The sequence below is a fragment of the Narcine bancroftii genome, chromosome 3 (assembly GCF_036971445.1).
Source record: "Narcine bancroftii isolate sNarBan1 chromosome 3, sNarBan1.hap1, whole genome shotgun sequence".
Taxonomy (NCBI): Eukaryota; Metazoa; Chordata; class Chondrichthyes; order Torpediniformes; family Narcinidae; genus Narcine; species Narcine bancroftii.
In genome coordinates this window covers 252,690,182-252,762,270 of record NC_091471.1, presented here as the reverse complement: position 1 = coordinate 252,762,270, position 72,089 = coordinate 252,690,182, and the positions used below count along the sequence as shown (strand labels likewise).

The following is a 72,089-nucleotide window of genomic DNA, read 5'->3' as shown; positions in this document are numbered from 1 at the left end:
ACCCCGAGTACTTTGTTTGGCTATTGTGTATATGCCAAAGCAATGAAGTGATCGCACAAAAGTATCGACAAGTGCCTGGGTTCCCCAGTGTGTCTGTTGGTGTATCTGATCTACAATTTGGCGAGCCAAGGCTTTATTCAGGACTTGACGTCCGTCTGCTGTCCACCACAACCCATCAGCCGTTTGGCGCATACCCTGGTCTTTCATGGAGAGCTCCTCTTCCCGGGAAAAGATGGGAGTCTTTTTAACCTCTAGTGGTGTGGGCAGTAACAGGTGCATGTCAATTTTTTCTGCTAGTGCAGCCTGTTTGGCAGCTGCATCAGCCTGTCTGTTCCCTTGGGCTTCGAGACTGTCATCACTTTGATGACCTCGTACATGTACTACAGCTATTTCGTTAGGTAGTGTAAGGGCATCGAGGGATTGGACAATTAAGTTTTCATGGGCCAACTTCTGTCCTTTACCAGTTATCATTCCCCGTTCTTTCCAGATCTTCCCAAAGGTGTGCACGACCCCAAAAGCGTATTTAGAGTCCGTGTAGATAGTACCCACCTTACTCTCTAGACCCTGAAGTGCCCGTCAGAGGGCATATAACTCACAAGATTGTGCTGACCAATGACCAGGGAGGCAACCAGCTTCAATTACCTCTCCTTTCCACTACACTATACCCACTATAGCAAATTCCATCAATGCAACGTGAAGATCCATCAATAAACCATCTTTCACCCTCCTGTAAAGGCTGATCACTTAAATCCTCTCAAATTTTGGTCTGTAGATGTATAACTTCTAAACACACATGTTCTAATTCATTAATGGTATCGTCAGAATTTGGAACGACCAGGAAGGCTGCTGGGTTAGGGCTTTTAGTTGTAAGCAAGGTCAAATCATCCCTATCCATTAGAATCGCTTCATATTTTAAAATTCTAGAGTCTGTGAGCCACCTTCCAGCATGCTGTAAGAGAATATTACGGACTGTGTGAGGGGTGTGAACTATCATCGGGGCACCAAATGTAATTTTTCGTCCTTCCTCAACTAAAATAGCAGTGGCTGCGATGGCTTGCACACATTCTGGCCATCCACGACAAACGGGGTCTAAAACTTTTGATAGAAAAGCAACTGGCTGTCTATAGCCTGCCCTCTCTTGGGTTAGTACTCCAGTGGCTACACCTCCTCTCGCATTGGTATATAAGGCAAAAGGCTTATTTAAGTCGGGTAGTGCCAAGACTGGGGCACTAATAATGCTCTGTTTCACGAGGTTGAAATCTTTAATCTCTTCGTCTGTCCAGACAACAGCTTCGTTACTTACAATCGCGAGTTTATCATAGAGAAATCTGACCAGACTACAATAATTTTCAATCCAGATTCTGCATTAACCCACTAAATCAAGGAATTTCCTAAGTTCTTGGGCATTCTTGGGAGGGGGAATCTGCAGAATACCATGTATTCTCTCTGGACTTATTTTCCTAGTTCCCTGACTCACCAGATGACCTAAGTATTTAACTTCTGATTGTACAAATTGTAATTTGGATTCGCTCACTCTAAGACCCTTATTCTCTAGAAAATTTAAAAGTTCAACAGTAAACTGTTTAGTTAAATCGTACGTTCTTCCAGTAATTAACAAGTTATCAACATATTGTATCAACTGACAATTCTCTCTCCGAGGAGCCTCATCTAGTATTTGTTCTAAGACCTGACCGAATCAATTTGGTGATTCTGTAAAGCCCTGGGGAAGGACAGTCCACCGGTATTGATTCTTACGTCCAGTAAAAGGGTTTTCCCATTCAAAGGCAAACATGTCTCTGCTCTCTGTGGCTAATGGACAGGTCCAGAAAGCATCTTTGAGATCAATTACACTAAACCATTTATTATGGGGATTGATTTTACCCATTATCATGTCGGGATTAGGTACAACTGGGTGACGGGTGAGAATAATCTTGTTTAGCTCCCTCAAGTCCTGCACTAATCGGTAGGTACCGTCTGGTTTTTGGACAGGTAAAGTTGGGGTATTAAAAGGTGACATACAAGGTTCGAGTATACCATCTTTCACCAACTGGTCAATTACTGGCTGCAGCCCCTTTCGGCCAGCCATCGGAATTGGATACTGCTTTCGTCTAATTACTTGCTCAGGATCTTTTAGAGTAACTTGCAGGGGAGGAATATCTAACACTCCTCTATTGCCTTTTTCTGCCTATACTTTCGGATTTATAAGTTCCGATCTTCCTCACTTAATACATATAGTTGAACCCCGATACCTGATTCTTGTGGTCTGGTGCCGATAGCCAATTGGTCCTGTAAATCTCGTCCTAACAAACAAACTCCAGCTTGGGGAACTAGTAGAAGATCCTCTGTGATTATCTTTTCGCCCATTTGAATTCTCACATCTCTTAATACAGGGACTGTAAAATCTCTTCCTCCTACTCCCGAAACTATCACTGTCCCTTCTATCCTAACACCCTCGGGTTGATGTAAAATACTAGACCGGGCTGCCCCGGAATCAACTAAAAATACCATCTTGTCACTGTGGGGTCCTATGCTTAAATTTACTAATGGTTCTCCGTGCAGCCCCACGGTGTGTATTGACTGAGAACCGTGACCCCCCTATTCATAATCTGCTTCCATCAGGGCGTAGGATCGTGTCTCCCTGGCTCGCAGTGGGCAATCTTTCCTAAAGTGTCCTTCCTTCTTTCAATGATAGCAGACAAGTACTCCTGTTTCCCAATCTTTACCAGGGTTTCTAAAGGGCCCCAGGAATGGTCGTCGTCCCCAGAATCCTCCTCTACTCCTCCATCTACTGGGGTCCCAACTTCCCGATCCCTGGCTCCTCTCACAACGTCCAGGAGCTGGCACACAGTCCCTACCCTTTCCATGTTGTTCCTCCACTACTCCTTTGACTGCCTGCATTAAAATTTTCGCCTTTCCTTTCTGCTTATCCTCAGACCTCTGGACAAATGCTTTTTGTGCGATCTGTAGAAGCTGGGCTATTCCTTGCTCATGCCAATTCTCAGTCTTCTGTAATTTCCTTCTAATGTCTGGGGCTGAGTTCATAACGAAACCTGTTAGTACCAGTTGTTCCCCTGCTGGGGATTCTATGTCCAGACCCCCATATTGCTGTATTGCTGTGCGCAATCTATTCAGAAAGGCAGAAGGGGTTTCCTCGGGACCTTGGGGAATCTCAAAGGCTTTCTTAAAATTCTGTCCCTTTGGAACAGATTCCTTGATTCCTCTTATTAAATTAACCCTATATTCTTCCATTAGTGTGCGACCATCACTAGTATTCTTGTCCCAATTTGGTTTTGTCAAGGGAAATTTAGCTTCTCCGGTTATCGCCTCGGGTCCCCCTTGGTGTTCCTTATCCCAGACTCTAATCCCTGTCCCGCGAATCATTCAACGCTCGTTCAAAGTGAACAGGGTCTTAAAGATAGATGTTAACTCATCCCAGGTATAGGTATTTGGTCCCAAAAATTGATCTAATTGTTCAGCACACCCTAGACGATCTTCTATCAGGGAGATTAGCTCTTTCTTAAAGTTACGCACTTCTGTACTGGTCAGGGGTACATTTACGAAACCGAGACCCTCTCCCACAGGAACTTCCCGCAGAGGTCTCATCCAGTTAGTTTCTGGCTTATTAGGTCTAGGTTCCTGCTCTCTGGGAAATAAATCAGAGGTTTCTGCCCTTTCTTCCTGAAGAGTCTCACACTGTTCTGAATTAAAGTCACCTCCCTCTCTGGTCAATAGAGGTGGCAATCAAGTGCTTTGTGAATGGGTCATCATACCACTCCTACTCTCTTCTCTTTTCTCTAGCTGTGGGGGAGGAGGGAAAGGTGCAGAAGGGTAGGGCATAGGAGGGGGAGGAAAGATAGGAGCCGGCATAGGAGGAACATAAGGTGGAGGAAGGGAATGTAACACATCCCATCCTTGTGATTCAGGGACAAAAGGTTCCTCATCTCTCTTGTCCTTGCATTCTTTCTCATTCAAAACCAATTGATCGAACGGTTCCCTGAGCCAGCAGGCTGCATATTCCCTGCTCTCAAGATTATCTTTCTGCTTTTGATAGAGCCAGATGTTCAAGGCTTGACACATCCAGTCATCATCGGATCCAAACTTTGGCCAGTATACGGAGCTCCCTTTAATCGGGCTTTTAACCCATTCTTTACAACAATACCTGACCATGGTCAGTTTGTTCTTTCCACGGGTTTTTCCCGCGCCCCAGTCAGATAACATCAATCCCAATGGGCTGTACGTGGTTATCTGATTCCCACATCCTTCACTAGGATTCTCTTTCTTGCTACCCACACTTCCCATACTAACAGGCAAGTAGAATTCCTCTTACCGAGTTCCAGTAGCAATCTCTAGCGCGCTTCCTCAACGTCCTCTCGTTGTTTGTTCTCATTGCCTCTTCTCAGATATCACTTGTGTCATCCACTGACCAGTCACCCTCCATCCGTGAGTCCAGCTGAATCAGCTGGGGTGCACCTACCCCCATCGTCGGGCACTCTGTCAGTGGAGGGAGTGCGATCCCGGACGAGCCCCCATTTGTTAGAAATAGATGTACCTTCACAGAAATTGCTCGAGACAAAAATTGAGAACAAAGAACATTTATTAAACAACAATGCAAAGTTGGGTGCTTCCCCTTACCATGGGAATACACACATACACTGGGGCTCACCCAACTTTTATACAGTTCATTTCAGTATAGGAATACCCTCCCCCTTACATTCTTCTACCTCCTGGAGAGGTTTGGCATTAGGTAATCCTGCCTGCCTACATGCTGTTTCTGTGCACTTGGAGGACCAGGGGGTATCCTTTTCGGTGTCTTCTCATGTCATTATCCTCATTGTCCTTATTCACACCCTTGCCCTTGTCCCCATTCACACCTTTCCGACTTTCAGTCTCTTCATATGCAGAGTTCGCTAATCCTGTCTAGGGTTTACTAATTTAATATACATAACTTGATAAATCTGTGTAAGGCTTACTAATTATATATGTAGAACTTGGTACTTCTGTCTAGGGCTAGGAGACCCTTATCTCATCCAGACTATCTCAACTTCCTACATTCTATTATTCCTTAACCTCTCCTTATCTTATTCATACGGTGGGCTCACTGATCCTGTGGAAAAGACTAGAAGATTCTTATCTTACATAGGCTGACTCTGCTTCCTGCATTCTAATTTCCATGCTTAGCCTGTTCATACTGGTTTAATCCATCACTCCACATGTCTGCACTAGTTTCCCCATCTTTCATATTTTATGTCAAGTTTCCTCATCTCTCACATTAGGAAGATCCTAAGGAATAATAAGATATATTACCTAGCTGCATTGGCTGGATTTATCACAGCCTTCTTCCCCTGTCTTGAATTCAAATGGGAATGTACTCAATGGAGGAGGGGGAAAGCAAATGACATTTATCTAGAAATGGAGTTTCAAAACACTAAATAAAAAGGATAACTCCATTCTAGGACATGATTAGAATGTGGCAAGAAATCAATGAATGTATAGGGAAAAAAAATTAGGGATATCAATAAAAGCCTGGCCTAGGGCCCCAAAATATTCTGGTAACCACTTTGGGTGGGGCAGTGGCAATGGTTGGATAGCTGGGGTGGGGCTAGGTGCAAGTCATATGATTAAAGGGACCAAAATTATTCCAAAATCTGGAAGATTCTGAACAACAGCAGGTGTCCAAGCCCAACAATTCTGGATAAAAAGTTGGGCACTTGTATACATACAATGGCTCAGACCTGCCCCATACCCCCTTCCTGCTCTGGAAGAAAGCCTGAATTTCACTCACCATCCAAGCTTCCTTCTGCTTGCATGTCAGACCTTGTTTTCTGACAGGAATCCACCAGGTCAATCCAGAAGCTGCTCCAGACCCCAGTCACTGACAACAGTGAGAGAAAGGAGAGGAGACAGAGGAAAGCATCATCTCTTCAGGTTCCCCACAGTGGGTATACCATCCTGATTTGGAAATAAACCACTGTCCCTTCACCATGATTTTCGGATCTTGTCATTTACTCTTGTATTATGCCAGAGCAGAAGGAATGCAACAGTTGAACAATGGTACCAGCCAACACCAACAAGCACTGTTCTCCTTCTCTTTGGCTTGGCTTCGCGGACAAAGATTTATGGAGGGGTAAGTCCACGTCTGCTGCAGGCTCCTTGGTGACTTTATAAGTCCGATGCGGGACAGGCAGACACGGTTGCAGCGGTTGCAAGGGAAAATTTGTTGGTTGGGGTTGGGTGTTGGGTTTTTCCTCCTTTGTCTTTTGTCAGTGAGGTGGGCTCTGCGGTCGTCTTCAAAGGAGGTTGCAGCTCGCCGAACTGTGAGGCGCCAAGATGCACGGTTGGAGGCGAGATCAGCCCACTGGCGGTGGTCAATGTGGCAGGCACCAAGAGATTTCTTGTACCTTGTACCTCTTCTTTGGTGCACCTCTGTCTCGGTAGCCAGTGGAGAACTTGCCATAGAACATGATCTTGGGAAGGTGATAGTCCTCCATTCTGGAGACGTGACCCACCCAGTGCAGTTGGGTCTTCAGCAGCATGGATTCGATGCTTGAGGACTCTGCCAGCTCGAGTACTTCGATGTTGGTGATGAAGTCATTCCAATGAATGTTGAGGATGGAGCGGAGACAGCGCTGATGGAAGCGTTCTAGGAGCCGTAGGTGATGCTGGTAGAGGACCCATGATTCGGAGCCAAACAGGAGAGTGGGTATGACAATGGCTCTGTACATGCTGATCTTTGTGTGTTTCTTCAGATGGTTGTTTTTCCAGACTCTTTTGTGTAGTCTTCCAAAGGCCCTATTTGCCTTGGTGAGTCTGTTGTCTATCTCTTTGTCGATCCTCGCATCAGATGAAATGGTGCAGCCGAGGTAGGTAAACTGGTTGACCGTTTTGAGTTCTGTGTGCCCGATGGAGAATTGGGGGGGGCTAGTGGTCATGGTGGGGAGCTGGCTGATGGAGGACCTCAGTTTTCTTCAGGCTGACTTCCAGGCCAAACATTTTGGCAGTTTCCGCAAAGCAGGACATCAAGCGCTGAAGAGCTGGCTCTGAATGGGCAACTAAAGCGGCATCGTCTGCAAAGAGCAGTTCACGGACAAGTTTCTCTTGTGTCTTGGTGAGCTTGCAGGCGCCTCAGATTGAAGAGACTGCCATCCGTGCGGTACCGGATGTAAACACTGTCTTCATTGTTGAGGTCTTTCATGGCTTCTTTCAGCATCATGCTGAAGAAGATAGTAAAGAGGGTTAGTGCGAGGACACAGCCTTGCTTCACGCCGTTGTCAATGGAGAAGGGTTCGGAGAGCTCATTGCTGTATCTGACCTGACCTTGTTGGTTTTTGTGCAGTTGGATAACCATGTTGAGGAACTTGGGGGGCATCCGAGGCGCTCTAGTATTTGCCAAAGCCCTTTCCTGTTCACGGTGTCAAAGGCTTTGGTGAGGTCAACAAAGGTGATGAAGAGTCCTTTGTTTTGCACTCTGCACTTTTCTTGGAGCTGTCTGAGGGCAAAGACCATGTCAGTAGTTCCTCTCTTTGCGCGAAAGCCACACTGTGATTCTGGGAGGACATTTTCGGCGACACTAGGTATTAGTCTATTAAGGAGAATCCTAGCGAAGATTTTGCCAGCAATGGAGAGCAGCGTGATTCCCTTGTAGTTTGAGCAGTCTGATTTGTCACCTTTGATTTTGTACAGGGTGATGATGATGGCACTGTTAAGGACCTGTTAATTGCAGAGCCAAATGCAGCGATGTATAAATGACAGTAGGTAAAAGCTGTTGTGATGCAATGGGTTAATTAAATATATGCTTATAAAAAGGATTAGAATTGTGTTAGCTGTTAGGTTACTGTTGGAATCTAGGGGTTAAAACAGTATGAAATAAATGATTAATTAATAAGTGTATATTTACTGCATGGAATCTAGGGGTTAAAACAGTATGAAATAAATGATTAATTAATAAGTGTATATTTACTGCATGGTTCAGGGAAAAAGGAATGTGATTAAGTGGCAATCACAGCAGGGAGCAAAGTTGGCTGAGCAAAATTGTCTCTCCAAAATACAGGGAGAGGAAATGCATAAAACAATTTAGGAGGAATGCTCAAACTAAATGAGGTGGTGAGTAGCACAGGAGACACAGGCCAGATCAGAACAAAGAATGGCCTGTAAGAAACAAAGGGAATGGAAAACAAGTCTAGGAGGAAGATTAAGGCAGGAGGAGGTGTTAAAGAGAACAGCAGAAATTGGCAGGACAAGAACAGAATGGTGATTAGAGATATCTGGGGATGAATTAATTTCTGATCAACACAACGGGATAGTCTGGCCAGGAGGATTAACATGGGAGTGCTACACCCCAGATATCTGCAAAACAGGAGATGACTTGTGATAACCCTTATGCAAAAAGATCTAGCAAAGGAAGACAACTTTTGTTCTGTATGATAATGAAATCTAGCAAAGGAAGCCAACTTTTGTTCTGTATGATAAGGTTGACCTATATAAACTGAACCAACTGGACAATAGGGGTCAGTCTTGGGGAGTAGCTCACTGTGCAAGTGACCTATGAACTAATGAGTGACCCAGAGCTCTGTTAAGTTTTATTCTTGTGCTGTATAATAAATTGACTGTTGAACCGAATACCTTCTCCTATCACTTCATTCAAAGAACGCGCTGGACTCAGACTACACATAGACTAAATTAAGAGTAAGTTAAAGCCAGAGTCCGACATTACATGCATTTTACAGGCAGATCAGCCTTGCAAAGTCCCAGGCCAGGAGCAAACAGAAGGTTCTGGGCTTTAGCAACATCTGCAAGCCCATCCTAGAAACTGAAATATTTGCAGAAAGTTGTGGCCATTTTTTTTTGTGTAAAGCCTGGAAATTGCAACATTTGCAATCTGAAACCAAAAAAAAACAATGCATGGAACATCAGGGGGGGGGGGAGGGGCAGAGAACGAGAGAGAGGGCAGTCAGCAGGAGGCCGTCTGAGAAAAGGCTGGATAGAAAAGGAGCTGGTGAAAAGGCTTCCTTTTTCCAGACTTGGCAGTGTTCTGATATGATAGCCTGAGTGTACTCTCTGTGGAAATCAGAAGTGGTGGCTTGTCTTCCCAGTGTGGCGAAAAGGAGAAGAACTCAGTGAGAAGAACCTGGAAAGAAGAGAGCTTTCTTCTGGAAGACACTCTTGTTTGGGGTGTCCAACAAGCAGCAACCATCTCTCTGGAACCCTCCACAACTTGCCTGCCTGGTAATTCTAAGTAAAGCACTGAAGTTTGCTTGAATGTAATGACTGTTTGATTCTGTACACAGGATTGAAGATTATTGAAACTGTAGCCTTGGAAACATGGAGAGTGGAAGATTGACCTGTAAAAAGGAATTTCTTGAAAACACATTGCGCTTAGATTAGGTTAGAGGGAAGGTGTTGGGCGCTACCATTTGCCCCAATAATTAGAGACAAAGACTGAGGGGAATGATAGGCTTTATTACACAAGAGATTGCTAGCCCAGGTTAAGGCTAGGGAGAAATGAGGAGAGGAAGAGGGAACTCGAACTTTATGGCCTGGGTCACATGGGAGGAGTCCTGGGAGGAGTCGAGGAGAGGATGTCATCAGGAGGGCGGGCCAGCCTGTACATACAACCATATCATTACATTCACCCCTCTTTTTAAATAGAAATCACTGGTAACAATCTTGAGAAGGAAGAAAAATATGGGGGGGGGGGGAGAAGGCTGCTTCAGACTAGAGGTTTAGTCGCCCCGGGTGACTTCCTCCTTCAGCCAAACCACCAAGGGGCCAGTGTGTCCGAACACAGCTCCTCCAGAGGGGGGGCTGCCACAGGAGAATCCAGGATGGGGACCGCTGGTGACAGGGGACTCCCGGGGAAGTGAGTGGTCCGCTGCCAGACTGGGAGTCGGCTCCTGGAGGTCTGGCGGGGAGACAGGCAGCTCGGACTCCAGGATTGTGCTCCTGTGCAGTGGAATCAGATCCTCAGTCTGGTCAGTGACTGGCAGGGATGTTTCAGGGTCTCCGGCCCTCGCCAGGTCTTGGATTGGTACAGTGTCCTTGTGGCCATCAGGGTACCACTCGAATGCTTATTGGGGGTTGGTGTGAATGAGGTGCACCGCTTCCACCAGTGGGTCTGTCTTATGGCCCCTGACGTGATTCCATAGCAGCACTGGCCCTGGGGTTGCCAGCCATGGAGGAATGGATGAACAATTCACCAATCTCCTAGGGAAAGCATACAGGGTGGTGTTTGTGGCAGCCAGATGGCATGGAGAGCCTCAGGCAACATGTCCTGCCAGTGAGACTCTGGCATGTTCTTGGACCTGAGGGCCAGGAGCACCGCCTTCCAGATGGTGGCATTCTCCCTTTCCACCTGGCCATTACCCATGGGGTTATAGTTGGTGGTCCTGCTGGTGGCTATGCATCTGGCTAGGAAGTACTGTTGCAGCTCCTCACTTATGAATTAGGACCCCTGGTCGCTGTGAATGTAGTCGGGGTACCCGAATAGAGTGAAGATGCTATATAGCACCTTGATAACTGTCGTCGAGGTCATATTTGGTCAGGGAATAGCAAAAGGGAACCTGGAGAATTGGTCCATCACCGTCAGGAAGTAGGCATTCCTATTTGTGGTTGGAAGGGGGCCCTTGAAATCGATGCTGAGTCATTCAAAGGGGTGTGTGGCCTTAATGAGGTGTGCCCTTTCTAGCTGGTAGAACTGCCGTTTACACTCGGCGCAGATCTAGTAGCATCTGGTTGTGGACCGGACATCCTCATCGGAGTATGTGAGGTTCCGAGCCTTAACGAAGTAGTACAGCCTTGTGACTCCGGATTGTCGTGTAGGGCCTGGAGACAGTTGAGATGTGCGCTGGCGCACGTCCCCCGGGATAAGGCATCTGGGGGATCATTGAGTTTGCCTAGCTGTTACAAGTTATAGGTGGATAACTCGATCCTCCAACTAAGAATCTTGTCGTTTTTGATTTTACCTCACTGTTTTGTATTAACCATGAAGGCCATTACCCTCTGGTCTGTCAGCAGGGTAAACCTTTTTCTGGCCAGGTAGTGTCACCAGTGGCGCACTGCCTCAATGATTGCTTGTTCCTTCTTCTCGACAGAGGAGTGCCATACTTCAGGACCGTGCAGGTTGTGGGAGAAAAAAGCTACTGGCCTGCCTGCCTGGTTAAGTGTGGTGGCCAGTGCGAAGTGGGAGGCATCGCTCTCCACCTGGAAGGGAATGGATTCATCCATGGCATGAATCGTAGCCTTTGTGATGTCTCCTCAGATCTGGTGAAACGCACCCTGGACTTCCGCCAATAATGGGAAGGTTGTGGACTTAATCAGGGGGTGGGCTTTATCGGCGTAATTAGGTACCCATTGTGTGTAATAATAAAACAGCCCCATGCACCTCTTAGTGGTCGCATGCAGTCATGGTCCAGGGCAATGACACCATGTGCCACAACGCATCCGAGGATGGCCAGGTGATCTGTATTGGACACGCACTTGTCCTTGTTGTACATCAAGTTGAGGGACTTGGCCGTACGTAAGAAGTTAGCGAGGTTAGTGTCATGGTTCTGCTGCTCATGGCCGCAAATGGTGACATTGTTGAGATATGGGAATGTTGCCATCAGGTTGTGCTCCTCTGAAAAGCAGAGACATCATTAGTCACACCAAAAGGCACCCACGGGAAGTGGAATAGTTTTCCGTCAGCCTCGAATCCCATGTAGATTTGATCGCTTGGACAGAGAGGGAGTTGATGGAAAGCCGACTTGAGGTCAATGGTCGAAAAACCTCTACATTGCGTGACCTTGTTGACCAAGTCGGCTATCGGGTGTAGTGGATACACATCCAACTGGGTGAAGCGATTGATGGTTTGACTATAGTCAATTACCATCCGGGGCTTCCCCACCCCTCTGACCATGAGGGCCTGCGCCCTCCAGGGACTGGTGTTAGGGGCTATGATCCCCTCTGCCAGGAGTTGCTGAAACTCAGTCTGGATGAACTGCATATCTTCTGTGCAAAAGTGCCTACTCTTGGTGACGAATGGTTTATAGTCCAGGCTGAGGTTCGCAAATAATGATGGAGGGGCCACCTGCAGGGTGGTGAGGCTACAGGACTGTGCCGGAGTCTGGGTGCTTGGTTGGGGAGTGGGGTCCGAGAGCTGGGGGTGAAATAGACAAAGACGATGTAGTCGAACAAAAATCATGGCTTTTATTAGCAGAAACTAGTGATATAATAATGAAAGACCATGGGTGCATACACAGTTATACCCAAGGGGAGTGTCTTAATGGTAGAGATAATACACGGCCAATGTCAGTAGTAAAGCAAGGCTGGCAAGAGGAAGACTGACAGCTAAGCAGAGATTCACCACAGTCTCCCCCTGGCAGAAGAAGAGTTAAAATCAAAGAGGCAGTTGCTAGGTAAAATTTTAGCAGGCAGGCAATTTACAGCAAGCGCAATGCATTAATAAATTAAATGGCACTGAGAATTCACTGACAGCCAAAACAAGGCCAGTATCTAGCAGAGCAATCAGAATATAATGAGATGTTTATGAATACTGGAACCTCTCGGGTTGTTTACTAATTGGAACAGGTACAGGCATTGCAAATTTGGGAGTTGGCGGTGTTGATTCAGTTCCCTGGTCTGTAGTGTGAGAAGGTCGGACTTCTGGACCCACTCCAGAATTGCCAGTGTGAGGCAGTGGGGCCTCAGCATGGCCATCTGAATGTTTACTAGGGGTCGCAGGCTGGGGGTGGTGGTGAGTCGAACCTCTCAGGATCACTCCGAGTAGGGGCGTTAGGAAGGGGTGAACCAGACGGGGCCAGATCTCTTAGGGTTACAGTGTCCGTGCTACCGTCTGAGAATTTAACATGGGCATAATTGGGGTTAGTGTGCAGTAGCTGAACTGGACTAGATGGTCCGTTTTACGTGTCCAAGCATGGCTCTTCAGCAGTACAGTTCCAGGCTCAGATAAACAGGCTGGCCAGTCCATCACAGTTCCTGATGGGAAAAGCAAACATACTTTCATGAGGTGTTTGATTTGTTGCAGTACACTGTAAAGATCGAATAGAATGTAGTGCCTCAGACAGCACCTCCTGCCACCAGGTAACAGGGTAACCATGTGTCTTTAACGCAAGGTTAACAGTCTTCCAGACTGTGGCATTAGCCCTTCCAACCTGCCCATTGCCCTGTGGGTTGTAGCTCATGGTGCAGCTGGTGGCAATCCCCTTTCATAGAAGGGCTTGGAGCAGCTCGACGCTCATGAATACTGAGCCTCTATCTGTATGAATTTAACCTGGTAAACCAAAAATACTGAAAATTCTGTCAAGTGCCTTAATGACAGTCTCTCAAGCTGAGCACCTGCAGCAACTCGTGACAATGTGTCAGATGGATCATTTAACCTGCCAGGTCTGTACAGGATCTCGTAATTGTAAGTTGAGAGTTCTATTCACCAGCATGCCATCTTATCATTTTTGATTTTACTTTTGTGTTTAGTACTAAACATGTAGGCTACATATTTCTGCTCAGTGATCAGGGTAAATTTTCTTCTGGCTAGAAAGTGTCTCCGATAGCGAAGAGCTTCAATAATAGCCTGGGGTTCTTTTTCAATGGCAGGATGTTTAAGTTCAGGTCCACGTAACGTGCGGGGGAAGAATGCCACCAGTCTGCCTTTTAAATTAAGAGTTCCTGCCAAAGCACAATCTGAGCCATCAGTTTCCACTTGGAATGGGACATCCTCGTCAATGGACAAGAGTGCAGCTTTGGCAATATCAGCTTTAATTCTCTCGAAAGCTTTCAAAGCTGTCGGAGAGAGAGGGAAAGATTTTGTGTTAAATAGAGGGCATGCTTCCATAACGTAGTCATGTACCCATTTGCAGCAGTAGGAAAAGAATCCCATACACCTTTTAAGGGCTTTTGCTGAGTCTGGGGTGGTAACTTCTTAAGGGGAGCCATTCTTTCAGGACCAGGGCAGATTTCGCCGTTGCGAACAATGTAGCCCAGAATGGGTAGCTCTGTTGCATTGAAAACACATTTGCCCTCGTTGAATATAAGGTTGAGTTCTTCAGCTGTTGCCAGGAATTTTTTTAAGTTGCTATCGTGTTCAGTCTGGGTCTTCCCACAGATAGTGACATTATCCAGATAGGAAAATGTACCCTGTAACTCATACGTTCTAACGATCTTATCCATCTCACTCTGAAACACTGACACACCATTAATGACTTTTAAACTGGTATAACCCCCATCAGCCTCAAAGGCCATATAGGGTCGTTCACTTTTTTTAGTAGGGATTTGGTGGTAAGCTGCCTTGAGGTCAATAGTCAAGTACACCCTGTATTGCGCTATCTGATTAATCATTTCATTGATGCGTGGCAGGGGGTAGGCATCCAAGTTAGTGTAATGGTTGATTGTCTGGATGTAGTCAATAGCCAGTCATTTTTAATATAATTTTTCACAACTACCACCTGGACTTGCACAAACCCTTGCTGGGTTCAATCACCCCCCTCTTTAAGCAATCTCCAGGTCTCAGCTTTAATAAACTCACGATCCTCTTTGCTGTAAGAACGGCTCTTAGTGGTAATTGGTCAACACTCGGGAGACAGATTACTGAACAGGGAGGGAGCTTTGATCTTTAGTGTGGACATACCACAGTAGTGCAGGGGATGGTAAGTATGGGTAGCGGCCCATCAAAATTTAATACTACATTTTTCATCTGAGATTGAATATCCAGCCCCAGTAACATAGGAGCTTAGAGATCAGGCATTTCAAAAAGCCAAACATAGCAAGGAAATGTCCCTGCAAGTTCAAAGTAACTTTACACTTATCCCATACAGTTTTTGTAAGTTCACTACAAGCCATCGATATCTTTCAGTTTGCTGGATATCTCCGCAAATTTAAGGCTTTGGCGACCTTTTCCTGAATGTAGCTGTCAGTGCTGCCAAAGTCTATTAAGCAATCGAGAGTCTCACCATTCACCTCCTCCTTCATAGTTGACCATTCCAGTTCGTAACAGCCCCTAAGCTTTACAGTCAATTGAGCTAACACAGGAAAACTTTGTGTTGATCTCACCTCGCCATCACTTGAAGTCAATTCAGCCGGCTCATCTGAAGATTCCTCCTTTTCACAGTTGTCTTCCAATCCTGCAGCTCCAGAGTGAATTTTCTTGGCACTTCTCTTCTTCTTTTTATCAGTGGGAGTATTTTTCACCCTACACACTTTAGTGAAGTGGCCAAGTTTCCCACAATAGCTGCAGGTAGCAAATTGAGCCAGGCACTTCTGTCTGGAGCGCCAGCTCTTATCACAGAAGTACATTTGCCAGGGGATCACGCTTTTTTTTCCTTCGGGGTTCCAGCACTCCTGGATGTTTCCCTTTCAGTTTCCAGCATTTCATTGGACCGTATGGCACTTCTCAGTGTTTTGGCTAGAGTGACTGCCCGATCGTAGGTTAGGGGCTCCATCTCCAGCAGCCTCTGACGGATGTAACTTGAATCGATTCCGTTGACAAAAGCATCCTGCTTCAAGGCATTGTGGTGTTGTTGCACATTAACTGCGCTGACACCACATTCGTTTGCCAGCGAGTCGAGGGCCAGTGCATAGGTAGCATCACTTTCCCCAGATTTCTGGTGTCTAGTCAGCAACTGGGGCAGACTGGTCGATTGTCAGCCACTCTGGCTTGAGCGCTGCATCCATTTCTACTAATAAAATTGAAGTGCAAGCACCACGTTCCGTGACGCCGCATAGTAAGTGGTCAGACGTTCCCGGGCTATAGCCAGAGTTGGAGCTCCTTGTGTTACGGCAAAAGGGACCTCACCCAGCAGGGAATTCAGGTGGCCCCACTGTATCGCCTCATCAACCATGTTGTTTCGAGCCATGTAGTAATCGAAACAAGCAATCCAGTGGTTAAAAATTTCTCTGGCCCTTGGGGCAGACTGGTCAATTGACAGCCACTCTGGCTTGAGCGCTGCATCCATTTATACTAATAAAATTGAAGTGCCAGTTAATGAAGTAGACAAAGGCGATGTAGTCAAACAATAATCATGGCTTTTATTAGCAGAAACTCGTGGTGCAATAATGAAGACAATGGGTGCATACACAGTTATATCCAAGGGGAGTGTCTTAATGGTAGAGATAATACACAGCCAATGTCAGTAAAGCAAGGCTGGCAGGAGGAAGATTGACAGCTCTTCACGAACTCTTCAGCAGACTCAAGAAGCTGTTGCTTTCTGGACGCCAGCAGGTAACGGGAGTAGACTTCGTTCACCCTTGGCTTGTATAGCATCTGTAATTCAGCCATGGCCTCAACATAGGTCATGCTGCTCTGGATGGCCTGGTAGGCCCTCTTGCCAACTCGTGCCTGTAGGATCTTTAATTTATTTTTGTCGGAATCGACCACTTCAGCAGCGGAGTCGAGGAGATTATTGAAACAGTTCACCCACTGTTCAAACAGTTCAGATGCACCCGGGACTTGGGGGTCTACTTCTAGCCGATCAGGGCATAGCAACTCCTCCATTACAGGAGTCCTTAAAAATTCTTGCGTAATAAATTATTGGCCGCTACCAGTTACCCCATTAATTACAGAAACAAAGACTGAGGGGAACGATAGGCTTTATTACACAAGAGATAGCTGGCCTGGGTTAAGGCTTTCTTGAGGAGAGGAAGAGGAGACGACCTTTATGACCTGGGTCACATGCGAGGAGTCCAGGGAGGAGTCAAGGAGAGGCTGTCATCAGAAGGGTGGGCCAGCCTGTACATACAATCATATCATTACAGAAGAATTGTGTAAATAACTTAGTGCTGATGTTAAGTATTGATCTTGTTCCATATTCAGGGAATTAAATTCATTTTGTTTAAGGAACCATTGCTTTGGTGTATTTCTATAGCTGCTGGTGTTTGGGGTTCACTGAACTCGTAACACTGAGTTTGACACACGGCTCTCTCACCATCTCTCCTTCTGAACGCTAACATATACCACTCAACAAGTTAGCGCAACGCTATTACAGCACCAGGGACCTGGCTTCAAATCCAGCACTGTCTGTAAGGAGTTTATATGTTCTCCCCGTGTCTGCGTGGGTTTCTTCCCACTGTTCAAAAACATACCGGGTTATAGGTCAATTTGGTGTAATGGGACAGCACGGGTTCATGGGCCAAAAGAGCCTATTACCGTGCTGTATGTTTAAATTAAACCTCAACCTTCATGTGAAGGAGGCATACAGAATTATGAGGGGCATAGACAGGGAAAAGGCAAACAGGCTTATTTCACTGAGTTTGGGTGACCCACAAACTGAAGGACATGGGTGGAGGAAGAAAAGTGAAATATTTCAGGGGAGTGGTGGGAGTTTAGAACCAGCTGGAGGATGTGCATTCCATTTCCACGTGTTAGAGAAGATTGGATAGGTACAAGGATGAGAGGGGTATGGAGGGATAGTCTCTGGGTGCAGGTCAGTGGGACTGGATAAAATAATATTTCTGTAGGGGCTGAAGGTCTGTTTCTGTGCTTCAGTGTCTCTGGTTCATGATTCTAATGACAACAAACCCAAACATCATCTGATTCACCTTCCACACAAGCTGCATAAATTGTTTCCTACTCCAGCATTTTTTTCAGATCAGATGCTATTTTCCTGTAATAAAACAGAAATGTAATATTACACAAAATTGCCTCTAGTCTGCCAGAAGGCAGACAAAGTTTCACCATTAGCATTGCCCGATGACCCTTACAGACAGAGAACCAAGTGACCCTCAGAGCCATTGAGTGTCTGTGGGTTTTCCTCCACTGCTCCTGCAGCCGCACAGACTCTAGTTCAAATCAAATCATTCAGTTCAAAACCGGAGCCTAGATCCAATCCTCTGACACGATCAGGAATCCTTCAATGCCCAGGGCTCTACGGGAGCTTTCCACGCCCTCAGCACCCACTTGAATCCAAGTTCAGATACCTGGTTCTCATGAGTCAATCTCCCCCAGCCCACAGCCTCTGCTGTGAGTCCTTTCACCTCAAACCACCAGCAACCTGCAGCTTGGGTGGATTCCTCCTCTGTAGGTTAACACCACCTAGCCGCCTGTGTGTCTTTCACCCATAGTGCCCCTCGCTGGTCCTGCAATGTATTCATTGTCCTTAGGGTTGTCTCCTCTCTTTCCCCTTCTCAATGGGGGTTGGTCTCCTGCTGTTGGTGCCCTGAACCAGTTTGCTGCAACTGCTCGTGGCCACTGTAGAACGCAGCCCAGAACTGATGGTTGCAGGATTTTAAGTACAACACCATCAGCTCTTTGAACAATCTGTTTAAAGCCTGTACGAAGCCGTCAGCAATTGGTCCGGTGGTAGGAGCCTGAGGAGCAGGCTCCGCTCCCCACCCTCCCGGGTCCCACCAGCGGCAGTGCTGCCAAGTTTATTTTCTGTATCTGCCTTTTTTTTTTAAAAATAGGGACCATGTATGTTGACAAATGAAGCATCTTCCATGCGAGAGGTAAGGCCAGGCACAGAGAACACATCGGGTCACCAATTGGCTGGAGAAACTCAGCAGGTCCCACAGCATCCATGGGAAGTAACCAGCGTTTTGGGTCCGGTACGCCAGCTTAGCCTGCTGAGTTTCTTCAGCACGATTATGCACTGCTCTCAACACAGCTTCTGTAGATCTTCTTGCTTAACCGCTGATGAAAGTATTTCTCCTTATCTCGAGCCTCAGTGTCGTCCAGTTCCATATTCCTGCTGGTGGAAACATCCTCCTGGCAACTACACATCAACACCTCCTTGAATGGACAGTAAAACCAGTGGTATCCAGAATTCAAGCAACTGGCAGCCTTAAGCAGCAGGCAATAATCAAGGAAAATAATTTTTAAAAATTAAAATAAATAAGAATAATTTAATAGGTAAAAAATGTGTAAGTTTTGTAAAAGTAGATGTTCTCTGAAGTAACACACAAACCTTTGGTGAAAATAGAATCAGATATTCAGCCACCAGGGAGCCTTGGTTGAGCTTTGCTCGTAGCAGCTGTTTGAATAAAGTTGTGTGAAACAGCAATGGCATCGCCCAAGATGAAGAGCTGGTTGATACTAACAGTTAAATGTTTTCAAAGAGTGTGACTGAACATTAAGTAAAATGCTTTAAGGTTTGCAATGATAGTGCTTGTGATACTCCTGGCCACTAGAGGGAGTCAGAAAATAGTTTGTTGGCAGCTTTGTGTTGGATTCAAGATGAATGCCATCTAACAAACTATATTTGATTTAAAACAGAGGGCTCCAAAGTGGACGATGGAACAGTCCAAGGGGTCAGTAAATCCAGGTGATTGAAAGGGGATCAATAAATGGCGATGTGGCACTCAACATGCTCCAAAACAATGCCCCATCTATGCAAAAGTCTGTAATAAGTGCAAAGTGCAAAATCACTGTGCAAAGCAACGTTTTTCCAAAGTGAAACAAAGCAGATGAAATTGAACACACTGTGGAAAAACTCCTCTCATTGATGCAGTTTTCATTGGCATATTAGTGCAGGAAGATTGTAAACCAACAGTCACTGAATAACCCATTGTGAACACAGTCAGGCTTGACACAGTGGCAAAGGCCAATTTGATCTGTGAACGAGACATCAGGACAATGAAGATAAAGCCATACATCTGTGTAAATCCTGTGCAGATCAAAGCCTACACAAAATGTGGACACAAAATGTACATGTAAACTCAAGGTGAAAGTTAAAGATAAGGAGCACCACCTCAGGTTCACCTAGTCCCAGATGGAAATGAATCATTACTGGATGACAATGCATGTGAAAACTTAAGCCTAGTCAATGGAGTGTACCACATTAACAGTGACAATGCGCGGAACAGCATAGAAGAAATACTGGATCAATTTTCAGGCATCTTCAGGGGATTTTGAGTTCTAACATTCACCTGTAATATACAGTTAAAGGAGTACGCCCAGCCAGTAGTGTATGCCCCGAGGCGGGTTCCAGTGCTACTAAAAGAAAAGTTCAAGCAGGAACTCGACTGAATGGCATAACTAGGGGGTCATAAAGAAAGTGGAGGAACCCACAGAATGGGTGGATTATCTGAACCCAACCAGGGATAAAATTACAAGTGAGATGGCCAGTGTAAAGTTTTTCACTAAATTGGCAAATAAAACTGCATGAAGATAGCACAAAATGCAGTACATTTAATACACGTTTGGCCAGTACTCCTATCTGAGGATGCCTTTTGGAATCTCCTCAGCTCCAGAAGTGTTACACAGGACAATGGAGCATATCATAAATGGTGTATGCATGTACATGGATGATCCACCTAAGGACAACACAATGAGAGGCTCATCAAAGAACTACAACACATCCAGAAGTATGCATCAAAGCTAAACAGAGAAAAATGTCAGTTTGGTGTGAAGAAAATCACTTTTATAACCCTATAACAATTACAGCATAGAAACAGGCCAATTTGTCCCTTCTAGTCCATTCTGAACACTTACTCCCACCTAACCCCACTGACCTACACTCAACCCTTAACACTCCATTCCTTTCCCATCCATATACAAATATTAATTCTCCTTAAATGCAAATATTGAGTCTGTCTTTCTTTCTTTCTATCTTTCTGGGAGATAAACTGTCATAGGCAGATGTCGAGCCAGACAAGAGCAAGGTGAAAGCAACTTTAGAGATGCCCAGACCAACTGACAAAAAGACATTGAGAGTGCTGGGATTGATCAATTTAATTTGTACATTCATACCATACTGCCGTCCAAAACAATGTACCTAAGGAAATAGTTGCAGGACAAATGTGAATTCAAGTGGATGGCAAACCACAAGGAATACTGGGGATGACTGAAGACTATTCTAACTACAGAACCAGTGCATTTGACATTCTTTGATGCAACCAGAGAGATGAAAATATCTATGTATGCTTGAAAAAAATGGAATAGCTGCTGTACTACTTCAGGCTGTAGGAGGCCAGTAGCATACGCATCAAAGATGATGACAACATCTGAATGTCGATATGCACAGACTGAGAACAAGTGTCTAGGTCTGGTCTATGGACTGGAGAAATTTCACAGTTATGTTTATGGTCTACCAACATTTGTGGCAGAGACAGACCACAAGCCATTAATAGTGATTAAAAAAGAGGAAAATTTCAGTGAAATGTTAGACCGATGATAAAGCTTCAACATTATAACTTTGAATTGGTGTACACACCAGGGAAATTTATTGCGTTTGCATTATCCAGGGCAATACACAGAATGAAGCAAGCAATGAGATTTCCTCAGAGACAGATGTCAATCTCCATGTGAACCAGTTCACTGAATCTCTTCCCATATTGGAAATGAAATCCAATCAAATCACAGCTTAAACAGAAAAGGACACCGTTCTACACAAGGTCTTCAAAAATCTGAATAAAGAATAGCCTAGAGATGAATATCAGCCATACTACAACATCAGAGCTGAGCTGAGTTTTGTCAAAGGACTTTATTCAGACAGAGCTGAATTATCATTCCTCAATCACTGAGACAAGAGATGATGAAAAGGGTGCATGAGGGGCACCTTGGAATGGAAAAATCCAAGAGGAGGGCTAGATCTGCTGTTTATTGGCCAGAGATAAACACAGACATTGATAAGATGGTTTAAAGTTGTGAGACCTGTTTGAAACATCAAGCAAAGCAGGCAAAGGAACCCATGATCATAAATGACACCAGTGGCAGAAAGTTGGGACTGATCTGTTCCACATGGAATGAAATAATTACTTGCTGGTTATTGATTAACTATTGAATAATTTGGAGATTGTGCTGCTTCTGAACATGTCTGCTGCCTGTGTTATCAAATATATGAAATTGATCTTTGAAGATTTGCCTGAACAAAGGGATTTAGGATTTCTGGAAAGTAATTTCCTGAAAGTGGAGTCACATGTAGATAGGGTGGTGAAGAAAGCTTTTGGTATGTTGGCCTTCGTAAATCAGAAGAATAGGAGTTGGGATGTCATGTTAAAGTTGTATAAGGTATTGGCAAGGCCAAATTTGGAATATTGTTACAGTTTTGGTTGCCAAATTATAGGAAGCACATCAACAAAATGGAGAGAATGCAGAGAAGATTTACAAGAATGTGGCCTGTGCTTCAGGGTTTGAAAATTTAAACAGGCCAGGACTTTATTTCCCAGAGTGTAGAAGATTGAGAGGTGATTTGATAAAAGTATTTAAAATTATGAGGGGGACAGATAGAGTAAATGTGGACAGGCTTTTTCCATTGAGAGTGGGGGAGATGCAAACAAGAGGACATGTATTAAAATTGAGGGGGGAAAGTTTGGGGAAACATGAGAGGGAATTTCTTCACTGATGTGGGCTCGATTATAATATTAAAGGAAAAGTTGGATAGGTATATGGATGAGAGGGGTATGGAAGATTATGGGGTGGATGCAGGTGACTGGGACTACATGGCATGTCACCCACTGAGATTCTGATGGGACATAGACTACACACCACACCTCCAGTCTGAAGACCCAAACAAGAACAGAGATATTGAAGATATCAAACGGAAACAAAAGCATCTGTAATGGAGACAAAAAGCAAACTGATGTCAGCAAGAAGCTTTGGGCCACTGGCACAACACGACCCAGTGAGATGCAGAGATTCCCCAACTTGGGACAAGAAGCCCACTGTTCTGGAAGAAACAGAGCCAAGATCCTCCACTATCAGAACAGAGGATGCTCAAATTCTGAGGAGAAATCGAAAGAGCCTGCTGAAAACGCAAGAGACAAATGCAGAAGATCCAGCCTGCACAGCAACAGAGGAAACACCACAGTGCTAGAGTGACAGAGTATTTTGAGGTGGCTTGGGAGGAATTGCACACACACACACACATTTTAAAACACAGAATTTTTGCAGGACTTTTGCAGAATGCTTTGGGAGAAAGAGCAACTAAGTTGCAGGGTATAGCTTGCCTGGGAGAGCATGTGATTTTGCACGCAGGGACTCAGAACAGTGTTGATCTCAGAGAGGGAGGGAGTGAAAGAGAGAGGAGAGACGCAGAAATCAGTTCCAGAAGGACAAAGCTGACAAATGTTTGGAAGGCTGTCTGGTCGAAGGAGAAGACTAGCTGTCAGAGGTGACCCGAAAGAAAGAGGATCATCTGGAGAACTTTGAAGGGGACAATTTTAGTCAACAAGACAGATTAAACAGGAATCAGGTGTGGATGTCCTGGAACAAAAGAAATCTCCCTCTGAAAACCAACAAGAACCCTCTTCAGTAGTAACCATTGCCTGTTAAGCACCAAAGACTGATGAACTTTGTTTATGCTAACTTCTGTGCACAGAACAAGATTTGCCTGCAACCAGTGAAATTGGACTATGATCCAAAGAACTTTTCTAATCTTAAATATACATTATGTAAACCTGCACTTAGTATTAGAGGGGGGATTAAATAGGTTAGGTAGGTTAATTAAGTAGGTTAAGTAATAAGTTAAAGTTTAATTCTGTTTTCTTGTTCATTTATAATTAAAAACTACTTTTGTTTAAGTAGCCCTGAGTTGTGGTGCATGTCTGCTGGTTTTTGGGGTCCTCTGCACTCCAGGGGCGGTGTTTGAGCTAATAAGCCGATACAAGCACCTGTGTTAAGAAGATCCACATGCATTAACAAAGCAGTCTGAATCTCTAAAAGAAAAAGAAATGCACTCAAAAAATTTCTGCTGCCAGTGTGGTGCTTATGTTTGTTGAACTTTAACTGAATTCTGTATTACAGTGTCATGATTTTAGATTAAGCATCTCAAGGAAAGGGGATGTTGTGTTAGAGTGCTAATGATACTCCTGATCACTAAAGGGAGTCAGGGATTAGATTGTTGGCAACTTTGGGTTGGATTCAAGATGGATGTCTCCACAGTCAGTTATGAACTTTAGCTAAAAGAAACATCACAAGGTTTATGTATTCATGCAAGTGAAATTAGTTCAGTGTAAGTACAGTCTAGTATTTTTTATCTGTGACAGTGTATATAGAAATGTTTTTGGGAAAGGTTTGTTAGAGTAGGTCACATGCAAATACTTTAAAACAGATCTTATTTGAAATATTGGCGACATGGTGACTTATCACACCTTTTTACAAGAGCTTAGAAGAGTGCTCAAGAGACATCACTAATGCATTCTTGTTTACCCAAAAGCAACAGAATTCCCTGTAACCAGTGAACTTGGAGGGAGGAATAAGAACTGAGATTGCATTGTGAACCAAAGAACTTTTCTGAACTTGCACATATATTATATACACATGCGGTTATAATTAGAAGGGGGGTTAGGTTAAGTTAAGTTAAGTTAATAATAGATAAGTTAAAGTTTGATTCTGTTTTTATGTTTCATGTTTAAAGATAATTAAAAGTAACTTTTGTTTAAGTAACCATTTGTCTTGGTGAATATCTATTACTGCTGGGTTTATGGGTCCTCTGGGCTCATAATATATCTTTTAAACTGTTTATTCTTAATGATGGTATATTAGTCAGACATTGCAAGAGTAAACCTCAAGCCATCAGAAAATACTCTTATCAGGCATCTACTAATCCCCAGAGGTGCGGGAGACTAAGGGCTTCACTGTAGCTTATCCGTTTAACTCTGCGGTTACACCTCACAGGCACGGGTCTTCACAGAATCTGCTCAGAGTAAGATCGTCGGCCAATCTTGCGTGAGTGGTCTCACTGGAGGCTTGTGCTGTTGGCCACTTCTCCTCACCTGGAGGAGTGGAGATGACCCCTGCAGTTTGGGAGAGGGAAGGGACATGACACTTGGATCTCAAATTGAACACCGACATTTGCAATGACCACTGACTCAATCTGGTGCCGACTGTGGGACAAATGATTATTGATGACAGACATCAGAGTGAACTGACCAACAAGCACATGAAGGCAGGTGACTGGAGCAGTGAGTGTCCCACCACACCCTTCTGGCCCCTCCCCGACTGCTGACAAGACATCCACAAGCAGAAATGCAGAATTCCTTTATTGAGCATCAAGGTTAGTGAGGTTGATGATCAGGTACCGATGTCTCATGAAAAATTCTGCAGCAAGATGCATCAAGTCCCCAAACCCTAGGTGAGTGGGAGGCTGTGAGAGGGGCAAGTTGAAGTGGAGTGGAGAAGACTTTGGGAACATGTTAATTGTCAGGTATAAGGAACCTTTTGAGATTCTGCAACTTCCTGATTCGGCGACGACCAAGAATGAACCAATTCATAGAGGAGCAGTGAACAACATTTCGAGCTGAAATTTGCACAGACACTGAGGGTGAAGGGGGAAAGGTGCAGATAAGGAGGAAGAGAATGGAGGGACTGACTGGCGGTTTCTCTGGTACAGCATTTAATGTAGGTGGAACCCACTTCATTGGCCTTTCAATCTGCACCCCAGGTATCAACGTCAGCAGAAGGTGTACAGAAATCATTTCTTCCATCAAATTAGGATAGGACATGGAGAACAAGAGCTGCAGAGATGTGAGGGAAAAGGAAGCAGTGGAGGACACACACAGTTTGCCACTTTCCTGAAAACAATGTGGGCCCTAAATGCAAAAATATTTTCCACTGTGATCTTTTGCACCATGATGTTTTGAAAAGACAACCATCCCAGAGGAGGCGTTTACTTTAGAGAATGTGGCCTGGGGATAGGGTGGTGCAGTGCAGTTTAGGGGATGCAGTGCGGTTTTGGGGTACAGTGGGGTTTAGGGGTGCAGTGGGGTTCAGAGTGTGCAATGCGGTTGAGGGGAGCAGTGGGGTTTAGGGGATGAAGTGAGGTTTAGGGAGTGCAGTGGGGTCGGGGCCGATGCAATGGAGACAAGACGGGAGGGGGAGCTTTGCCCATGTAAATGCCTCATCTCCCCATCTCAGCACTGCCCAGCTTGTGTACTTGAACGGGACATTCCCCTACAGATTCAGCACCCTCATTGCCCCCAACTTCAGCGTGAAGGTAAAAATTGTTATTTTCTCTTTTCACAGATGGAGCAAAGTTTGGAACTGCATGAGACATCATTCCACGATCCATCCATATACATTTGAGCACAGTTCTCCTTTCCGGCCCCATTGGGTTCACCACTCCTCCAGAACCTGAGGGAAAGAACATGAGACAGAAGGGATGTGTTACTGGATATTGAAGAAAGGACTATTTGTAATGTATACCATCCCCAGAGTGCCAGTACTGCCTGAGGCTTCCACATTACAGTGTACATCGCAGTACACCTTTTGTAATGGCACTGTTTGCATTGACCTCCCTTCACATGGAAATGCCTGCAGCTTCCACCATCACTGATGTTAATTCATGCAATGGCTGCCATCCTTTTCACCTACAAACACTGGACAAACAACCCAAAGTTCGGACATGTAAACACACTCCTCCAGGATCTCAAGAACCCACATCACATTGACTGTTGCTCTCTTCGCTTCTCTTGCAGAATTAAGGAATGCCTCCATTGCTGTCCATCCCAAGTTCTAATGAGGTTAATACAGCTTAATACATGACTAAATGGTGCAGGAGAGAGGGCTTCAGGTCTCTGGGTCATTGGCCTCTCTTCCAGGGAAGGTGGGACCTGTTCCTGATTGCACCTGAAATGAAGGGAGACTTATATCCTTGTAGGAAGATGTACTAGTGCTACTCAGATAAGCTTAATCTAGATCTGCAGAGGATGGGAACCAAAGTGCCAGAGCAGTTAGAGGAGTGGAAGAGGGAAAAGATTATGTGAAATTTACATGCACCATTAGAAGTTAATGTGTTGCAGGTGGTGAAAATGTTCTCAGGTGCATCTATTTCAATGCAAGGAGGATTATGGGAAAGGCAGGAGAGCTTAGAGCATGGATTGGCTTGTGGAATTATGATGTTGTGGCCATTAGTGAAACTTGGTTGCAGGAGGGGCAAGGCTGGAAGCTCAATGTTCCAGGTTTCAGTTGCTTTAGATGCGATAGAACTGGGGGTGGGGGATGGGGGGGTGGTGGGAGGTAGGGGGAGTAGATGGAAGGAGGAGCATTGGCATTGCTTGTCAGGGAAAATATCACAGCTGTGCTCAGGCAGGACAGAGCAGTGGGCTCATCTACTGATGCTTCATTGGTGGAGCTGAGGAACAGGTAAGGTATGACCACACTCCACACTCATGGGTTGTATTATAGAATTGGAGGAAGGAATCTGTAGAGAGATAGCAGAGAGCTGCAGGAAACACAAGGGTGGGATTAAATTCTCATTTAAATTTAGACATATAGCCTTGTAACAAGCCATTCTGGCCCACAAATCCATGGCGCCCAATTTACATCCAATTAATCTACACTCCCCGTATGTTTGGAAGGGTGGGAGGAAACTGGAGCCCCTGGGGAAAACCTACTCAGGGACAGGGAAAGCATACAAGCACCTTACAGAATGTGCGGGATTTGAACCTGGGCCTGATCACTGGCGCGGTAAAGGCATTGCACTAATCTCTACACCAACTGTATCGATAATAGGAGATTTTAGTTTTCCACATATTGACTGGGTCTTTCAAGATGTTAAAGAGCTGGATGATTTGGACTTTGACACATGTGTTCAGGAAATCAACCTATCGAGGTACCAACTAGAGAGAGTGTAATCCTACATCTTTTAGGGAACGAGACAGAACAGATGACAGAAATATGTGTTGGGGAACATTTTGGGTCCAGTGATCCTAATGCCATTAATTTCAAGTTAAATATGGAGAAGGATGGGTTTGGGATTTGGGTTTAGATTCCAAATTGGAGAAAGGCCAATTTTGAGGAAATAAGAAAGGATCGAGAATATGTGGATTGGGATAAGTTGTTTTCCGGAAAGGATGTTCGAAGAAAGTGGAAGATCTTCAAAGGTGAAATTTTAGAGTACAGGGTTTCTCTGTTCCCATCAGGATTAAAGTCAAGGTTAGCAGGCATTGAGAACCTTGGTTTTCCAGGGTTAATGGGGATGTGGTTTGGAAGAAGAGAGAGGTATATAGCAGGTATAGGCAACATGGAGCAAATGAGCTACTTGAAGAGTATAAAAAATGCAAGATAACCTCAAGAAAGGAATGTGGAAATAATGTGAGGAAAGTCCTGTGTATATTAAGGGACAAAATTGGTCCCCTTGAAGATCAGAGTGGTCGGCTTTGCATTGGAGCAAAAAGAGAGGCGGGAGATCTTGAGTTTTTTTTCATCTGTCTTCACTCAGGAAACAGGCTCTGAGTCGTGGGAAGTAGGGAAAACAAGCAGTGAGGTCATGGAACCTACACAGATTAAAGAGGAGGAAGTGCTTGCTGCCTTAAAGCAAATAATCATTGATAAATGCCCAGGGCCTGACAGTGACCTCATTTGATGGAGCTAGTCTAGAAATTGCAGGAACTCTGGCAGAAATATTTAAAATATCCTTGGCCAGGGGTGTGGTGACAGAGGGTTGAGGATAGCAAATGTTCAGAAAAAATGGCATCAAAATTAACCCTGGAAATTATAGACCAGTGGAGGCTAACATCAGTAGTAGGTAAATTATTGGAAGATGTTTGAAGAGATTGGATATACAATTATTTGGACAACCATGACTGATTAGTCAACATGGCTTTGTACACGGTAGGTCGTTTCAAACCAATCTTATAGAATTTTTTGAGGAGGTAAACAGGAAAGTTAATAAAATAAAGGCTGTGGAAGTTGTCCACATAGACTTTAACAAGGTCCCACATGGAAGGTTAGTCAGGAAGGTTCAGACGCCAGCTATTCATGATGAAGTAATGAACTGGATTTGACATTGGCTGGAGAGGAGAAGCCAGAGAAAAGTGGTGCATGATTGGTTCTCAGTCTGGAGGCCTGTGATTAATGTCTGCCTCAGGGATCGGTGCTGGTACCATTGTTATCTGTCATCTCTATCAATGATCTGGATGATAATGTGGTAAATTGGATCAGCAAGTTTGCAAATGACACGAAGACTGGAAACATTATGGACAGCAAAAAAAAGTTTTCAAAGCCTGCAGAGGTATCTGGACCAGATGGAAAAATGGACGAAAAATGTCAGATGGAATTTAATGCAGACAAGTGTGAGATTTTGGAAGGACAAACCAAGGATATGGACTGGTGAGTCTCATCTCATCTCACTGTGGATTTCCACTGAGAGAATCTTACCTGGTCCCTTAACACCAGTTCTATAGTCAAGAAAGGCCAGCAGTGCCTCCACTTCCTGCAAAGGCTGAAGAGAATCCATCTCCCACCCTCCATCCTCACTACATTCTACAGAGGATGTATCGAGAGCATCCTGTGCAACTGCATCACTGCCTGGTTGGAAGCTGTACTTCCACGGACTGCAAGACCCTGCAGAGGATAGTGAAGTCAATGGAAAGATCATTGGGGGCTCTCTTCCCACCATAAAGGACCTATTACACTCAATGACGGTGAAAGGCAATAAACATTGTGAAGGGCTCCACACACCCCTCCCGTAAACTCTTATCCCTTCTGCCATCTGGTAGGAGGTGGTGAGCCACCCAGGCCCTTTTGTCTAGATTGGGCAACAGCCATCAGGCTCCTGAAATCCCAGAACATATGTGGATAGTATATTGTGGACTGTTACTGTTTATGTCTTAATATTTCTATATTTCAATGTGTTTAACTTTAATTCTAACATATTTATGCAAATATGCTCCTTGGTCATGGAGAAACGCTATCTCGTCTTTATCGTGCAAGCATGGTATGAACGATAAATAAAGGTGATGACTTGACTTGAGTATAGGAAAACAGGAATCTGGGAATACAGATACTGAACATAATTCCCTGATAGCAGAATCACATGTGGATAGGGCTGTAAAGAGAACTTTTGGCATTTTGGCCTTCATAAATCAAAGTATAATGTATAGGAGTTGGGATGATGATGGATTGAACAGGGGTCTGTGGGGCTACAGAGGCTGCAGGAGAATCAGAGACAAATCCATAGACACTCAGTGTCTCTGAAGGGATGCTCTGTTGCTTCTCTTTCTCCTCTGGATAGGGGCGCTGATCAATGCTCATAGTGACTCTTTGTTTGCCATTCCATGTAATGTTATTTCTTGGTATTATTATGTGGCAATAAAAGGAATCTTGAATCCTGAACTGCAGCACAGAACTCCGAAATACAGGAGGACAGCTGGAGGACAACAAGTAAGAGATCCTCACTAAGGGATGTAAAAAGAAAACTCACATAACATTTGGGTCAAGCTTAGTCCCATCCACCCAATGCCAATTTCCTTCTTCAGCAGCGTCACTGAGTCCAATCCAGTGTTCACACTTTATATTCCCTCGAATATATTCCTATAGGGAAAATAACAGTGTGATACTTGGTGAGGAGTTTGAGGAGATTTGTTGTCATCAAAGACTCTTTAAAATTTCTACAGGGGTACCGCGGAGAGCATTCTGACTGGTTCCATTACTCTCTGGTATGGAGGTGCCAATGAACAGGACAGGACAGAAGACGACAGAGAGTTGTAAACTCAGACAGCGCCATCACTCCATTAAGGACATCTACAAGAGGCGATCAAGGACCCTCACCACCCAGGTTACTTCTCACTGCTACCATCAGGAAGGGAGTAGAGCCTCAAGACAAACACCAAATGGTACAAAACAGCTTCTTCCCCTCCATCAGATTTTTGAATGGACAATGACCCACAGACACGACCTCACTTTTTCTCTTCTGTTGCACTAATTTATTCCTTTTTTTTACAATCTTGTATTTCTGGACATGTAGAAATTTTGGATCTGCGATCCACAATCGCGCTGCTGCAAAACAACGTCTTTTTTGCCACACGTTCATGACTGTAAATTCTGATTCTGAATGTGTATCACGGAGTTGGTGACCAAATGAATGGTTCGTCGTGCAACGCATCAGCCCAGCAACATGTGGCCCTAAAGGGGTTATTTATTGCACCAAGCTTCACAAAAGACGTGAGAGTGTGGAGAGAAACCAGGGATCGATTTCTGAACTCCCAGCATCACGTGGTGTAAGCCTGAAGGGATTGAATGGCCTTCCCAGCACCGATATTCGGTGATTTGGTCTTTCTTTGATATGAAATAATTAATACGTACTGTTCCCAATCGACAATACCTCCAGAGGGCCAAATGGAAAGAGCCACAGGTGATGGAGTAACCAATTACCATCCTTCCTCCAGATCCTGCTTCTTCTCATTGTGAACACACACAACATCACAAGAGATAGGAGCAACAGAAGGCCCATCGGCCCAGTGAGTCTGCTCCGCCATTGTAATCATGAACTGATCCATCCTCCCACTCAGCCCCACTCCTCAGTTTTCTCCCTGTAATCCTTGATGCCCTGACTATTCAAATACCTCTGTCTTAAATACACCTTACGACCTCGCTTGTACAACTGCCTGTGGCAACAAGTTCCAAAGACTCACAACCCTCTGACCAAAGAAATGTTTCCACATCTCTATTTCAAATTGATACCCTTTCAGGAAAGAGGTCTTTGCCCATCAGGTTCGGGAACAGCTGCTACCCCTCCAACATCAGACTCCCCAACAATAAACTCAATCAGAGACTCATTCAATAACTCTTACTTGTGCGATTTTCTTTGCTCTCCCTGAGTTGCACAGACTGTTTGTTTACATTTGATATCTGTTTACAGTTCTTTTATTTGTTTTCATCTTTACTCTATGTACAGTTTATTTTTTGCACCCACCGGAAAAAGGAATCTCAGAGTTGTACATGAATGTCATGTATGTACTCTGACAATAAATCTGAAATCTTTTATTCTGAAGTGATGCCCTCTTGTCCTGGAGTCCCCTACCATGGCAAACATCCTTCCCACATCCACTCCATCTAGGCCTTTCAGCATTCGAAATGCTGAGGACTCACTTCATCCTTCTCTCCTCCAACAAGAACGATCCAAGAGCCAACAATCGTTCCTCATAGATTAACCCTTTCATTCCTGTACTAACCCTTTCATTCTTCGTACACTCAAATCCCAGGCTCAGCCCTGGCCTGCGCTCACGTACCATCAGGCAATTTGGCACATGTGGCCCAGACTCAATACTCTGCTGCCTTTCAAGTGGGGCCACAAACTCTGTCAGCAGTAAATGATCAGGCCAAATATTCTTCGGAGCAAGTGGTTGTGATTCTAACCAGTCCACTGTTCACACATAGAACTGTGGAACAGTTAGAGTAGTGCCACAGTTAGCGTTGCGGTGAACGCAATGCTATTTCAGCACCAGCGACAGGGGTTCGAATCCGGCGCTGTCTGTATGAAGTTGGTACGCTCTCCCCGTGTCTGCATGGGTTTTCCCTGAGGGCTCTGGTTAACTCCCACCTTTCTAAATGTACCGAGGATATAGGTTGATTGGGTGTAAATTGGGTGGCATGGACTCGGTTCAAAATGGCTGTATGCCTAAATTTAAAATAAAATTAAATATTACAAAAAATTTAAATTTATTCTTGTAACTGAGGAAGGAGAGATTTAACATGAATTTAGTGAAATGTAACTTTTTTACACAGAGCCGGAGGGTGTATGGAATGGGTGAAAGGAAAGGAGATGGTTGAAGTACTATTGCAATGTTTGGACGAATACATGGATAGCAAGGGTTTTGACGGACATGGGCCAAACCCAGGCAGGTGGATCTAGTGTGGACGGGGTATCTTGCTCAACATTGACGTGAGGAAGGGGCTGTTTCCATGCTGAATGAAGCTATGAATCTCTGGGAGCTAAATCTGGGCTCTAACCATTGGATCCAGCAAGGAGGTGCCTCCCAAACAGATTCACCTACATTCAGGTTCCCTTTTTTACCAACGATCTTTACGAGCAATTCAAAGATGAGCGAAGAGTCACCACTCTTACAACTGAGAAGAGTAAAAAAGGATGAGTATCATGTCACGTCCTCTGATGTAAACACCTCCACGCCCTTCTCCCTGCCCGGAGGAGTCCGTCTCCATTAATTTCTGTTTATTATTTACAACATAGAAGAAACAACTGCACAGAATGAGACAGAAATATCAGTGACTATAATGATCAAATGCCTCCTACCTTCACGTCTCCACTTTTAATGACGACAAGTTTGGCTCCCATGAAGGCACAGATTTCTTGAGCTTTATCCCAAGTTATCTTGTTTGTTGCAAAATAATAAAGGCTTTGTTTGAAGAGTTTCCATTGACTGATAGACTGAACAAGGGACAGGTCTGAGAAGAAATTGAAATGTCAGGAACAACTTGTGAATTACAATCCTCACGTTTCCCCTTCCTCATGCAGAGTTTGCATGAACCACATGTTATTGCGCAGAGCAACCTTGATCACGACGTCCTCATGTTGCATACATTAATATCTACAGCTGTACCGCGGAGAGCATTCTGATGGTTGAAACACTGTCTGGTACGGTCATGCCAATATACAGGACAGGAAAAGGCTACAGAGGGATGTAAACTCAGCCAGCACCATCATGGGCATCAATTTTCACTCCATCAAGGACAAAAGGTGGTGCCTCAAGAAAGCAGCCTCTATCATCAAGGCCTCTTCTCACTGCTATCATCAGGAAGAATGTACAGGAGCCTGAAGACAAACAGCATAGACATAACTTCTCCACCACCATCTGATTTTTGAACAGATAATGAACCACAGACACTTCCTCACTTCGTCTTATTTATTTTTTAAAATGTAATTTATAGCAGATTTTGCTCCTGTAAAGCTGCCGCAAAAGAACACATTTTGTGACATGCTGTTGGCAAAAAAAATTCTGTTTGTGTGGGTCTCGACCCAAGGGAAGGCCTCACTCTTCAAACTCCCCTCATATTGAATACACCACTGGGATCGCTGGAGCCATTTACTCTCACAGTGTGACACCCAGCCCCAAGCAGATCCAAGTGATCACTTTGCCCTCACTGAAGCCCAGTCCTTTCCCCCTCCTTGTATGTGTGCATAGGTTTGTGGGGGGGTGTGCATGTGATTGTGTGTGCTCACTTTCATGTGTCTGTGCCTGTGTCTGCGTGTGTGCTTGTGTTTGTGTGTGTGCGCCTCTGTGTGTGTGTATGGGTATGTGTGTGTATCAGTAGGTGTACGTATGCATGAGTGTGTGTGGAGGTAGGTGTGTGTGTGTGCAGGTGGGTGTGTGTGTAAGTGTGTATGTAGGTGTGTGTAGATATGAGCATGTTTGTGTAGGGGGTGTGTGCAAGTGTATAGAGGTGTGTTTAAGGGTGTGTGTATTTTTGTATGTCTATATGTGTGTTTATGGGCTGTGTGTGTGTAAGGGTAGTGGCTGTGTGCATGCGTATGTTTGGAGGGGTGTGTTTGTGTGCGCACTTGCATGTGAGCATGTGTGTGCACATACTTGTGTGTGCATTTTCAGGATACAGTTTGAGTTGTATTTGGAGCCCTATCCCTTCGAGCAATATTGTTTCTACCCCACCCTCCACAAACCCCTTCATCGTATCCAACCCAGGAGAATTCTCCCATCTCTCAGGAGCAGAGACGATAGAAATGGAACACCCAAACTATCAATCCTTTCAATGGCCCAGAACTAGGGATAATTTCTGGGCTGAATTCACAAGCAACTCCTCTCATTGTCACCAGTCTGATAGTGTTCACGATGGAGGTGAAAGGAGCTGATCGTCAATAAACTTACTCGACCACAGGTGTGAAATTTCAGACTGAAGTTCCATGATCGTGTTGTTTACCTCACGGTCTGGAAATGAAAGAGGGGAAATATATGAGAGAGCATTAGGTATTTCCCACTATGACCCGAAATTCACTCTGAGACTGAACTGTTACTCACCATCGCATCAGTGATTTAAATGTAATCGACTGGTACAACACATGGCTTCAAATTTGTGCTTTTGTGTATGTGTGTATGGATGTGTGTGTATGGGTATGTGGGTGTATGGGCATGCGTGTATGTATGGGTATGTGAGTGTATGGGTATGCCTGTATGTATGGGTGTGTGTCTGTGTGTAGGGGTATGTGCATGTGTAGGTGTGCGTGTGTGTGTGTGCATGTGTAGGCTTGTGTGTGGGTGTGTGTGTGTAGGGATGTGTGTATAAGGGTGTGTAGGTGAGTGTGTGTAGATGTGGAAGTGTGTGTAGGTATGAAGGTGTGTGTGTATGTGCATGCATGTGTCTGAAAAGGGGTGTGTGTAGGGGGTGTATGTAGGGCATGTGCATGAATGTGTATGTAGGGGTGTGTGTGTAGGTGTGTGTATGTAGATGTTTGTGTGCATGCGTGTCTGTGTCTAGGGATGTGTGTATAGGTGTGTGTGTGTGTTTGAGTTGGGGTTTGTGTGAATGTGTGTGTAAGGGTGTGTGTGTATGTGTAAGAGAGATAGAGAGTGACTGCATATGTGTATGTGCATGTTTGCGAGTGTGCATTTGCATGTGTGCACATGTGGTTCTACATTGTGTGTGTGTGTACAAGCTTGTGTATGTGTGTGTGCTGGCATGCACATGTGCATGTGCGTATGTGCATGTGTGCACTTGCACGTGTGTGTGTGTGTAGATGTGAGCATGTTTATGTGTGTGTGCAGAGTGTGAGTGTGTGTATGTGGTGTGTGCATGTGTGTAGAGGTGTGTGTGTTTAATGGTGTGTGTATTTTTGTATGTCTATATGTTTGTTTGTGGGCTGTGTGTGTGTAAGGGTAGTGGATGTGTGCGTGTGTGTGTGGAGGGGTGTGTTTGTGTGCGCACTTGCATGTGAGCATGTGTGTGCACATACCTGTATGTGCGTGTTCAGGATACAGTTTGAGTTGTATTTGGAGCCCTATCCCTTCGAGCAATATTGTTTCTACCCCACCCTCCACAAACCCCTTCATCGTATCCAACCCAGGAGAATTCTCCCATCTCTCAGGAGCAGAGACGATAGAAATGGAACACCCAAACTATCAATCCTTTCAATGGCCCAGAACTAGGGATAATTTCTGGGCTGAATTCACAAGCAACTCCTCTCATTGTCACCAGTCTGATAGTGTTCACGATGGAGGTGAAAGGAGCTGATCGTCAATAAACTTACTCGACCACAGGTGTGAAATTTCAGACTGAAGTTCCATGATCGTGTTGTTTACCTCACGGTCTGGAAATGAAAGAGGGGAAATATATGAGAGAGCATTAGGTATTTCCCACTATGACCCGAAATTCACTCTGAGACTGAACTGTTACTCACCATCGCATCAGTGATTTAAATGTAATCGACTGGTACAACACATGGCTTCAAATTTGTGCTTTTGTGTATGTGTGTATGGATGTGTGTGTATGGGTATGTGGGTGTATGGGCATGCGTGTATGTATGGGTATGTGAGTGTATGGGTATGCCTGTATGTATGGGTGTGTGTCTGTGTGTAGGGGTATGTGCATGTGTAGGTGTGCGTGTGTGTGTGTGCATGTGTAGGCTTGTGTGTGGGTGTGTGTGTGTAGGGATGTGTGTATAAGGGTGTGTAGGTGAGTGTGTGTAGATGTGGAAGTGTGTGTAGGTATGAAGGTGTGTGTGTATGTGCATGCATGTGTCTGAAAAGGGGTGTGTGTAGGGGATGTATGTAGGGCATGTGCATGAATGTGTATGTAGGGGTGTGTGTGTAGGTGTGTGTATGTAGATGTTTGTGTGCATGCGTGTCTGTGTCTAGGGATGTGTGTATAGGTGTGTGTGTGTTTGAGTTGGGGTTTGTGTGAATGTGTGTGTAAGGGTGTGTGTGTATGTGTAAGAGAGATAGAGAGTAACTGCATATGTGTGTATGTGCATGTTTGCGAGTGTGCATTTGCATGTGTGCACGTGTGGTTCTACATTGTGTGTGTGTGTACAAGCTTGTGTATGTGTGTGTGCTGGCATGCACATGTGCATGAGCGTATGTGCATGTGTGCACTTGCACGTGTGTGTGTGTAGATGTGAGCATGTTTATGTGTGTGTGCAGAGTGTGAGTGTGTGTATGTGGTGTGTGCATGTGTGTAGAGGTGTGTGTGTGTTTAATGGTGTGTGTATTTTTGTATGTCTATATGTTTGTTTGTGGGCTGTGTTTGTGTAAGGGTAGTGGATGTGTGCGTGTGTGTGTGGAGGGGTGTGTTTGTGTGCGCACTTGCATGTGAGCATGTGTGTGCACATACCTGTATGTGCGTGTTCAGGATACAGTTTGAGTTGTATTTGGACCACTACCCCTTCGAGCTACATTGTTTCTACTCCACCTCCACAAACCCCTTCATCGTATCCACCTCAGGAGTATTCTCCCATCTCTCAGGGGCAGAGACGATAGAAATGGAACGCCCCAAATATCAACCCTTTCAATGGCCCAGAACCATGTGTTTGTGTGCATTTTTTTGAAATTGATGTAAAACCAAATTGCTTCTTTTTTGAAAAAAAAATTAATCTTTGGATGTTTCTGGTTTGGTAGCATGTGAATCTTTTAAAGCTTATATTAGAGGTCAAAATATTTCATTTATGGCTAATATCAAAAAGCTAATTTAGAGGGAGATGAATGTGCCGAACAATTGGAGCTTGTAGAATAGCAGAACACTGCAGTTTTGAAACCTGGGCTTTATAATAAAAGGGTCAAACTTAAGCAGAACTAAGCTTGATTTGCCACTTACTTATCCTATTCAAAGTAAACTTTTACAGAGCAAATCAAATTTTACACCCACAGTGATAAAGCTGGAACATTCCTCTCTCGACAATTGAATGATTATACTGCAAAGCAACTTATTTCAGAAATTCATGAAGATAATGGGGTTATCACGACTGAGCATGTAGAGATAAATGAAGCTTTCTTCAGAAGACCAGTTATGATTGCAAAAGCCTCTCTTATCTGAAGATATTATTGCAATAATGAACTCTTCACAATCTGGCGAAGATCCCGGCCCAGTTCTCTCTTTATCCTTTGCTGTTGGAAAATCACCTGTTTCTTTTAAGGAAGCCTCACTTTCACTTATTCCCAAAAAGAGTAAGGATTGATCTGACCTCTCCTCTTATCGTCCAATCTCTTTCAATTATCTTTAAACATGAAAATAGAATCAGACTTAAACTTATCACTATTGACCAACTTAACCTGACTTAACCACCTTCCAATTCTCAGCTCATGAGTAGGTAATTTGTGTGCAAGGTCAGAAATATTCAATCCATTCCTCCAAGTTCACTGATTGCAGGCAATTCTTATACTGTGCACTGAATTTAAGATTTATAAAGTTCACCAGGTTTAGGTGGTTGAAAGTTAAATGGTTACTGCTCAGAAATGTTCTTGTTGGTTTTCAGAGAGAGATTTCTTGTAAGCTGACACCCACAAATAATTCCTTTTTTAATCAGCCACTTCAGTGTCTTGCAAATAAAACTTGCCCCTTCAAGGTTCTCCAGATGATAACCTCTTTCTTTCAGGTCACCACAAAATGCCTTTTTGTTTCTCCTATTTCGAGTGAAACATTAGACAGCCAGTCCTCTCCTCTTGCATGAACCACAAGGGCTTTGACCAGGCTTGACCTGTTCTAGTTGTTGCTGCTGAATGTAAAACTGAAGAACTGATCTGTCTGTCTGTCTGTCTGTCTGTCTGTCTGTCTCTCTCTCTCTCTCTCTCTCTCTCTCTCTCTCTCACACACACACACACACACACACACACACACACACACACACACACACACACACACACACACACACACACAGCAGCAGCAGATGAAAAAACTTGTCAGAGCTGCAGATGTCTGTTCTAAGAGGGTCATGTGGTTTTGCAAGCAGAGAGAGTAAAACAGGCTTTGTGTGGGTGTGTGTGTGTGTAATAGAGAGACAGAGAGGGAGACAGAGATCAGTTCCACAGTGTTACAGTCAGCAGCAGCAGCTGGAAATGGAACAGGACAAGCTGGCTAGCTTGGGGAAAACCCCATGTAGAAGACGGGTGATGGGTTGTGAGTGATTAGTTCAGCCTGGTTAAAGCCCTTGTGGTTTATGCAAGAGGAGAGGACTAGCTGTCTAATATTTAACTTGGAATAAGAGAAACAAAAAGGCACTCTCTGGCGATCTAAAAGAAAGAGTTTATCATCTGGAGAAACCTGTGGGGGGTAAGGTTCATCAACAAGACACTGAAGTGGCTGATTTAAAAAAGGAATAGTTGTGGATGTCCAGCGTACAACAAATCTCTCTTAAAATGAACAAGAACCTTCCTGAGTGGTAACCATTTACCTTTCAAGCACCAAATCCTGGTGAACTTTATACATTTTAAATTCTTTGCACAGTATAAGAATTGCCTGAAACCAGTGAACTTCAAGGAATGAGAAGTGTGATTGGACTGTGAATCAAAGAATGTTTCTCAGTTTACACACACATTACATACATGTGCGCTGAGAATTAGAAGGGGGTTAAGTTAGGTTAGTTAAATCAATAGTGATAATTTAAAGCGTCATTCTGTTTTCATGTTTAAAGATAATTAAAAGCAACTTTTGTTTAAGTAACCATTTGTCTTAGTGAATATATATTGCTGCTGGGTTTTGGGGTCCTCTGGGCTCCTAACAGTACTTTGTTACATTTGTTTTGGTTTTATTCCTCCCTTTCATTTTTTGGGAAGATCTTTTGTACCTTATCTTAATTCTCAATGTGAATCTGATACCTAATCCTATAATCACCCTTTTTAGATTAACTAAAACAACTGATTTGAATTGAACTATGTCTCAATGCCAAGTCCTCTCTTTTGTCTCCCTTGTTGCTAGACTTTCAATATTGATGAGAGGGAAAAATGCTGACCCTCCTTCACATTGTCAATGGCTATCTGATATGATGGAAAAAAAAATCAAATTTTCTATTGTAATGGATTTAAAATTTCTAAATTTATGGGGTCCTTCTATCAATTACTTTCATAATATATAGTATCACTTGTATCTTGCTTGCCTTCGACACCATGAGCAGGAAAGGGCTTTGGCAAATACTAGAGCGCCTCGGATCCCCCCAAAGTTCCTCAACATGGTTATCCAACTGCACGAAAACCAACAAGGTCAGGTCAGATACAGCAATGAACTCTCTGAACCCTTCTCCATTAACAATGGCGTGAAGCAAGGCTTCGTTCTCGCATCAACCCTCTTTTCAATCTTTTTCAGCATGATGCTGAACCAAGCCATGAAAGACCTCAACAATGAAGACGCTGTTTACATCCGGTACCGCACGGATGGCAGTCTCTTCAATCTGAGGCACCTGCAAGCTCACACCAAGACACAAGAGCAACTTGTCCGTGAACTACTCTTTGCAGATGATGCCGCTTTAGTTGCTCGTTCAGAGCCAGCTCTTCAGCGCTTGACGTCCTGTTTTTCAGAAACTGCCAAAATGTTTGGCCTTGAAGTCAGCCTGAGGAAAACTGAGGTCCTCCATCAGCCAGCTCCCCACCATGACTACCAGCCCCCCCCCCCCCACATCTCCATGGGGCACACAATACTCAAAACGGTCAACCAGTTCACCTATCTCGGCTGCACCATTTCATCGGATGCAAGAATCGACAACGAGATAGACAACAGACTCGCCAAGGCAAATAGCGTCTTTGGAAGACTACACAAAAGAGTCTGGAAAAACAACCAACTGAAAAACCTCACAAAGATTAGCGTATACAGAGCCATTGTCATACCCACACTCCTGTTCGGCTCCGAATCATGGGTCCTCTACCGGCATCACCTACGGCTCCTAGAACGCTACCAACAGCGTTGTCTCCGCTCCATCCTCAACATTCATTGGAGCGACTTCATCCCTAACATCGAAGTACTCGAGATGGCAGAGGCCGACAGCATCGAATCCACGCTGCTGAAGATCCAACTGTGCTGGGTAGGTCACGTCTCCAGAATGGAGGACCATCGCCTTCCCAAGATCGTGTTATATGGCGAGCTCTCCACTGGCCACCGTGACAGAGGTGCACCAAAGAAGAGGTACAAGGACTGCCTAAAGAAATCTCTTGGTGCCTGCCACATTGACCACCACCAGTGGGCTGATATCGCCTCAAACCTTGCATCTTGGCGCCTCACAGTTCGGCGGGCAGCAACCTCCTTTGAAGAAGACCGCAGAGCCCACCTCACTGACAAAAGACAAAGGAGGAAAAACCCAACACCCAACCCCAACCAACCAATTTTCCCCTGCAACCGCTGCAACCGTGTCTGCCTGTCCCGCATCGGACTTGTCAGCCACAAACGAGCCTGCCGCTGACGTGGACATTTACCCCTCCATAAATCTTCGTCCGCGAAGCCAAGCCAAAGAAAAGAAGAAGAAGAGTGAAATTATATGTACTTAACAGATAACTGCAGAAGGGAAGGGGGTAGAAATTGTGGTATAGGCCCATCAATTGTCGGCTAGTAAGTTTGACGATGGTAGATGGTAAACTAATGGAAAGTATTCTGAGAGATAATATGTATAAGTATATAGAGGGGCAGTGACTGATCAGGGACACCCAACCTTCACGCAAGAGAAGGTTATGTATGACAAATCGGGTTGAATTTTTTGAGGAGGTGACTTAGAAGGTCAATGAGGGTAGAGCAGTAGATGTAGTATATATAGATTTCAGTAAGGCCCTGGATAAGGTTCCACATGGAAGTTTGGCGAGGATGGTTTGGCGCTAGGTATTAATGTTGAGATAGTCCTATGGGTTCAACGGTGGCTACAAAATAGATGCCAGAGAGTCATGGTAAATAACTATCTGTCAGAATGGAGGCTAATGATGAGCAGTGTTCCTCAGGGATCGGTGTTGAGTCACTGTTGTTTGTCATTTAAATTAATGATTTGGATGATGGAGTGGTTAATTGGGTTGGTAAATATGTGGACAATACAAAAAATAGGGGGCTTTCAGGGACTGCAGAAGAATTTGGACTGCTTAGAAGAGAGAGCTGTAAGATGGCAGATGGAGTGTAAAGTGCTTCATTTTGGGAAGAATAATCAAAACAGGACATAAGTAGTGAAGGGGAGGGCATTGTGGAATGCAGAGGAACAGAAAGATCTAGGAATAACAGTTCATCATTCTTTGAAAGTGGACTCTCATGTAGATAGGATGGTAAAGAAGGCTTTTGGTGTGCTGGCCTTTATAAATCAAAGCATAGAATATAGGAGCTGGGAGGTGATGTTGAGACTGTTCAAGGCATTGGTGAGGCCAAATTTGGAATTCTGCGTGCAGTTTTGCCCCCAAATTATAGGAAGGGTATCAATAAGGTAGAGCGGGTGCAGAGAAGATTTACTAAAATGTTGCCTGGATTGCAGTATTTCAAATACAAAGAAAGATTGAGTAGCCTGGGTCTTTATTCATTGGAGCGTAGAAGGTTGAGGGGGGATTTGATAGAGGTATTTAAAATTATGAGGGGGATATACAGAGTAAATGTGAATAGGCTCTTCCCCTTCAGGGTAGGTGAGATTGGAACGAGGAGTCATATGTTGTTAGGGGGGGAAAAGTTTAGAACTAACATGAAGGGAAATGTCTTCATTCAGAGAGTGGTGGCTGAGTGGAATGACCTTCTGGAAGTTGTGGTTGCAGCAGGGTCAATTATGTCATTTACAAGAAGGTTGAATAAGTGTATGGATGTGAGGGATTTGGAAGGTTATGGACAGGGAGCGGGTAGGTGGAACTAGTGGAGTTCACTTAAATCAGTGCAATCTAGAGGGGCGAGATGGCCTGTTTCTGTACTGTAATTGTTATATGGTTATGTAGTTATATAGTGTAATAGTTACATTTTTATCTTTTTCAATTAGCCACCTGGTGCAATTGTTTAAGAGTTTGCTACAGTTTTTCCTGTTTGACTGTTGTTATTGAGTTTATAAATAATAGTTTTATGTTCCTTAAACCACTGTTATTTTTTTCTGTGCATTCCTTTTATATATTTCCTTTGACTAAAGGTTTTTACTGATGTACTATCCAATTAAATTCAATAAAAATATTGAAAATGAAACAGCTCCCAGACGGTGGAAAATTTATTATTTTCTTTGACATACAGCACAGTAACAGGCCCTTTTGGCCCATTAACCCATTCAATCCAATTACACCCAATTACCCTACACACCCAGTTATGTTTTGAACGGTGGGAGGAAATTGAGCCCCTGGAGGAACCCACGCAGACACGGGGAGAATGTACATACTCCTTACAGACAGCACAGGTTTCTAACCCTGGTCCCGGTCGCTGGTGCTGTAAAGGTGTTGCCTTTACCGATACGCCAACAGTGCCACACAGGGTGAGAGATTAGAGAATGATTGGGGAACCTGAACATCCAGGGAGCAGGAGAATTGGAAACATAATGTTGGGTTTCACACTTACTTTTACTCTTCCAATTGGAAAGTTCTTCCTGGAAACCAGCATCCAACCTCTTTGTTTCGCTCCACATCTGCATCACTGAAATGGAAAGAAGACTTTCACTCTCATCCCATGGGCACAATTTCAGATTCAAGATTCCTTTATTGTTGTGCAATAAAACAAGTATAATATTACATGAAATTAATTTACATCTGCTCTAAGGCAAAGATTCTCCATCAGCAGAAATTGCCCAGCACCCCATTCAGTCAGAGAAAGAGAAGCATAAGGAGGTCTACCCAGAGTAATCGAGTGTCCACGGATTGGCCTCCAGCATCCCCGTAGCCTCTGCAACTGCACAGACTTTAGACCAAACAATCCACAATCTGAACTCCAGATCCAAACCTCCAACATGATCAGGAAGCCTCCAAAGCCCTCACTACCCTCTCATATCACGATTCTGATATCCCATGGCCCTTTGCTCACCATTAGCCAAGGCCATGATATGAGTAGACAGATTATATTACAGCTGTATAGTTAGATCAAAGTTTGGGAATGAATGCATTTCTCACCAAGTCAAGTTTATTGTCATCTGATTGTACCAGTACCAACTGACAAAAAAGAGCTCTCTGGTCCTCGGTGCAAATCACACAGACACATAACCAGACACAACATGCATATAGACAAAAAATACATATGTGGGTATTTATGCGTACAAATAAATTTAAAAATATTGCTTTGTAAATAGGAAAGTATCAGACAATCTGTGTGAGCAGTTACTTTGATTGTTCAGCATTCTCACCGTCGGTGGGAAGAAGCTGTTCCTCAGCCTGGTGGTACTGGCTCTGATACACCTGTATATCTTCCCTGACAGGTGCAGTTGAAAGATGTTGTGTGTGGAGTGGAAGAGGTCCTGAAAGATTCTGTGTGTCCTCTTCAGACACCAGTCCAGGTAGATCACGTCGATAGGGGAGAGGGAGACTTCAGTGATCCTCTGGCTCAACATTCTGGTCCTGTAGATTGTTCGCAGCCTGGCATTAGTCCCTTGACCACAATCACCAACAGCGCTTCACCTTGAGTCACCCAGAGGACCACAAATCCCAGCAGCAATAGTTATTCACCAAGATAAATGGTTACTTAAACAAAAATTGCTTTAATTATCTTTAAAGATGAAAATACAATCAAACTTTAACTTATCTCTATTGACTTACTTAAGCCCATTCTAATTCTAAGTGCATGTGTATGTAATGTGTGTTAAAGTTCAGAAAAGTTATTTGGTTCAGTCAATTCTCACTTCTCATTCCTCCAGGTTCACTGGTTGGAGACAATTCTTATACTGTGCACAGAATTTAACATTTATAAAGTTCACCAGGCTTTGGTGCTTGAAAGATAAATGGTTACCACTCATGAAGATGCTTATTGGTTTTCAGAGAGAGATTTGTTGTTCCTTTTTCATCAGTCCCTTCAGTGTCTTGCTGATGAAACTTGCCCCTTCAAGGCTCTCCAGATGACAAACTCTCTCTTTCAAGTCACCATAGAGTTTCTTTTTGTTTCTCTTATTCCAGGGGAAATATTAGGCAGCCATTCCTCTCCTCATGCGTGATCCACAATGGCTTTGACCAGGCCGGCTCACAACTGGGATTTCCACAAGCTTGCCAGCTTATCCTATTCCAGACCCAGCTGCTGTCTGCTGGCTGTAGCACTGTACAAATGATCTCTGTGTGTGTGTGTGTGTGTGTCTCTCTCTCTCTCCCACTCTCTGAGAGAAAGCCTGTTTGATTCTCTCTGCTTGAAAAACCACATGATCCTCTCAGAACAGCAAGTTCTCTTCGAGTCAGCACTAGCTCCGACATACTCTTTCATCTGTGGCCATTTGCAAACAACAATCCATTAGTAAAGTCTCTTGAGCACTCTTCAAAAGGTCTTGCAAAAGCTCTACCATGGGACAGAGCTCCAGTATTTTTAATAAGATCTGTTTTAAAGTGTTTTATGTGACTTACATAACAATCCTTTCCCAATCTATCTCCCAAAAACATATCAATATTCTCTATATACTCTGTCACACTTTCCCCCTTTAAAGGAATTGTAACTCTTGAGTTAAAATTCAGTTATCACCAAACTGTCCTTAAAATCACTAAAGATATAACAATGAACAATATATAACACATTATAATAAAGTAACTCAATGTTGAGACTATTTTTATACATGATCAATTTTAACATCTTGACAAACAATCTGCTATCACATTATTTGTACCTCTGATATGATTAATTTGCAGATTATATTCTTGTAATATTAAACTCCAGTTTAACAATCCTGTTTTTATTCCTCATTTTATTCAAAAACACAAGAGCATTTTGGTCAGTGAATTTCACAAAAGGTTCATGGGAGATACCGAGATATACATCAAATTTCTGCAGAGCAAATATGATAGACAACAGATCTTTTTCAATAGTGGAATAGTTACATTGATGAACATTGAAATTTTTTGAAAAGTAGGCAACTGGATGGTCAATTTCATTATGTTTTTGCATTGGGATCCACTGTTAAAGACAATGGTTAGTCAAAAATCAGGAGATTTTAACACAGGGAAAAGGCATAGCATCTCCTTTAAATTTTCTAAAGCTCTCTGACAAACTTTAGTCCACACAAATTTCTCCCCTTTCTCCAAATGATTGGTTAAAGGAAGAGCAACCTCAGCAGAATTCTGCAAAATTTTCTATAATACCCTGCCATTCCTAAAAAAACTTCTCACTGCTTTCTTTCCATTGGAAATAAGAAACTCAGAAATTGCATTCAACTTAACTTCAATAGATGTAATTTGCCATGACCAGTTTACATGACCCAAATATATTACGGTGGCATCTGCAAATTGATTTTTCACTAAATTAACTGTTAAGTTTGCTTTGGATAATCTTGAAAAAAATTTGTTCAATTCCCTTACATGTTCTTCCCATGTGTCACTTTTTGTGAGCAAGTCATCAATATAAGCATCTGTATGTGTTAACCTTTGGATTACCCAATTAATCATCCCTTGGAATGTTTCAGGGGCATATTTCATGCCAAAAGGTAACACATTATACTCATATAAATTGGATGGAGTTACAAAATCCGAAATATTCTTTCCTCTCTCAGTTAAAGGCACACACCAGTAACCCTTCAACAAATCCAACTTACTAAGATATTTAGTTCTGCCAATTTTATCAATTCTCAGAACAGGATCTGTTTTAGTTACTGAATTAACCTTCCTGTAATCTGTACAGAACTTAACAGTTCCATCGAGTTTCGGTACCAGAATACAAGGAGAACTCTGATCTGAGTTAGAAGGTTTAATAATATTATTTCATAACATATATTCCATCTCCTGAATCATGATTTTACTTTCTGAATGTTTATTCTATGGGTGTTGGTTTATTGGTCTTACTTCTCCTACATCCATGTCATGATAAATCACTGATATCCTTTTTGGAACATCAGGGAACAAATTTGTATATTTCAAAATTAATTCTTTTAACTGCATCTGCACTTGTGAGTTCAAGTGGCCTAACAGCCTCCAAATTGTCAAACATTGCTGAGTTAGACAGACGCACAGGAACAATGGTTGATTTAAGGTTACCCTCACAAGATTCTCTTTCCATAATCTCATGATCCATAACTGTGGTCTTTGAACTAATTCTGAATTCAGCACAATGTTGCAAAGAGATATTGACTCTACTTCACCTCCAACATCTTTAATTAAAATTGTCTCCCTTGTGTCAGTCCATTGATCCAGAGTTAAAACACTTTCCAACAACAGCAATTGAGCGGTATCTCTAAGAATTTAACTGGTACCTGGGATTCTCCTTCCTTTACTGAAACCAAGCCCTCTGACACAAAAGGTTTGAAAGCATCCATGACATCCTTAGCAGGTTTGCAAAATCTGCTCTCCTTAAATCCAACTGTCCAAATACATGCTTCTGGTAAAACTTCCTTTTCTTGTCTCTTTTTCAATACTAGACAATTTGCAATCACATGACCAGGTTTCTTACAAAAATGACATACAAATCCAGAAGTTCTGAACTTTCCCACCTTACCTTCATCTTTTTTCTTAACATTCTCTCCAGACTTAATTTCAGGTTTACTATTCTGTTCCGCACTAACCTTCTGAATGGGCTTATTAATCTGTTCCACATCAACTCTCTGAAAAGGCCTACTATTCTCAAATGTAATTTTGTGAATTAGAGAAAATTCATCCGCTAATCTAGCCATTTGTGGCCACATCGCCACACCTCTGTCATCCAGGTATAATTTAATCTCATTTGGAACACACCTTTTAACTTCCTCAATTAAGATCAATTCTCACAATCTGTCAAAATTATTATTTATTCCTTTTGAGATGCAACAACGGTCAAAACATTTTTTCAGAGCAAAATCCATATAAGATTGATTCCATGTTTTCACCAAACTGCTAAATTTTGGTCTATTTCCTTCAGGAACCAACTCATAAGCTTTCAATACTGCTTGTTTAACAGTATCATAATTTGCAACTTGCTATGTGTTAAACTAGAGGATGCAATTTGTGCTTTTCCTTTCAATACACTTTGGAACATAAGAGGCCATTTTTATTTTGGCATCTTGAGCTCTCAGCAACCTTTTCAAACAGCTGAAAATAGATATCTATATCTCCTTCATCAAAAGGAAGAATTAGATTTACCTCTCTACCAGCCAAAAACCCCTCCCCAGGAGCTACAGCCTCAATTCTCTTACCTCCCTCCATTTCAATTTTTAACTTCTCTAATTCAAACTGCCTGACCCTTTCAATCTTTTCCAAGTCATATTTTCTTTGTTTTTCATTTTCCTCTGCCTCATTTATCCTTTGTCTTTTTCAGCTTGGTTTGCCTTATATTGTTGTGTCTGCAAATCAAAATTACGTTTCTTTCTTTCCTCTTCAACCTTCCCTTTTACTCTTTCTTCTTCCACCCTCAATTTCTCCAACTCCAATTGCAACTCAACAGATTTATCCTCTTGAAAAATTTCTGTCTTTCTCAACAAATTTTCCCTCACCTCTATAATATTTTACTATAATCCTCTGTATTTGTATTTTCCTCAGCCAATGCTTGACTGCAGTCAGCTTTAATGCCTTAGAAATAACCATCAGTTCCTCTTTTCTCTTGCTCTGCAGCTGATGGTTGTAACAAAACTCTATCATCATCTTTTGCTGCTGTTTTCACACAAGCTTTAATTTAGCTTGAAAAGAACCTAATTAACTAATAAATCACAAAAACTCCAATTTTCAAATCGAATGTCATGAGTCCAGAGGACCCCAAAACCCAGCATTTTTCACCAAGACAAATGGTTACTTAAACAAAAGTTGCTTTTAATTATCTTTAAACATGAAAATAAAATCAAACTTTAACTTGTCTCTATTGACTTACTTAACCTAACTTAACCCCATTCTAATTCTAAGCGCATGTGTATGTAATGCTTGTTTAAGTTCAGAAAAGTTCATCGGTTCACAGTCCAATTCTCACTTCTCATTCCTCCAAGTTCACTGCTTGAAGGCAATTCTTATACTCTGCACAGAATATTTATACATGTCACTAGGCTTTGGTGCTTGTAAGGCAAATGGTTACTACTCAGGAGGGTTCTTGTCAGTTTTCAGAGAGAGATTTGTTGTTCCTTTTTAATCAGCCACGTCAGTGCCTTGCTGATGAAACTTTCCCTTTCAAGGCTCTCCAGATGAAAACCTCTTTCTTTCGGGTCACCACAGAGTTCTTTTTTGTTTCCCTTATTCCAAGGAAAACATTAGACAGCCAGTCCTCTCCTCTTGCATGAAACACAAGGGCTTTGACCAGGACATCTCACAACTAGGCTTTCAATAAGCTTGCCAGCTTGTCCTGTTCCAGTCCCAGCTACTGTCTGCTGGCTGTTACACTGTACAAGTGATCTGTGTGTGTGTGTGTGTCTCTCTCTCTCTCTCTCTCTCTCTCTCTCTCTCTCTCTCTCTCTCTCTCTCTCTGAGAGAAAGCCTGTTTGACTCACAGCTTGCAAAACCACATGACCCTCTCAGAACAGCAAGTTCTCTTCCAGACAGCAGCAGCTCCGGAATGCTCTTTCATTTGTTGCCTTTTCCATCAACAATCCATTAGTGAAGTTTCTTGAGCACTCTTCAAAATCTCTTGCAAAAGCTCTGGAGCCAAATACGTCCACTATCGTGCAGTCATCCAGTGTTTTAAATATGATCTGTTTTAAAGTGTTTGTATGTGACCTACTCTATCAAACCTTTCCCATTTTATTTGTAAAAACATGTCTATATTCTCTATATACTCTGGCACACCTGCCATTTGTGTGTTCTTCGGCCTCTGAGCCTTTCACTGCACTGCTGTCATGGTCACAGTCCCATCGAGTTGACTCCTTCACTCTCCTTTTCAAATGGGTGGTGTTGTCTCGTCCTGCTCTGCCCCAGTCCTCTGTTTCCCAAAGTCGTCAACCCCCTTGACGCCACTGCCGAACACAGGCACTTCCTTCTTGGTCTCAGAAATTGTGGTGGCAGGATTTGAGCTGTTTTAAGACTGTATGAGACATAGGCAACTTAACTGGGCAGTTGGACCTTGCAGGGGAGTGCTGTGTCTCCGCTCACCACTTTGCCTGGGTCTGCACCAGCAGCAGTGCTGTCATTACACCACCATTCATTCCCCTTCTCCAGTGAATTAATGTAACCCATGATATTGGTGTTTGGTGAACACAAAGTACAAATAAATAAGTAAATAGGAATACCTATGTTCCTGAATCATTCGGGCCTGAGCTCTTCTTCAAGGTCTAAGCAGAGAACAGGAGGCATCAGAGTAAAGACGAACACTGACTGGGTTAATTGGATCTGATAAGGGGAGAGGTGGGAATTGAATTTGGCTCTGTAAAAAGAGTCAGAGAGAAAAAGCAAGAGAGAGAGAGAAAAAGAGAGAGCAAACTGGAGGAAGGTTGACAGGGGAAAGAAGAAGATGGTGGTGTTTAATGGAAACTGGAGGAGGCAATGTTAATGCCATCTATTTGGAGGGTGCCCATACAGAAAATGGGGTGTTGGACCTTCAATTTGCAGGTGGTCTCAGACTAGCAGTGCATGAGTCCCTGGACAGACATGTCAGTAAGGGAATGTGATGGGGAATTGAAATAGGTGGCCACTGGGAGATCCATGATGAGGTGCTCAACAAAGTGATCTCCCATTCTGTGCTCAGTCTCTCCGATGTAGAAGAGACCAGAATGTGAGGACTATTTCTGTCTGACCTGCGGAGTGTTTCCACGATCTTCAGGTTTAATTTTAAAATTGATATTGCAAACAAGTTTAGCTTTTAAACTTACTCAGTATGACTGCAATGATGAGAGTCAGAACTGACAGCAGGATGCAGAGTCCCAGGGCAGTGTAGAGGACCCGGGGTGAGAGCTTCCCTTGGTCCAGTTCTGCAAGTCCAACTTCTCGTTCTGAAAGTGCAAGAAATTTATCATTGAAATCATAGATGGAATCGACCAGGGAAAAGTCTGCAAAATTAGTTTGGAGGTGGCAAAAGTGCAAGGGAGCTTTTTGTTGTTGTTAACGCTAGAACGTTAAACTGTCCAAAACATAGGATCCTTCCCCAAAGCAGAACAAATATCAAACTGATTCATGTAGGGGTTGCAGCAAATTACATAGAGCAGATCCAAAGTATCAGCTAGAAAGAGGGAGTGAAATACGAAAGTCTGCAGACACAGTGATTGTATTAGAAACACGCAGTAAATGTTGGGGAAAGTCAGAGGGTCTCGCATTGTCCATTGGAGGTGAAGATATATTCCCACCCTTTCTTCTTTACCTCCTCTGGACGCTGCGAGACTGACTGAGTTCATCGAGCATTTCTGTGTGTTTTTACTTCAGGGAGGAAGAACAAATGATATTCGCTATTAATCTCCCCTTTCTCATCAACATTTTCCCATCCACCATTGAGCATCCTGACTGACATCTTGTCACTTCACCTAAAAACATAACGACTTCCAGCTCATTCAGTGGAACTGGCATATAACAAACTGCCAAAGGAACTTAGCTGATGTAAGAATAGAGACAGTCAATGTTTCGCATTGAGGCTCTGCATCAGTACGGTAAAACTTTGGTTCACCAGCGATACCTGGATTCCTCTTCTGCGGGCGATGCCCATCTCCATCAAGGCGAAACTTGCGGAGGTTTTCATAATCTTCCGTCAGCTCCATATTCTAAACGGGGAACTATTTTGGTTTTGCAAGAAAAAGTCTATTATACGAAAGTGTCATTTCACACTCCCTTACATCCTAATTTTGTTGCTCTGTGGAAAAACTCACAATTATTTCTTGAATTCTATGAAATGTGACCACTTCTGCTTTGTGGGCTAAAAGTGCTGTTTCCTTTTCTGCCAAAGGGCCGGAAAGGGTCAGTCAGTTATACTGTGAAAGGGATTTCTGTTGTTGGGTGTAGGACAGGGGTGCACAACATTTTAATTTTATTCCACATTCCACCTTAAGCAATCCCTATGCCATAAGTGCTCTGTGATTGGAAAGGAACTACTTAAAGTGGTACTTGAGTGGGAAGGGAAGATTTAGAACCACAACTCGAGACCCAATTGTTACTGAAATATTTTGTTTGAGAAAAATTGTCATTGGATAATTTCCTTTGGAGTTCTGAAACTGTCAATTAAAACAGTGGTATTCAGACATGTTTTTTCCACTCACATACCACCTAAAGTAATCGCTTCCTAATTACAGAACCCTTATGCCTCTGCAGCAGTAATAGCCTGGATAAAGTACAATTTGGACAACCCCCATGTAACATTATTGGATAAGAATGAGACAAAAGTAATGGGGAATCCCAGTGAAATAAATGAGTTATTTGCACACAAACTATCAAAAGGAATATCAACAATTGTAAGCACCATTCAGCAAAAGGTTCAGCTACTGGTTGGCAGTACATGGTCTGTGAGGACGATCGAGAGTGGAACACTTATTATGGGTAAAGCACACATGAAAAAAGTGGAAGAAATAGATAGGAGAATGGAAAGAACAAGGATTAAAAGAAAGGCTAAGGACAAAGGAAATTAGTTGCCCCTGGTACCACCCCTTGGCAACAGACAACTACACTAACTGGCCCAATGTCAGAGCTAAACAAGTAAAGACTTAACCAAGATAAAACGTTGAAGAAGCCATCATGGAAGATGGGGGAAGCACATTTCCCTTTCACATTCTCAGGCCGGTAATGAGAACAACAACCTACAGTCCAGATTTATACACCGTGCAAATGCCAGGAAGTGTTGCTGATAGCACATTGTGTTCCAGACAGGAATAGAGATCCATTTGGGTTTGTAAGTTATATCTGCTCCACCCAGACCATGTACGGTGCACAACCGCAAGACCTGTTTTCCCTCTGCCATACTATATTAAACCCAAGGAAAGTGCCAAGTGGAATCGGGCTAGGCAGGGACCTGGTGGGCCACCCATCCATATCTGAATAATGTAAATGCAACCTATCTTTGTGATGGGAGAACACCCTATCCATGGCTGCCACACTATTGGGAAAGGTGTTATTATTTAACTTACCTTGCCCCAGCAATATGCCATTTTGAGGATATTACCGACCAACCTTTTAGACAAGATAGATAAAGTAAAAAGAGCCGTCTCTGAAACTCAGTGATTACTTATGATTCTCTTTCCTATTTATGGTGAGGCTAAGGTGACTCAGAGCTGATCAATATGGCCCATGCCTTAGAGAAGCTTGCCTACAATACTACCAGGATTGAGGAAAACGCGCAAACCCAAATTCTTGAACTCACTACAGAGGGAGTGGCTATAAGAACGGTGGCTTTGCAAATCCCATTGTGTGTATATTTATATATAGTGACAAGGAGGTCTCACGGGAGTGGTCCTTGGTGCCCACCATATTCTATTTGACTTTAGCCTTCTAATAATAAGTTGAGATGAGGCAGAGAAGAAAGAGGTGTGTGTTTTTTGAAAGTCAGTGGAGTGGCGGCATCGGCCAGAGGGAGGGTGGGTGGTGCCACTGGCCAGGGCAGGGGTGGCGCTGGCAGGGGAACCTTGACTCAGTCTAGGCAAATCAGATCTCCATCTATGCTAAACGTACCTTCTTCAATGCACCACCTGTAGTCATTGGGGGAGGTGCAGGGATCACCGGGGGCCCGGGGTGGTGAAGTAGACTGGTGGTAGAAATTGCTCAGTTGCACCCCTTCTTCAAGTGGTGCCCAGGGCACATGTTGTGCCTGTCATGAACTAGATATGCCTCTGATCATGTAACAGGAAGGCATGTGAATGAATAAAATGGATTAGAGAAGGATTCCTGTTGTTTTGTGTAGGTTAGAGCAGATTTATCTTGCAGATGAAGAACCAGGAATCAGCAATACTTGAGCAAGACTGAACAAAGGTCACTGAGGCTCTGATAGCTCAGTGCTTAGAGCACTGGCCTTGTAAACCAAGCTGCAGATGCAGGTCTGTGAGTCTGGTGCCACCAAGTGAAAGTGACTGGAAAGTTTTTGAGTAGACCAGCCTCTGTCCCTTAATGTTCACCAGTAGAGAGTTGGCTGGAGGAAGTCGGCCCCCAGGAATGGCTGTCGAATGGATAACAAAGTGAACCTTTAGGTAAAATAGCAGTTGCCGAAACAGAGGGGAATGGTGCGGGAATATGCTTGAGTTATTGGCAGCCCTTAGTTCTCGGCCCATCCTTCAGTTGTAGGGTTCCGAGGCAGAGGTCCAGTAAATGGCACATTGTGCCTTGGCTTGAGGGTACCACTCCCATGGCTCGGGAGCTTCAGGGATACCAGAATGATTTAAGGTTGGTCTTCAATTTCGATATCAAGCATTGGAGGTTCACCACTGTGACGTGTCTCAAGGTGCAAGCTTGGAAATAAGACGCACACAACAAGGAGTGCAGTTGACACTGATTTAATGAACTGTCTGCTCTCTTTTATATAGTCAGGCAAACTCTTGCTGCCATGTGACTGATGGGTGTAACCAAGCCCCTCAGGCTCCAACATTGGTGTCCTTTTGACCTGCCATCGGCGATTGGCTGGATCGGTCTGTTTTGCAGCAGCATTGTTGTCGGGTGTGGTTTGTGCCACCCTGAGCGCTGGTTGGCCCTTCTGCATTCCGTCTTTGGCAGCTGTCTGGCAGAGCCCATTTTGCAGCAGCCTATGGGAACAGGTCGCTGATGCCTTGTGCTGCCCGCTCAATTGCCATGTTCAAATGACATCTTCAGTGACACCTGTGGTGATGACCATGGGCCGCTACTCTTTCAGCTGTTTGTTATTGCATATTGACATAGATGAGAACCATTGTGAATTTGTAATGACCAAACAAAGGTTGGTGCATTAAAGCCACCTCAATTCCACAAATGGAATAGGAGCAGCTACCATGGCTAGTTGAATAGACACAGTGTTGAAAAGGGAACTGCAGGTAGATCTATCAGACTCAATTATTCTGGACTGATAGTACTTCTGTACTTAAAAACATTAACAATAAAACTACAAGACTTTTTGTCGCTAACAGAATTATAGCAATTGATAAAGTTTCACCTGCTATTCACCTGAGCAGGTATCCACAAAAAGTATTAAAAAGACAGTTTAAAAACTCAAAAAGCAGAATTTTATCTTCCAAGTGGATAAAGCAAGTGCTCAACGACCGAAGCAACCGAGAACAAAAACAGAAGAAGTAACAGATCAGCCAGGAACATCGAGTGGAAGCCTGATGAGGAATAACTCAGCGGGGGCCTTGGAACTGGCTGAAGCCAACAGAGGTGGGGAGAAATGCAAAGCTTCAAATCAAATGGGCTCACCAGACCCTCAGATAGAATTAGATACTGTCTGCACAAGGGAAGAAATCAAAAAGGCCCTGGACACCCTATATGCTAATAAATCAATGGGAGAGGATGGATTTCCACCTGAGATTTATAGACAAATCAAAGAATTATTAATGCCCCTTTTAATGGATGTCATGGATCAAGCTGTGGAAACATAGACCCTCCTGGAGTCATTCTCAACTGTGATTATTGCAGTGATAGAAAAAAGAATAGGGACACACAAAAACCTTTGTCATGTTAAATGCTGATTATAAGGTACCAATAAAAGCATTTGCTAATAAGTTAGGATAATACTTGCCAAAATTGATACATATGGACCAAGCAAGATTTGTTAAAGGAAGACATTCCTCAAAGAGTCTAGGAAGATTATTTAATACAATACACATGACAAAATCCGAATGAAATCCAAGTATTATAGTGTCCCTAGATGCGGAAAATACATTCAACTATTTAGAATAGCTCTTTTTATCTAAAACTTTGGAAAAATTTGGTATAAGCAGAATATTTATAAATTGGATAACAACTTTATACCATTAGCCAAAAGCTAAAATATAAACACATAATCAGATGTTCCCCTTGAGTAGATCACATAGACAGGGATTCCCCCTATCCCCAGTGGGTTTTTTTTATTTTAGTGATTGAACCACTGGCGGAGATAATAAGGATGGATCCGGATATAAAAGACTTCAAAGTTTTGCAAGAAGAACACAAAATCAGTCCATTTGCCAATGACGTGCTATTGAACCTATCAGAACGGGCTAAGTATATGCTAAAATTACATAACACTAGGAAAATATAGAAGAATATCAGGCTACAAAATAAATGTGGATAAAAGTGAGATAATGCCATTAACACATGTTGAATATCAAAGATATCAAAAAGGAAGTCAATTTAAATGGAAGACAGATGGAATAAAATATCTTGGAACAGCAACTGACAATAACTTGTAAAATCTGTAAAAACTAAACTATGTTCCTCTTCTTGAGAAGATAGAAAGAGACCTACAGAAATGGAGAGACAATGATTACTTTGGTGGGAAGGGTTAACTGCGTCAAAATGAAAGTGAAGGCAAGACTGCAATACATTTTTCAATCTCTGCCTATTCCGTTACCTAAAATCTTTTTTAAAATACTAACAACCATATTAGACAGATGCTCTGGAATAATAAGGCACCAAGAATCACATTGGAAAAACTACCATGGGACTATGGGCTGGGAGGACTTAGCCTTCCAGGTTTCAAAAAGTATTACCTTGCTGCACCGAAGACCTTGTTCAAATGAGGATGTACTCAATGGAGGAGGAGGAAGAAAATGATATTTATCTATAAATGGAGTTTCAAAACACTAAATAAAAAGATGGATAACCCCATTCTAATACATATAATTAGAATGTGGCAATAAATAAATGAATGTTTAGGAAAAAAATAGTAGGGATATCAATAAAACTACCATTGTGTAAAAATGTGTTATTGCCCATGAACATGTCCAATAGAATATTAAATTTGTGGTATGACAAAGGTCAGCTTATATAGTTCTTAAGAGAAAGATGGGGACCAATCTTGACCCCACCTGAAATTAGTGAAACTGAACTGGGGAATACATCCAAATTTATAACAAAAATGCACTATGTTCTGAAAACTTGGCTAGGTACAGGTGCCTAAACTTTTATTTGAATTCTGAATACCAGCGACCCCCAAAAAACTGGCACTCTTTTCGGTAAATGACATCATACATAAGTAACATTAATTTCCTGTAATAAATTCTCTGTTTTCAGAGGTAGGACCACCTCCCCTGCTAGTCCCCGTCGGTGGAAAGGTGACTCTTAGCCTCCAGCACTCGATGGGAGAGAAGCAGGTGGCGGCGGGATCAATGGCTGACTTTCCTACCCATAATCCCCCAACCATCTGGACATGCTCTCGTGCTGGTAGAGTAGTTCCAGCTGCATGAGGGATTATGGGTAACCAAGACAGTAATTGCTCCTGCATTGAGTGGTTGCTGTTATCTGGTGCAATGCTCGGTAAACTCCAAGTTTGGCACCAATGCTGCCACATCAGGAATTAAATGGGTTTGGGGGTCGGATGGCTCTGTGCTGCCAGCTGTGCCTGAGGCCGGCCCGACGAGCTGGGGAAGCATTTGAAAGCCTCCAGTGTCTGGCTCCACCTCCTCGATGGCCATCTCCTGCAGCTCTGCACCTCGTGTACTGCCTTCTGCCCCGTTTGTCAGCCGGCTCCGAACAGCTGATGCTGGCCACCTTTTTGGCTGAGCTCCCAGGACACCCTGTCAACTCCGACCTCCACCTGACCAAAGCACTGCTTGAGAGCCTCCTGCATGCCACACGTTGGACCGGTCAGCACCTCCCTCCCCCACCACCATGCTCACCCTGGTCTAACGCCCCAAAATATTCTGGCACCTGTCTTGATGGGGGGGGAGTGGTGGCAATGGTTGGGCGGCTGGGGTGGGGGGGGGGGGGGGGAGGATGGACGGTGGGGGCTAGGAGTGAGGGATTTGATGAAAGGTACCAAAATGATTCCAAAATCTGGAAGATTCTGAACAATAGCAGGTGTCCGAGCCTGATAATTCCGGATAAAAAGTTAGGCACTTGTATACAAACAATGGCTCAAACCTGCCCCATACCCCCTTCCTGTTCTGGAAGAAAGCCTGAATTTTCCTCACCATCCAAGCTTCCTCTGCTTGGATGTCAGACCCTGTTTTCTGACAGGAATCCACCAAGTCTACTCCAAAAGCCCAGTCACTAACAACAGTGAGGGAAAGGAGAGGAAACAGATGAAAGCATCAACTCTTCAGCTTCCCCATAGTGGGTATACGATCCTGACTTGGAAATAAGTCCCTTCACCACGATTTTCAGATCTTGTCATTTCCTCTTGTATTATGCCAGAACAGCAGAAATGAAGCAGTTGAAGGATGGGTACCAGCCAATACCAACAGGAACCGTTAAGGACCTGTTAATTGCTGAGGCAAAGGCATTGATGTATAAATGACAGTGGGTAAAAGCTGTTGTGATGCAATGGGTTAATTAAATATATGTTTACAAAAAGGATTACAATTGGCTTAGCTGTTAGTTTACATGCATTTTACAAGTAGAACAGCCTTGCAAAGTCTGAGGGCAGGTGAAAACAGAAGGTTCTGGGCTTTAGCCACATCTGGAGGGGACGGGTAGAGAACGAGAGAGGGACAGGAGGCCGTCTGAGAAAAGGCTGGATAGAAAAGGAGCTGGTGAAAAGGCTTCCTTTTTCCAGACTGGGCAGTGTTCTGATATGATAGCCTGAGTGTACTTTCTGTGGAAATCAGGAGTGGTGGCTCGTCTTCCCAGTGTGGCGAAGAGGAGAAGAACTCAGTGAGAAGAACCTGGAAAGAAAACAGGTTTCTTCTGAAAGACACTCCTGTTTGGGGAGTCGAACAAGCAACAACCATCTCTCTGGAACCCTCCACAAGTTTCCTGCCTGATAACACTGACGTTTGCTTGAATGTAATGACTGTTTTATTCTGTGCACAGGATTGAAGATTATTGGGAACTGTAGCCTTGGAAATGTGGACAGAGGAAGATTGGCCAGTAAAATGGACTTTCTTGAAAACACATTGCATGCATTTGAGCTTAGATTAGGTTAGGGGGAGGGATTGTGCAATAACTTAGTGCTGATGTTAAGTGTTGATCTTGTTCCATACTCAGGAAATTAAACTCATTTTGTTTAAGGAACCATTGCTTTGGTGTATTTCTATAGCTGCTGGTATTTAGGGTTCTCTGAACTCGTAACATTGAGTTCAACACATGGCTCCCTCACCATCTTTCCTTCTGAAAGCTAACATATCTCACTCAACAAGTTAGCACAACACTATTACAGCACCAGGGACCTGGCTTCAAATCCAGCACTGTCTGTAAGGAGTTTGTTCATTCTCCCTGTGTCTGCGTGGGTTTCTTCCCACTGTTCAAAAACAAATCGGGATATAGGTCAATTTGGTGTGGGCCAAAAGGACCTATTACCGTGCTATATGTTTAAATTAAACCTCAACCTTCATGTGAAGGAGGCATACAGAATTATGAGGGGCATAGACAGGGTAAAGGCAAACAGGCTTATTGCACAAACTGGTGGACATGGGTGGAGGGAGAAAAGTGAAATATTTCAGGGGAACCTCTTCTCTCAGAGAGTGGTGGGAGTGTGGAACCAGCTGGAGAATGTGCATTCCATTTCCACGTGTCAGAGAAGATTGGATAGGTACAAGGATGGGAGGGGTATGGAGGGATAGTCTCTGGGTGCAGGTCAGTGGGACTGGATAAAATAATATTTCTGTAGGGACTGAAGGTCTGTTTCTGTGCTTCAGTGTCTCTGGTTCATGATTCTAATGACAACAAACCCAAACATCACCTGATTCTCCTTTTGCACACGCTGCCTAAACTGTTTCCTACTCCAGCATTTTTCAAAACAGATGCCATTTATTTTGGTGTTATAAAGAGACATATAAGGCAATTGAACAACTGAAAAGTGGCAAAGCAGCAGGTATGGATGGAATCCCCCCAGAGGTCTGGAAGGCTGGCAGCAAAGCTCTGCATACCAAACTGCATGAAAAATTCATGCTCTGTTGGGACCAAGGAAAGCTGCCTCAGGACCTTCGTGATGCCATCATCATCACCCTGTACAAAAACAAAGGCGAGAAAACAGACTGCTCAAACTACAGGGGAATCACGCTGCTCTCCATTGCAGGCAAAATCTTCGCTAGGATTCTCCTTAATAGACTAATACCTAGTGTCGCCGAAAATGTCCTCCCAGAATCACAGTGTGGCTTTCGTGCAAACAGAGGAACTACTGACATGGTCTTTGCCCTCAGACAGCTCCAAGAAAAGTGCAGAGAACAAAACAAAGGACTCTACATCACCTTTGTTGACCTCACCAAAGCCTCTGAGATCATGAGCAGGAAAGGGCTTTGGCAAATACTAGAGCGCCTCGGATGCCCCAGGTTCCTCAACATGGTTACCAACTGCACAAAAACCAACAAGTCGGGTCAGATACAGCAATAAGCTCTCCGAACCCTTCTCCATTGACAACGGCGTGAAGCAAGGCTGTGTCCTCGCACCAACCCTCTTTACTATCTTCTTCAGCATGATGCTGAAAGAAGCCATGAAAGACCTCAACAATGAAGACAGTGTTTACATCCGGTACCGCACGGATGGCAGTCTCTTCAATCTGAGGCGCCTGCAAGCTCACACCAAGACACAAGAGCAACTTGTCCGTGAACTATTCTTTGCAGACGATGCCGCTTTAGTTGCCCATTCAGAGCCGGCTCTCCAGCGCATGACGTCCTGTTTTGCGGAAACTGCCAAAATGTTTAACCTGAAAGTCAGCCTGAAGAAAACTGAGGTCCTCCATCAGCCAGCTTCCCACCATGACCACCAGCCCCTCCACATCCCCATTGGGCACCCAGAACTCAAAACGGTCAACCAGTTTACCTACCTCGGCTGCACCATTTCATCTAATGCAAGGATCAACAAAGGGATAGACAACAAACTCACCAAGGCAAATAGCGGCTTTGGAAGACAACACAAAAGAGCCTGGAAAAACAACCACCTGAAGAAACACACAAAGATCAGCGTGTACAGAGCCGTTGTCATACCCACGCTCCTGTTCAGCTCCGAATCATGGGTCCTCTACCGGCATCACCTATGGCTCCTAGAATGCTTCCATCAGCGCTGTGTCCGCTCCATGCTCAACAGTCATTGGAATGACTTCATCACCAACATCGAAGTACTCAAGCTGGCAGAGTCCGCAAGCATCGAATCCATGCTGCTGAAGACCTAACTGCGCTGGGTGGGTCATGTCTCCAGAATGGAGGACCATCGCCTTCCCAAGATCGTGTTCTATGGCAAGCTCTCCACTGGCCACTGTGACAGAGGTGCACCAAAGAAGAGGTACAAGGACTGCTTAAAGAAATCTCTTGGTGCCTGCCACATTGACCACCACCAGTGGGCTGATCTTGCCTCCAACCGTGCATCTTGGCACCTCACAGTTCGGCGGGCAGCAACCTCCTTTGAAGAAGACCGCAGAGCCCACCTCACTGACAAAAGACAAAGGAGGAAAAACCCAACACCCAACCCCAACCAACCAATTTTCCCTTGCAACCGCTGCAACCGTGCCTGCCTGTCCCACATCGGACTTGTCAGTCACCAATGAGCCTGCAGCAGACGTGGACATAAATCTTCGTCCGCGAAGCCAAGCCAAAGATAAAGAGAAATGTAATATTACACAAAATTGCCTCTAGTCTGCCAGAAGGCAGACAAAGTTTCACCATTAGCATTGCCCGATGACCCTTACAGACAGAGAACCAAGTGACCCTCAGAGCCACTGCTCCTGCAGCTGCACAGATTCCAGTTCAGATCAAACCATTCATTACCAGAGCCTAGATCCAAACCTCTGACACGATCAGGAATCCTTCAATGCCCAGGGCCCTTCGGGAGCTTTCCACGCCCTCAGCACCCACGAATCCAAGTTCCGATATCTGGTTCTCAGGAGCCAGTCTCCCCCAGCCCACAGCCTCTGCTGTGAGTCCTTTCACCTCAAACCACCAGCAGCCTGCAGCTTGTGTAGATTCCTCGCCTGTAGGTTAACACCACCTCGCCGCCTGTGTGTGTCTTTCACCCACAGAGCCCCTCGCTGGTCTGCCAATGTGTTCATTGTCCTTAGGGTTATCTCCTCTCTTTCCCCTTCTCAATGGCCTCCTGCTGTTTGGTGCCCTACGCCAGTTTGCTGCATCTGCTTGAGAACACTGCAGAACACAGGCCACTCCATCTTAGGCACAGAACTGATGGTTGCAGGATTTTAAGTTGAATACCATCAGCTCTTTGAACAGTCTGTTTAAAGCCTGTTCGAAGCCGTCAGCAATTGGTCCGGTGGTTGGAGACTGTGGAGCAGCTCCAAGTCTTGGCTCCCCACCCTCCCGGGTCCCACCAGTGGCAGTGCTGCCAAGTTTATTTCCCATATCTGCATTTTTTTAAAAATAGCGACTAAGTATGTGTGATAGTACAGATCTATCACCAATGTACATAGTGTATATAGTTACTGTATCTAGACTGTGATTACAGCGATTGGCTGAGAGCTAAGCCACGCCTATTGACTGGGCCTTAAAGGGTTGTGTCCCTAGCCAGGTCGGATCATTCCGGACTGGTTGGCCACCTGTGAAGAGCTTCTGTCTTTTGCTAATAAAAGCCTTGGTTTGGATCAACGTCTTTGATTCTTTCGATGAGCTCTACAATTTTATTAGCAAAAAGAATTTTTTTGAAAGGGATGGAGCGTTTAACTCAGCCAGAAAAACTTGATATCGACCCACAGTCAGCTATAGCCTTCAAAGCCTTTAACTTCTGGCTGCTGGGAGGAGTCACGTGATGGAGTAGTGGCCGGTCAGGGAACTCCAGCCCTCTCCGGAAAAGTTGAAAAAAAAACACACAAAACACAAAGGTACAAGAATAAAAATTAAAACAAAGTAAAAGTAAAGGTGAGAAGAAAATGGCAGCGAAGAGAGAAAAGTCAAAAGCAACGGGAAGAAGAGAAGAAGAAAGAACGTCGGAAGAAGAAGGTGAAAGTCTTACCTGTCCGAGGAGGCCCCCCGCGGAGAAAGAAGCCCGCTCCCTGAGGTCAGTGGAAGTCCCGAGCTCGGGACTACAAAAATGGCTCGCGGAGCCAAGGAAAAGTGCGCAACCGCGCATGTGCAATGCGCATGACAAAAAACACACTGATGGGAGGGGGAAACAGCTGAGGAGTCGATCTCCACAGCTGAGAGTGACAGCTGCAACACAGCAACAGGAAGAGAATGCAGAAAACAATGAGAACAAGAAAGAAGAGAGCAAAAAGAAAACAAGGAAACAACAGATGGCCAACCCAGAGGAGGAAGAAGAAGAAGAACATAGAGAAATGGAAGAAGAAGGGAAAGGCAGGACAATGCATATATTTTTTTAAAGAATATATGGAATCAGACAAAAGGCAAAGGAGGAAAAACCCAACACCCAACCCCAACCAACCAATTTTCCCCTGCAGGCGCTGCAACCGCGTCTGCCTGTCCCGCATCGGACTTGTCAGCCACAAACGAGCCTGCAGCTGACGTGGACTTTTACCCCCTCCATAAATCTTCGTCCGCGAAGCCAAGCCAAAGAAAATGGAATCAGTAAAAGAATGGCAATTACAAGAATTTAATGAAATAAAAAGAAGAATTAAGAGTGCAGAAGAAAAAATGAATAAAATAGAGATGGTCATATCAGAGATAGGAAAAAGAGTGGACAATGTGGAAGAACGAGAAATAATCATAGAAATGGAACTAGAGGACTTAAAAGAGAAATTAGAAGAATCTAATAAAAAAGTTAAAGAGGCACAAGAGCTGTTAGCTCAGAAGATAGATATAATGGAAAACTATAATAGAAGAAATAATATAAAGATAGTGGGCCTTAAGGAAGATGAAGAAGGCAAGAATATGAGAGAATTTATAAAAGATTGGATCCCCAGGGTCCTAGGAAGACCAGAATTACAGGAAGAAATGGAAATAGAGAGGGCACATAGAACATTAGCCCCGAAACCACAGCCGCAGCAAAAACCAAGATCCATTTTAGTAAAATTCTTAAGATATACAACAAGAGAAAATATATTGGAGAAAGCAATGAAGAAAATAAGAGAAGACAAAAAGCCACTGGAATACAAAGGTCAAAAAATTTTTTTTGAACTCTTGAAGAAGACGAAGGAGTTCAATACAGCAAAAATGATCCTATGGAAAAAAGGATATAAATTTATGTTAAAATACCCAGCGGTACTTAAAATAGTTATTCGAGGGCAACAAAACAGACTAATCTCGGATCCGGAGGAAGCACGAAAATTTGCAGAACAACTACAAAACAAGCAGAGAGATGAAGACGTGTAATGAGAGTAAAAATGACCATGAAGTATATGTATGTGTATATATATATATATATATATAGATGTGTATGTATATATGTGTGTACATGAGTGTGTCTGTATTTAGAGGAAAATATATAGAGTATAGATAAGAATTAATAAGGGAAGGAAAGGGAACAGAGGAATAAGGAGGGAATTAAAAGAGTGACCTTTGTTATATATGAAAATTTAAATCTTTTCCGGGGGGGGCTTGGTGGGGAGGAGTTACAGTCACTGCAAAATCAGTTGATGCTTGCGAGTGAATTCGCAAATCCAAATGGAGAGGGGAGATGTGGTTGCCCGACAAGGTATAAAGGGCAACTCAGGAGGGGGAGGGGAGAATGGGGTTAAAGAAATTTTAGATAGGAGAATAAGGGAAATGTTTGATGTTTTAGAAATGTTGTCTTATAAAGTGTTTAAAACAAGAAAGCAGAAATGGATAAGAAGGAAAGGTGATGATGATGAAACGGAAAGGGAAGATAAACAAAGTATGAAATGGCTACGTTGAATTATATGACTTTAAATATTAACGGAATACATAACCAAATCAAAAGGAAGAAACTGTTAAATTTACTGAAAAAGAAAAAATTGATATAGCATTCATGCAAGAAACACATTTAACTGAAATGGAGCATAAGAAATTAAAGAGAGATTGGGTAGGACATATAACAGCAGCGTCATATAATTCAAAAGCTAGAGGAGTAGCTATATTAATCAGTAAAAATGTACCAATTAAAATAGAAGAGGAAATAATAGATCCAGCAGGGAGATATGTAATGATAAAATGTCAGATATATTCGGAGTTTTGGAATTTACTCAATGTATATTCACCTAATGAAGAAGATCAAAAATTTATGCAAGATATTTTTTCGGAGATAGCAGACACGCAAGGGTACATATTAATAGAAGGGGATTTCAACCTTAATTTGGATTCAAATATGGATAAAACTGGGAAAAAAATTAACAGAAAGAACAAAGTAACCAAATTTATAATTAAATCGATGCAAGAAATGCAACTTTTGGCTATATGGCGGAAACAACACCCAAAGGAAAAGGAATATTCATATTATTCGGGTAGACATAAAACATACTCAAGAATAGACCTATTCCTGTTATCAGCTCGCATGCAAGACAGAGTTAGGAAAATAGAATATAAAGCTAGAATATTATCGGACCACTCACCCCTGATATTGACAATAGAGTTAGAGGACATCCCTCCAAGAATGTATAGATGGAGATTAAACTCCATGCTACTTAAAAGGCAGGATTTTAGAGAATTCATTGAAAGACAAATTAAAATGTACTTTGAAATAAATACAGAATCAGTGAAAGATAAGTTTATATTATGGGACGCAATGAAAGCGTTCATCAGAGGGCAAATAATGTTATGTAACCAAGATGAAGAAGGACTACAATCAGGAAACAGAGCAGTTGGAAAGGGAAATAGTAAATATAGAAAAAGAATTAGCAATGAAGGAAGACGCAACTAAAAGAAGAGAATTGGCAGATAAAAAAATAAAATATGAAACACTACAAACATATAAGGTGGAGAAGAAAATAATGAAGACAAAACAGAAATATTATGAACTAGGGGAAAAAACGCACAAAATTCTAGCATGGCAGCTTAAGACAGAACAAACTAAGAGAATGGTATTGGCATCAAGGAAAAAAGACAAACAAATCACATATAATCCAACGGAGATTAATGAAAACTTTAGAGAATTCTATGAACAATTATACCAAACTGAAAACGAAGGGAAAGAGACAAAATAGATTAATTTTTAACTAAAATTGAACTACCAAAATTACAAATAGAGGAACAAAATAAATTAACAGAACCATTTGAAATAGTAGAAATACAAGAGATAATTAAAAAAACTGCCAAATAATAAAACACCAGGAGAGGATGGATTCCCAACAGAATTCTATAAAACATTTAAAGATTTAATAATTCCTCCCCTCCTGGAGGTAATCAACCAGATTGACAAAACACAAAGCTTACCAGATTCATGCAAAACAGCAACAATTACAGTAATACCAAAGACAGGGAAAGATCCACTCGCACCAGCATCATATAGACTAATATCATTACTTAACAAAGATTATAAGATAATAGCTAAACTATTAGCAAACAGATTAGCCGATTATGTACCTAAAATGGTAAATCTAGACCAAACTAGACACACAACAGACAATATTTGTAAATTTATTAACTTAATTCATGCAGTAGAAGGGAGTAAAGCGCCAACAGTAGCAGTTGCTTTAGACGCAGAGAAGGCCTTTGACAGAGTAGAATGGAATTATTTATTCAAAGTATTGCAAAAATTCAGTTTACCAGAGAAGTATATTAATTGGATTAAAGCATTATATAAGGGGCCATTGGCGAAAGTGACAGTAAATGGATATATATCAAAGCAATTTAATTTAAGCAGATCAACAAGGCAGGGATGCCCACTATCACCCTTATTGTTCGCGTTAGCTATAGAACCACTAGTAGAATTGATAAGAACAGAAAATAAAATAAAATGGATAAAAATAAAAGACAAGGAATATAAAATCAGTTTATTTGCAGATGATGTTATAGTATACTTAACAGAACCAGAATTATCAATAAAAGAATTACATAAGAAATTGAAGGAATATGGAGAAGTGTCGGGTTACAAGATTAACGCAAATAAAAGTGAAGCAATGCCAATGAATAATGTGGATTTCTCAAAGTTTAAGAAGGAATCACCATTCAGATGGCAAATGCAAGCAATAAGATACCTAGGTATACAAATAAATAAAAACCTCGGCCATCTATATAAACTCAATTATTATCCACTAATGAAAAAATTACAGGATGATTTAGAGCATTGGAAAGATTTACCACTAACACTAATAGGAAGGATAACTGTATTAAAATGAACATTTTCCCAAGGATACAATACCTATTTCAGGCATTGCCAATACACTTGACAGAGAAATTCTTCAAGGAGTTAAAGAAAATAATAAGGAAATTTTTATGGAAAGGGGGGAAACAGAGGATAGCACCAGATAAATTAACAGAATGGTATAAACAAGGAGGCTTACAACTGCCAAACTTTAAAAATTATTATAGAGCCGTACAATTAAGATACCTATCAGATTTTTATCAAGAAGGGAAAAGCCAGATTGGACTAGATTAGAACTAGATAAAATCGGGGAGAAGATACCTGAACATATATTATATAAATGGGATGAAAAATTGGTACAACGTAGGAGTTCTCCACTATTACATCATCTGCTCAATATTTGGAAGAAGATTCATGTAGAAAGGAATAAAACAAATTATCAATTACCAAAACTAATACTGACGCAAAATTAGTTAATCTCTTTTACAATAGATAACCTTTCCTTTAAAGAATGGGAGAAAAAATGGATCAAAAGAATAGAAAATTGTTTTTCAGGAAATAAATTACTATCCTTTGAACAAATGAAGGATAAATATAATATAACTCAAGATACAGTGTTGGCATACTACCAAATGAGATCCTACTTGAAGGACAAATTGGGAAGCAGTCTGAGGTTACCAGAGGGAAGTAATTTTGAATATGTGATTACAGATACAATGATAATCAAAAGATTTATAATAAATGTGTATATTAAACTGCAAGAAAAGGAGAATGAGGAAACAAATGGTAAAACTAAACAAAAATGGGAACAAGATTTAAACATAAAGATAAAGAAGGAAACATGGGAGAAGTTATGCTCTGGAACTATGAGAAATACAATAAACACGAGTTTACATATGATACAATATAACTGGATACACAGGCTATACCTTACACCTCAAAAGTTAAATAAATGGGACCCAACAGTATCTGACAGATGTTTTCGTTGTAAAAAAGAAATGGGAACAACAATTCATGCAATCTGGACATGCGAGAAAGTGAAAAAATTTTGGGAAGATCTAAACCAGATATTAAATAAAATTACAGAAAACAATATACCAAAAAACCCAGAGATCTTCCTCCTAAGTAACATAAAAAACAAAGAATTTGGACTTGATTTGGATGGTGCACAAAAAAGATTTGTTAGGATAGCTCTAGCCGTAGCAAAAAAATATATTATGTCAACCTGGAAATTAGAAGATAACTTGAGAATACAACAATGGTATATAGAAATGAATAAATGTATTCCATTAGAAAAAATAACATATAATTTAAGAAATAATATTGAAATATTTGAACAAATATGGGAGCCATACATGAAACACAATAGAGAAAACCTACCGGGGACATCTACCACCTAAAATAACGAAAGGAGAAGGAAATGAAAAGAATTGACTCAGTGGAATTTCTTGTTTATTTTTATTGAATAACAACATTGTTTGACTGGTTTAATGTATCTTAGATTCTGTACTTTAAATGAATGGGGGGGAGGTATGGAGGGTGGGATGGGAGGAGGGGGGGAGAAAATGACACTGTATATATTTGAAAAGGAAAATGTATGTATCTTGGTCAATGTGGTTTATGGTGTGAAAAATAAAAAAATTAAAAAAAACTTCTGGCTGCTGAACTTTTAAAACTTCCTGAGATTCATTGAGGTGGAGGAGGATAACCAGCATCTAACAGCATTGCTGTATATGGTGTCCTTGAGAGTCTACGAGAACATCCAGGATGAGACCACTTACACCGCAGCCATAAACGTACTGAAAGAACTGTATGATCTACCGGTGAACAGACTTCATGCCCGGCTCATGCTTGCGTCAAGGAAGCAACAGCCCGGCGAGTCCAGCAGGGCATATTTACAAGTATTAAAGGCGTTGGGCAAGGACTGTAACTGTGTGGACAAAACTGCTGCCGAGATCACAAACGATCTCGTCCGGGATGCCTATGTGGCCGGGCTCCGATCGAACGAAGTGAGGCTGCGCTTGCTCGAGCAAGGGGTAGAAAAACTAGAGGACGTGGCCCAGATTGCAATTACAATGGAGGATGCAGCCTTAAAGTCCACCGAGTTCTCTAGGGACTGGACCCCACGTTCTGATGTGAGTAGAGTGCCCTTCTACCCTACCACCCCCTGAGATACTGACGGCCTGTCGGCTGCTGCTACACTGCCCCGTGCGAACTCAAAATGTTATTTCTGCGGGAGGGACAAGCACAGCAGGTCCCAGTGCCCAGCAAGAAAGACCAGGTGCCAGAAGTGCCTTAAAAAGGGCCACTTTGCTGCAATCTGTAGGTCTAAAATGGCCGCCGGCAAACACAGTGCCTCGTGTGAAGCCCAATCGCCACTATCCCATTCAAACTCTTCTTCCCCAGAGCTCTCGTCCAATGAGAGCGAGGGCTCCCCTGCACGGCAACGCCTGACGTCACGGAGACACCGAACCCGGAAGGGGAAGTCCACCCTTGCAACCATGGTGTTGGCCTGCCTCGCGCCCCCGTGCGGAACACTCGACCCGGCCACGGTCCTGACTGTGGCAACCACTGCTGCTGCCGCCGCCACAGACACCCCCGCGGCCGACCAGGTACTCACCCTAGCGTCCATCGCTGATGACCGCTGGGGCCCGACCGCCGCGACCGACGACCTACCCACCGCCAACAGCGAGCAACTACAAACCCCACTACTTACCTTTCATCCGCCGACACCGCCACAACAGCACTTCCGGGAGTTCCTCCAACCTGCTCCTCCAGCATTGACTACGTCTATTACGTCATCCCGTTGTGTAATGTCATCCCGTTATGTGACGTCATCCCATTGTGTGACATCATCACGCGAAATTCCCCTGTCAACTGCTTCAATAACACTAAACCAGCAATGCTCTCATCCCCTCACCAGAGCAATGGAACTGATTAAAGTGCATGGACACTACACCAATGGCTTATTTGACTCTGGGTCAACTGACAGTTTTATCCAGCCAGATCTGGCCCTCCGTTGGCGACTTGACATTATCCCCACTACCCAGAGGATCTCATTAGCGATGAGGTTGCACTCGACCGGGATGAAGGGGTATTGCATCGCCACGCTGGAAGTACAGGCATAACGGTCACCCACTTCAAATTATTCGTCCTTCCCCAATTGTGCGCCCCAGTGTTGCTGGGATTAGACTTTCAGTGTCAGTTCCGAACGGTGTCCCTACACTTTGGGGGACCCCATGCCCCCCCCTCTCGGTCTGCAATCGCCCCACCCCCGAAGTTCCCGAGCAACCCGCCCCCGTGCCCCGGGGCCAATTCTGTGGCCTTTCCACACTCCGGATTGCCCCGCCAGCACTCTTCGCAAACCTCACCCCTGGCTGGAAGCCTGTGGCCACCAAAAGTCGGCAATATAGTTACAAAAACAGGCAATTCATGAGGAGTGAGGTGCGGAGATTGATGGATGAGGACATCATCGAACCCAGTTCAAGCCCCTGGAGAGCCCAGGTGGTGGTTGTCAAGAACGGGGAAAAACTACGGATGGTGGTCCACTATAGCCAGACCATTAACCGCTTCACGCTCCTGGATGCGTACCCCCTGCCACGCATCACGGATGTGGTGAACCAGATCACCCAATACCGCATATTCTCCACCATTGACCTACTTTCGGCCTACCACCAGCTCCCGATCCGCTGTGAGGACCAACCATTCACGGCCTTTGAAGCGAATGGGCGGCTATATCAATTTCTCAGGGTACCATTCGGGGTCACGAATGGTGTCGCGGTCTTCCAGCGGGAAATGGACCGGATGGTGGACCAGAATGGGCTAACCGCTACCTTCCCGTATCTGGACAATATCACCATCTGCGGCCACGACAGGCAGGACCACGACGCCAACCTAGACAAATTTCTTCAAACTGCCCGTCAGCTGAACCTGACTTTCAATTTGGACAACTGTGTCTTCCGGACCACACGACTCGCTATTCTAGGTTGCATGGTGGAGTACGGGATAGTCATGCCAGATCCTGACTGCATGTGTCCCCTAATGGACTTACCCCATACCCAGAAAGCGCTCAAACGCTGCCTGGGCCTTTTCTCGTATTACGCCCAATGGGTTCCACACTACGCCAACAAGGCGCATCCTCTTATCAAGACCACCTCCTTTCCCCTCTCGACCGAAGCCAGAGCGGTTTTCGATCGAATCAAATCCGACATCGCCGCTGCGACGCTGCACGTGATCGATGAGTCTGTCCCGTTTCAAGTCGAGAGCGATGCATCCGACTTCGCCCTGGCAGCCACCTTGAACCAGGCCGGTCGGCCTGTAGCCTTCTTCTCCAGAACCCTCCAGGGTCCAGAGAGCAGACACTCCTCGATTGAGAAGGAGGCCCAGGCCATAGTTGAAGCGGTGCGTCGTTGGAGACATTTCCTCGCTGGGAGGCGCTTTACAATGTTGACTGATCAACGCGCGGTCTCCTTCATGTTCAGCAACACCCAGCGTGGTAAGATAAAAAAACGACAAAATCGCCAGATGGAGAATCGAACTCTCCACCTTTAACTATGACATCCTGTACCGGCTTGGTAAGCTCAACGACCCGCCTGACGCGCTCTCCAGGGGGACGTGCGCCAGCATACAGATGGACAGACTACAGAAATTCCATGAGGCACTCTGTCATCCAGGGGTCACTAGGTTTGCCCACTTTGTGAAGGCGCGCAACCTACCCTACACAGTCGAGGAGATCCGCTCCATGACCCGAGCCTGTTCTGTGTGCGCTGAATGCAAGCCCCACTTCTTCCGTCCGGATAACTGCCACGTTATCAAAGCCACCCGCCCCTTCGAGCGTCTTAGCGTAGACTTTAAGGGGCCCCTACCGTCGACCAACCGTAATATCTACATCCTTACGGCCATCGATGAGTACTCCCGCTTCATTTCGCTGTGCCCTGCCCACACACCACTGCCACCTTAGTGATACAGGCCCTTCACAGTATTTTCGCCATCTTCGGGTACCCCAATTCCATCCACAGTGATAGGGGATCCTCATTCATGAGTGCAGAGCTGCAACAGTACCTTCTGGAGTGTGGTATCGCTTCAAGCAGGACCACGAGCTATAACCCATGCGGTAATGGCCAGATCGAGAGGGAGAATGCCACCATATGGAGAGCGGTTATACTGGCTCTCCAGTCTAAAGGTCTCCCTACCTCTCACTGGCAGGAGGTTCTCACTAGTGCCTTACACTCCATCCGCTCCCTCCTATGTACCGCAACAAATGCCAACCCCACGAAAGGATGTTCCTTTTCCCGAGGAAATCCGAATCAGGAACCACTGTACCGGCATGGCTCACCGTCCCTGGCCCCGTCCTTTTGCGACGCCACGTCTGGCACTCAAAGAACGACCCCTTGGTTGACCAAGTGACTCTA

At 43.6% G+C, this 72,089-nt stretch overlaps 1 protein-coding gene across 2 annotated transcripts; it reads right to left on the bottom strand.

Moving 5' to 3' along the window:
* Window positions 1-21,105: 21,105 nt before the first annotated feature.
* Window positions 21,106-51,404, bottom strand: LOC138758549 (hepatic lectin-like). 2 transcript variants are annotated; one of them, XM_069927638.1, is made up of 8 exons: window positions 51,176-51,397; window positions 50,382-50,501; window positions 43,073-43,147; window positions 35,856-35,915; window positions 34,480-34,539; window positions 32,892-33,043; window positions 30,063-30,172; window positions 21,106-25,990 (listed from the first exon to the last, which is right to left on the bottom strand). In XM_069927638.1, the coding sequence occupies exons 1-8, from the start codon at window positions 51,255-51,257 to the stop codon at window positions 25,864-25,866; spliced, it is 786 nt and encodes a 261-aa protein (XP_069783739.1). In that variant the 5' UTR covers window positions 51,258-51,397; the 3' UTR covers window positions 21,106-25,863. The 2 variants fall into 2 exon arrangements, with proteins under 2 accessions (XP_069783739.1, XP_069783741.1); XM_069927640.1 differs by lacking the exon at window positions 30,063-30,172 and having other exon boundaries at window positions 25,874-25,990; window positions 51,176-51,404.
* Window positions 51,405-72,089: the final 20,685 nt, after the last annotated feature.

Coding starts and splice junctions, on each gene's coding strand:
- LOC138758549 (XM_069927638.1), bottom strand. CDS start 51,257: ATGGAGCTGACGGAAGATTATGAAAACCTCCGCAAGTTTCGCCTTGAT. Junction 35,916..43,072: donor TTCCAATTGGAAGAGTAAAA/GTAAGTGTGAAA, acceptor TTTCATTTCCAG/ACCGTGAGGTAAACAACACG. Junction 30,173..32,891: donor TTAAAAGTGGAGACGTGAAG/GTAGGAGGCATT, acceptor TTTTCCCTATAG/GAATATATTCGAGGGAATAT.